This window comes from Liolophura sinensis, chromosome 1 (genome assembly GCF_032854445.1).
Source record: "Liolophura sinensis isolate JHLJ2023 chromosome 1, CUHK_Ljap_v2, whole genome shotgun sequence".
NCBI lineage: Eukaryota > Metazoa > Mollusca > Polyplacophora > Chitonida > Chitonidae > Liolophura > Liolophura sinensis.
The window spans coordinates 20,536,717-20,608,805 of NC_088295.1; the positions used below are offsets into that span (position 1 = coordinate 20,536,717).

Below are 72,089 nucleotides of genomic sequence, written 5' to 3' on the forward strand. Positions count from 1 at the left end.
ATGTCTTCCAAATTTGGTGATCATGGCATATTTGGCAAAATCAAGCAGAATCTATTCCTTTCGGAGTGAGAAAAAAAGTCAATCGGAAACTTACTGGCGGTAGCGTATATACTTGTACCATGATTTGAGAATTTTATCCGATGAAATACCCAATCGTAAACAGTGAACAGCTTGCTTAAATAATTATTGTATGATATATTGTATAATATTGCCTTGGGGAACCTATTGACCGATAGAAGCAAAATGAAGTTGTGCTTTACAAACTCTGATTTAAAACAATAAAGTTTATGTAAAAACATATGTTAATTGTTGTGATCAAGTGTATGAGCACCTGTATTAACCCAATTACGAATGGAGATCTGACCTGACATGCGCGACAAGTTAAAGTGGCTCTACAGCTATATTGATTAGCACTCTCCCAACATTATGATAAAAAAACATGCCGTATTATTCATTTCATCTAATATTCTCATGAGAAAGCCAGCAAGCTCGGTAAACCTTTGCACCCTTGTTTAACACCATACCTTGAGATTAATCCATTTTCTTTGAAGTTGTATTTCTTGTTCCTCTCCTAATCTAGATGACAAGATTTACGTGTCTGTCTCTATATGTAATTTGTTTGTTTATAAAAAGTCGCCCGTAACAGTTATGGCGCTTCAGAGTGACCACGCAATGTAAAAAACCGGGTGACATGAAATCAAGTTAAGCTCACAAAAAGAACGGAAATGAACGTGGTTGGAACAGTTTGAAAAGTGTGTAACCTGAGAGTCGGCTGCAATTCTGCTGAGTTTTCACGATGTAAGAGTTAGAAGAAACAGTTCATAACAATTTTTGATTGTCAGTATGTGAACTCACTTTTTAAACATACCTTACAAATTATAGTCGTAATATTCCAAAATAGTCTTTAGAATAGTATATACATGTAAGGTTATAATTTAATAATGTATTTAGAGGTGACTTAATTATGGTGTGCTAAAGCTTATGTTGCCCACAATCTATCTTTATACAGACATGTTTTACCGACAGACAAAGAAAAAAAACACCATAAGACAGATCAAATACTTTGCTACAAGCAGATCCAATACATTTAATAAGTATAGATCATGGTTTTCTTCACTTAACTGCACTTTATACTGATTGTGCTAGAATTTCGGAAACAATTCCATAAATTAAGATGCACTATAGAGTTGAAACAAACATATATCGGCGGTATAGATACGACGGTACAAATCGCCGAGGTGATGCGAGACAATTATATAGAGGACAACTTATATATGCGTGAATTCTGTAGTGGTGTTGACGAGAACAGTAAACAATAGACACAAAAACTACTAGCTCTATTGTCTTCATATAATATGGGTTAGCTTTTAAACAAAGGGCTGTTATATACGTGAACAGTGATAGACTTTGTATTCAATCCAGATTGCAAAAAACGCTGGACAAATTTGAAACTAATAAGCTTACTTCGAAGTGTTGTTGGCCATTCAGAAAATAAATGAGCAATTAGCCAGTCTGCAATATCTGCGCATGGACAGTCTTAGCAAGTCTTATGCGCTAATTTATTGTAGCTCTTACAAACCATATACCTGTACAAACTGACAGTCGGGAAGATTTCTGTATGTAAATATGGATTAAAGCACGGTAAAATTGGATTGATTCTAAAGTTTAGTGATTTAAAATCTTTTCCCACGCCATAATTTGAATGTTCACAAGGGAAAAGACGAGCAAGGATGTAGTAAATGATCACCCCAATAAATACTCGGCCGGCATATTTCGCCGGCGGGGCCTTTCATCTTGACCAAATGACAAACATCAAAGATATTACCTATGCATTTTTTGGTAACGATTGCTATGGAGATGTTGCCGAGAATCAAACGTCTCTCATTGCCGTCCTAACTCATTTGACAATCCGAACCGGTTTTTGCATTAATAAACATGTAAATATGCATACTTTGACAGCTAAGATCTGCCATGGACATTAAGTTTGAATTGCAGATCTGCATGGCGAGGGTCCGTGCTGATCGGGCTAAGAAAGACATCAGACAATCACCTTGATGGATGGAACTAAAAATAGAAAAGTTCCCTGATAGATAACTGACTTAATTCTAGCGGAATTACTTTTATATGGTGTCACAAATACAGGCTTATGAGCATCCATGTAGAGCATTACAATATGTGATAAGAGAAAGTAAAATATACATGCACTGGAGTATATACAGTTCAATCGCCTGTACGATTGTACATTAAGAACACAGCATTGAAAACACAGGATATAGGTACACAAATTTCCATTTTGAAAGCTATATATACAATAAAGATTTTAAGATTTACCTGTATGGCATCTGGAAAAAAGTTCATAAACCATGCATGCGGCCTTAATTATAATTGTAATAAGATGCTCCAGTTTTGTAGTATTTTAAGATATGTGCAGATTTCATCTATGTTTTTTTTCTTCCACAATTTACTATCTGACAGTCAACTAAAGTACACATGTTACACAATCGTTGTCGTCCTCATCTGTTGTCTGGTATAGACACTCAGGAATATTCTATAATTAATTACGGATGGCGGACTTCTGCATACACGGAAGAACCCACGCATGCAGCATGTATTCAAACGCCTGACCTTTCTTTGTGAACATTTCCGTAAACTAATGTTTATGACCTGATACGCTATTATTTGCGTAAATCACTCATTGCTATAATATGAAACATTCACGTCACATGCGGAGTGAGCTACAAAAAAGTACAAATCACTTTGAATGTTGATTTGGTTTATTTGATTGATGTTTTACGCCGTACTCAAGAATATTTCACTTATACGACGGCGGCCAGCATGAGGGTGGGAGGAAACCCTCAACCATCCGCAGGTTGCTGGAAAACCAGAGGCCCGAGAGGAAACCAGCATGAGCGCATTGGTGAGAGGCCTCTGCGTCATTACGCTGCGCTAGCGCTCTAACCAACTGAGCAACTCAGGCACCCTTTGAACGTTGACTGCGTTTGAATTCAAACAACAGCGCATCAAAGTTCGGAAAAACGTTTTGGAATTTCCGAAATCTAGGCTGTTTTCTCTGGTACTCGACGACGCCAAGTTGTCGGTTTTTCATTTAAAACCCAGATACTCTGCAGCTCAAATTAAACACCTAAAGTTCAAATACAGAATACTTGAATAGTGTTATATGTGATATACAGTGCATGGCTACGAGAGTTCGTGTTCTTTAGGTTCGGTTTTGACCTCGTGACATGTCCAGCAAAAATTCCGGATGGTATTTGGGGTACCTTAGCAAGTGATCGATCCTTTCAGCATCAGTATATATACATAATGACTAAGGCAGTATAAAAGTTATAAGCGGTTACTTTTGCATAGGGTTCTTTGCACAACTTTAACAAATACAAAAATGGTTTCATATGACCTTTGTTTTTGTCTTGGGATATTGGTTGTTTATTGTTCGTATAGGACTGTTATAAAGGCTTTCATTTTTACATTGTTATCAAGTCGTATTAGGTTAAGGCGCGAATTTTTGTGCTTTGAAAGTTTGATTGAGATTTCGTGCAGGAAGGAAAAAGATTTGCCAGTCTTGATTAGTTATTCTATGCAAATTTATTGATACTTTTACTCGAAGTCAATCATTTTCAAAGTCTTCACCCCCATGCCCTAAAGCTTCCGCATTCCAGGAGTGTGTAGGTGAATACTGACACCAGAAATTTCGTGACTATTTGAATGTGTAATCTGCTTGATCGAGCAACTGAAGCCGCGTTCACACGCCCAGTGCCTACTCCACTGGACGGTCGTAATTGAGATACAAATCGATTTAGTAAGCCATTTAAGACTTAATTATTATTCATGAATATATGCAAGAATCCCAACGCCTCATCATAGTCATTTCTACATAAATCATTACAAAATAATTTCCAGCAGACCTCTTTCATGTGAATGCTATGGGATAGAAGAAAAAATGTACGTGGAAGACAATAAGACATTGATAAACGAATGAAGCCAAAATGAATCAAATACTTGCACATAAACATTTTTTAACAAAAAATGCATGAAGAAAACAGTATGAGTGTTGTTCCAAAACGCGGAACAAAATTGGATACAGATGGATTTTTCACAATGGCAAATTGTTTCTATAATCAATTAACTGACTAATTTTTGCCGTTGTAAATAATATGTCTTTTCTTTGCACGCGTTAATAGATAAATATAAGTCTATAAATATTCCTATTTTTCTATAATTCCGAAAAAATAATATGGAATACTAACACGTCATACACCTGAATTAATCGGGCACTAAAATATCCGAGAAGGGTATGCTATTGAAACATGAACAACAATCTCCGATATAAGAAACTATAATAGGATATAAGTAAAGGACACCTCATGACAGTACATATTACAAGGCTACCCTCTTCATTCATAGACTAAATAGCAAGCATTGTGTTGCTGTAGATTGTCTACAAATGTTATAGAAATCTACTTGTGACTTTGTCATGAAGGACCAAATATAATTAATTCTCCGCTTCATGAGCCCCTCACATCATGTCAGCCACTTGTAAACCCTGCGTTACAACATCCAAGGAGCATTCCTTCACATTGAAAACGATATAAATTAATAAGAGTCTGTAAAACAATTATTCTCATTCTGAAGTAAAGCAACACGTGCAGAAAAATCGGCAATGCATTATCGCTCATTCATTCGTTGTTCATACCATTGTTGTGATTATTGAGAAGATCTCATGCTGATGGTAGGACATATAGATGTGCTAAAGTGCCTGTACTGCTGTATGTATATAGTACCTGTATATACTATAGGTATACCAGCATGTGTGGCACGAAGCCAGACCACTGCAATTTTCTATCACATGTTACCCATAGAGTTTACTACACACGAGCAACTATCGGAGTTCCTTCTATATAAAAAATAGCCATACGGGCAGTGTGTTGTAAACAATACAATGTCAAACAAAAGATTTAGACGGATGCAGAACACGTGTTGGATCCATCTTTAAAAAGACAGCCCATGCACAGGACGTTCCATACAGCAACCTGCGAATCTGGCTATGAGCGAAAAATGGCAAGAAAAAGTTGGCCGCAGTAGAAAGACAACTGAACAATATAACCTGAACTACTTTGACTTAGATTTTGTAGGTTTATTTTCGACTGAATAAAAAGCAGTTAGATGCATGAATTGCAAGGTGTGCTTTGTGGACCACTTTAATTACATTTAATGTTGGCAGAGCTGATATATGTGCTTGGGTAGCCATGCTTCTATAAACTTCACAAACATTCGTCAGCCCCAAAAGCGTAATTAAAGTACAATAATGTCGTTTCACAAAACCCGCATCCAGTATTATCAATAATATATATTGTTTATAAGACCCACTATAAAACCCTCTTGAAAATTAATGCAATGTACGTAGTTTACACTGTTTTTCCAACCATAATTTATTGCTGAATATTTGCACTAGGCAAATATGAGTATCTGATCAATTTAAACATATACTTACATAGTCTTTTGCTAGGTTTAACTATTGATTACCTGAATGGGTTAATGATAAAGCTGATTGTAAACTGAACGATATTATATTAAGAGATATAAATGTTTAATAAATTATAAATGTACATAGGAATGAATTAATGATTATGGCTTAACGCCACATCACAGTATTAATGTCTATAGTTCACGTCAAACGCCATCGCATATTAGTCGATATGCTTGCTATATCACTTCTACAATTGTTCAATATGAACATATATATTAGTGAACATTATTTTTTAATTTGATGTATACGCAGACCTATGCATATGTTTATATAACGTATTATTAACAGGACATATTAGGATATTTTGCAAAGGGGGTATAGATTCCCGTGCTCTCATTGCTTGTGGGGCCTTGGTGAGGATAAGCTACCTGTGCTCTCACTGCTTGTGGGGCCTCGGTGAGATAAGCTGCCCATGCCCTCATTGCTTGCGGGGCCTGATCAGGAAAAGTTGTCAACCCCGCTTATATGTGGCCGTTTGCGTAGCCTGCAATGTTCGCTGAATACCCCTTCCACCAGGATGGTGTGTGTGTATCTGTATGTCATGTCTGGGAAAATTCGTCAGTAACTTGCCAAAGGTCGGTGGTTTGCCCTGAGCATTTTCTCTTTTCCACCCATAAAATAGGCACTCATTTTATAAGTGAAGTATGATGTTAAGCATGTTCAATCTAATAAATAAATAAATCCTGGCGTAATTTAGTAATATGTAAGGAAATAGTTTGTAAATCTAGTTTGGTTTTGATATGATAACTGTAATTACAGTGATCTTTCTGGAAAATATACTTTTAAATGCTGGTTACTACATGGTACACACTCATTTTATCAAAGAATTGGTTACAAGCATGCATTAAGGTGCCTGTTTTACCCATGTAGTTACGCCAAAAATCCAGCAGCAGAGGTTGTATATATGTTGATTTGCCTGTCACTACTTAATGCGGCTGTTACAGAAGTCTCTTCAACTTACAGGTCATTTGGATAAACATAACTGTTAAATATAATTTGATATATTTAAAAAATATGTCTTGAGCGTTGGTGTATACCAAACAATTTATTACTGACTTTCTCTAATATCGTTAGGCATTTCATTTGGCTTAATCCCAAAACATAAAACTCAATGCTATAACATTCTTCTCAACGCGGACAAATTTTTACTGCTTAAAAAAGTATATTTATGATAAAAATGGTAAATCCTCTGGATAAGTCATGTATATTGTTTTCGACTAAAAAAATTCCTGCTTTTGGTATATATTATAAACCTCCAATAGTCTTAAATGCATTTCTTCAAATACAAAGAAGCAAATGTGAACTTTTTATAAATCTTTAGGTTTATGTTTGCTGGAAGGTTTGATGTAGAAAAATGGTATAACCTCAAACTAAACATACGTATAAGAAATACTTCATATACAATAAAAGATACACATATGGCAAAGATATCCTAACAATATACTTGGATTGTTTTTCCATGCACGCACAGTATAACTATATTAAGCCTAATGAAGAAAACTGGATTTGAAAATCAGTGTACGCATGCACATTTGATCCTTCCAAAAGATGTGAAGATATACTTTCACTTTCAGGTTCCAACTTGTCAAATATCAAACGTTATCCACTATGATATGATTATACACAAAATGTCATGTCATTCGGAAACTCTGGAATCGTCACTGAACTCCTTAGGCTTGAAAACTCCTCAAAGTTTACAATCAAAGTAATACTGATATGAGGGAGATGTTATACAGCAAATGAAATGGGAAATCCTCACCACCTTTGGAATCTGCTAATCCTGTTGTGGGCTGATAAATACATCGCACAGACTTAGATAAAATGAGTCTAAATTATCAAATCGCCAAGCCACACGCGATTCTCTCTAGTCCAATATGCGAAACAATATTGGCAAGAATCTGACCAGGAAAGGCCTTTATAAAGAGAGAACTACAACCCTTGTATTGTCCACTGAAAGAATCATTGTGTGAATATATTACCACGAAATGACAAGTTGGAAGCACAATACTATATTATGACAATCATTCAGCTAGGCCCCCATTAACACATACAGACACAGGCAGGCTTATGTATAGTTTCTACACAGATAGTAAATCAATTACATCTCTATCACAATGCAACATTTGTCCAAGCTGCATGTCCACGGAGAAACTACCGCTTTTTGTTTCTTTACCTTCAAAAGCCCTATGTGTCTAATGTTTAGTGGCAGTTTCCCATAAAGCTTGTTGTTATCAATGGACGATGTGTTATTTATTACAGTAGAACACTGTTTCAGAAGTTTTTAAGGATTGTCTGCAGTATATGTGTAGTACAACTGCGTGCGCCACACTCACGGACGGAATCATGCAATAGAAGCAGTCAACGTTCCTCACTGAAAGCGAGTCAGTCAGTTGTGAGTTTGTGCTAGTCTCATCTACCTCAATCTAAAGTGAATTGCTCCCCTCATGCACAGCTCTGCTTTATCTCATATATATGAAATATCCTTCACTATAGCGTACAAAACACCAATGAAACTTTGTAATGTTTCATTATCCAGAAACCGGAGCCGAAGAATAAATCACCTGCTGATCATGAGAACTGGGCAATATTGAGTGGGTGAGTGAGTGCTCGGAGTTTAACATCGTGCTCCACAATTTTTCAGTCATATGACGACGAAGGAATCCTTAGGGTGTATGTAATGTACCTCCTTGTAACAAGACGGATTTCCACCCCTCTTTTACCCAGTGCCGCTTCACTGAAACGACTTACCGAAGGCAAGTAAGCTGCCCCCCCGAGTCATTACACTGATACGGGTCAACCAGTCATTGCACTATCCCCTTCGCGCTGAACGCCAAGCGAGAAAGTTACAACTCCCTCTTTCAAAGTCTTAGGTGTGACTCGACCCAGGATTGATCCTGGATCTACCGCTCCTGAAGCGGACGTTCTAGGGCAATTCAAATTCCCTCCATCCTAGGCCGGGATTGAACCCACACTTTTCTGTGCTTTTCGCACTGAGGTATTTTGCAATGATATCAAGAGCGGTGCATGCGGTGAAAGGACTAAGTATCAGCATTAGAAATCCCCTCAGTTTAAGGAACATGTCGATATATACATTACATGAGGTTGAGACAATGAAGTTTTTTGTCATGGCGATCAGTATTAATTTTAGAGTGGTTATAGCCTGTCTAAAAACCTCAAAATACACAGCTTTCAGTTGATGTGTGGCACGATAACAGCAGTGAGTGCATATGTACTTTAAACTCATTCCTAAATGCATAAAATCAACCCATGTGTTCAACATATGGTCAAGTAAAAGCAGCATGTGTCTCTTCGCTGAAACGGTAGATCAAGAGAGAAATGTGTCAGTGTATGACTTCTTTAAAATTCTTTAAAACCTGTATAGTCAAATAAACATTTCTATATACTTTCTGAATTTTGTATTTAAACATCGTCATTTATTTCTCCATAACAGCACAGGATGTATTTCTGATGATTTTTTCCCCGCCCTTGCAGTAAAATGGCATTTTGTAGTACGACGCCATTTTCGTTCAAAAGACTATGGTTATTATGCTGTGGCTATAAAAAAGACTAATATGTATCAGGAAATCAATCATGTTCGCTAGTGGAGAAGATCAAAGTTGTTTTGAAGTGTGAATCATTTTTAAGCCGACACAGACTGCAGCTCTGCTGGGGGGCTATACTCTCAAATAAGACAATTTCCTGTTTGAAATGGCTTGGAAATACAGCCTTGGTAAGCCACACTGTCCCTGCACACGGCTCAAAGGTCCTGGCAACCTGAAAAATTAAAATGAAAGGGCAGGAAATGACCTGGTCAGCCAATGACATTCACAAGCGGGACAAGCTCGAGTGCCACGTTTACCATAACGCCTTTGATTAACACTCGCCATACCCATATTGAGAAACCATATACATGTACACACGTCCATATACATGGAGTTGTAGGTCACCACGGACGTCAACACGTGGACTGCTTGGGCATGTGTTTTTCCAATCATTCACTTTAACTATTCTGTGGTTTCCTAAATAGTAAAATGTACTGGTTATTAACCAAGCTCATAAATTACAGTAAACTACCTACAGTAAGCACTAACTCACTGAGCCATTACAACCAAGCAACACTGTATAAAAACTAAATCAAGATGGTCTTTCTGATGCACATGTAGCCTCAGCTAAACATGCCCATGAAATTCTAGTGACTTTTGTACATATGCATTATAGTTTCTGCATACTTTGCCCGCATGTTGTCACCCCTAACTGCCGAACCCTTCAAAAGGGAGTTACCAACGACAGTAAAACTCATTCTCTTTGAGAATGGGGTTTGACAAAAGAAGCAATTTGCCGGACATTACGACAAACTACATTACGCAAAGGTCATGACAAATATTAATTTTGTGCAAAAGGCATGAAGCTGCTATAACAAAACATTCGCCAAGTACTGAAATGGAGAAAGACATTTTTACTTGTGAATGGAAATCTACTATATATATATGCAGTCTACATTCAATTTTATCTCTTGGGGAAATTATATTTCTTTGAAACTTTCTCACAGAAAATGTCATGGACAGAAGAAGTGATTTGCTTTGCTCTGTATAGGCCTATATTTGGTGAGAAGTTTATATTCACGTGAGAGTGAGCTGAAATAAATGAAGCGCTCACCCTATGAGATAAAAAAATAAGCTTTAACATCATGAAGTCATCATGAAGTTCGACTTCATATACACGAGCAGTGTCACTCAGATGAAATTTATACTTCAACATTTTTATGCCATCGTCACCCGCAATTAATTTTTACGAGAAAATGATTCATTGATAATAATGTTTATTTCTTAGATTTAAAAATAGGAACTGATGATGTCACAATCTATCACAAATCTAACCTTGGTACCGGACAGTTACAAGGGTATCGTAAGAGCATGTGTCACCTCGCTCATGAAATATGTTCTAATGAACAAATGTTAAATACTGAAATGGAGAAAATCAAACCATGTCATGTCATGGAATGGTTACCATAAATGATTAGATTGATTAAATGATTGGTCAAACAATTCACATCCAAATTCACCCCTAATAAAGCCTGATAAAGAACTTGCCAAAATCTGGTTAAGTTATCCTATTCAATATAACTTTTACATGAACTTATTTTGTTTTGAGCCCTCTCTCTAGCCCTCTTTTGGATGACCATAGCTTGTTCACTTTAAGTATATATAACAGATGTGTATATCACCACTTCACTCCTGACGATGGCATAACAGATGCTGCACGAAATAATGGTCAAAACGATTTTTTGCTTTAAGTTACGCTATTCGTGTACTGCGAAAATGCGCTGTCGTGTTAAATCTCTTTATGTGTGCATATCTTAACCAGTAATGAGTGCAGGTATATTATATCTACGGTTAAAAATTCTGATAACAGCGCATGCCTATAGAATTGATGAAATTTCATTTCACCATATAATTGAAACTGGAATCAAATCGACCATGAATCTGCTATTATTATTGTCAGTTAACAGCATAGCTGTACTTGTATAGAACAGGGTGCTGGATTCCTTACATATCATACATGCTCTCAATTTTCTCTGTATTAGGCATTGCCTTCACATTATTTCCTGTTATGCTTTTTTAGCTTCTGCGATGAAATTATTTCAGGTAAATAAAATTGATGGTGGCAACAGACTCTAATAGAGTGATAGTGGTCACGAAGCATGTATGTTTTTTTTCCTTTTTTCGTTTAATTTTTATTTGGTTATCTAAAGCCAACGCGTGTGAGGCACACTTGGTTTGATCGGGCATGATGACGTCCCTCACCAGTTATCTCCTAGTTCCAGAAGATAACATTAGCCGCTTCGTTTCCTCAATCCTGCCGGGTAACTTAACATGTCTCCCGGTACATTATCAACATGCACCAAGAGACGTAGGCCTAAAGCCCATGCATTAACTCATTTTTTTTTCTTTCCACATATTTATTTATTTGTCCGTTTTTAATGACGAATGTCTCATTCCTCTCCATCAGAGGCCGACTGTGGAGACAGTCCTCTTAACTGGATCAGGCTGAAGATGAATGAAGTGAAAGCTGAATAGAGCGCAGCTGTCTGGAGTAGATGGATGGTAATTACGAGCTGGTCAGCGTACCCCAGGGCCTGCCACTCACCAGCACAGTAAGAAACGAAATAAAACATAAAAAAACAACCGTGAAAGACTTTTGCGAGGAATAACTCTTATACTTGTTGCGGTCTGTATGATTTATAATTCTGTCTCATAACATTTGGAGAAAAAAAAAACCTAGAGTGTCCAGCGTCAAAGTTGATGATAAACTCATGGCAAATTCGAAAAACTAAGATTTCTTCAGGTGGTTATTCTCTTTAGCACTGTCTCACTCCATGTACTGGGGCCCGTAAAGCAACGAGGTGTCACACAAGCATCACTGAGTACAACACATAACAAATGGAGACGTGGTTCTACACAGGCCAAAGTTCACCTATGTGTGAAGTGCCCTGGATTTGCATTGCAACGCACTGTATAAGCGGTATGTGCTAGTACGGTGATGAGGGGGGGATGCATGAGTAGCTCTTCTAGCTCATGTCCTGCAGATTCTGACATTAAATTTTGCCTTTCTGAATTGTGGTGTGGTCAGATTATCTACTACATGATTATACGCATTTATAATTAAATATTGTTTGCAACTTGTTTGGATGGGTTTTTCACGAATACAATGGCGCCCAGCTTTATGGATCGAGGAAACCTGACGAACCAGTGTAAACCACCATCTTTAGCAAGTGTTTAACGAACGTTCTCACTTGTGTCACACAGACTTGCACACGCAATATTGGTAAAGGACAAGTGGTTATTCAACGAACAATGAGACTACAGCTTCTAGGAAGAGTAAGGGCGGAGAAATCTACAAATTCCCTTCCAATGCATTGACCCCACACACTGTGTGCCTCCTCGTCGCGTACCTTTATTTCCTGGGCTCCTAGCTGGACGTGAAATGCACGTGTAAAAAGAAGCTTTGGCAAAGGTGTAACAGAAGTCCATAATTGCTTTTTGTTCGACTCTAGGCTGGGATCTTGTTTTATTCCAACGGCGAGGAACATAACTGACTTCTTAACGATCATCACTGGTAGGGAAATGCACTTCGTTTCACATTAGAATAAATGTATACACGATGCAAAATAACATAGCGGTCAATTATAGGCGCTTGGGCGTTTTGAGATTGTAGTAACACAGAGTCTGAGCCTGTTGGCGAAATACCACGAATACCACTACTTCAAATGTTCAAATCATACATCAGTCTAACAGCAACAATCATTTTCCGTTCTGAAAATCTGGCTGCTTCCCTTAGTGGTGTTTGCATGACAAAGATAACATAGATGCAATAACACAGCTGCAATAAAGAAGTAAATATATAAACATTCACAGTAAATCATAACTGTATAATGGGAGTCCTTGCCTGAGTTAAGGGCTTGCTAATCAATTAAGGGTTACAGCTATCGATGTTATGTAACGTGCCTGGAAGCGCACACATCAGAATCTAACTTTGCAGAAAACATTCCATCCAAGTTGCCTTTTATGAAAGAGAATGTCTCCTGAGCAGAGCGGCAGAAGTCACTATATAGTTGCAACATAGTATCACATATTTACATCGCTTTTCATCCTTGAGAAACCATGCAGTGATGATGCATAAACTACAATGACATTATGGTGGTATTCGGCTGTCATACCAACGCCTTCGCTGAATGCCTAAGTAGACCCTAACGGTGTGAACTGTATGTACTAGAGGTGCTGTGTTTAAAGTGAATGACACCTACTGACTAATGTTTATGTCCACTGAAAAATTCAAAGTATTTAGTATTACCATTCAAAGTATTTTAAACTGGCATTAAATATGTTTGTTTTTTTAAGATTTCTTTCAACCCAGTAAAAGTTAAGTGAAACGTGGTCTTGTCACAGCTTCAGCGCATCTCCATTATCGACGGCAAGGTGACGTCACGTTTATTCTAGCCCTCTAACGTCGACGGTATTTCCCACATAAAGTCTAAACAGTAACTTATGGCAGATTGAAGTGGTGGACTACGGCGATGAAGGAACAAGTGATAAATAGCTTTCTCGCAAATTGTGCACGCTGGAAGGATATTTCTTCCACTGCTTGAGCTGTTTACACAGTATGCCTCTATATGATTTTACAGTTTACGAGCAGCCAGCAGAAGCACGGTTGGGGCGTTCCTGGTTCAGGTCGTAGCCTTCGGAGAGGTTGTGCTGGTACCGGTGATTCTGGCCCCTATGAAATGTTTACAAAATTGCAATAGGATTGTTATACAATTGGATTCTTGCTTAACTCCGACACAAATGAAAATAAACGTAAGCACCACCGAAGCCGATCTAGGCATTTGACTGTCGCTGGATTTTATGCTTCAGATTTGTACTGTGACATCTAAGATGAGAGCAGTGATTACCTAGTTATCGCGGACGTCAGAGAAAGCAACTCGGCTCAAACACGAATTTTCAATAATTTTATCACATTATAAAAGAAAACAGAAAAAAATCCCTTTATGCGAGAAAGACAATTGACAAAATTTAAATTCATTACTTCTAATAAACCCAGAGAAAAAAATTATATCATAAGATTTTATTAATTTTAAGCATTGTCCGATGAGATTCCGTCCACCTTCTCATTGCCATATACCTTCGGCATCCCTGATGAATTTTTCGCTGACCCTGATATTTGTTATTTAACAACTGCATGTTGACTAAACGCTAGCATGAACGACAAAAATATGTATCTGTAAAATTTGAATAGCATGTCTAAGTAGGCCTGAGGTCTACTGGGGAGATGAACACGGCTTTGAAAATCAACTAATTTTACATCTGTTGCGGTCCGTAAATGATACAAACTGTCCCACAACACTGTGTGAAACGGCCCTTCGGCTACACGTAAATAAGTCGTTGTAAACGATCTCAAAATGATGTCTTATGCAGTAGTTCTGTGTTATCATATGTTACTTCATGGAGTGAATGGGTAAAGGCTACGTCACAGCTTAGGCCGCGCAGTCTGATAGCAACGTTTGATTGGATAAAACTCTCAAGATGGCTGCCTCTTGACTATCCTGTTTCGAATGAAAGATGCTTTAACCAGGTGCTGTCTTGTCCTTTAAGCTAGAGTACACAGAAATGTCACACGGCTCACGACTGGTATAATACCTCTCAACTTGCTACGGCGCGATATCATCTGTTATACGGACAATCCACTAAAACTGAGTAGGCAAACAAAAGGCCTATCTCAGTGTTAATCTTTGACATCTATTAAAGAAATCTCGCGGGACATATTTTGTTCTGTAACTGACCATTTTTGTTAACTTTCAAGATAACATACCTATGAAAGTGTAAAGATGGCGGCAAGAAGCATACCCGGAATTCTTCCTGTAAGAACATTAGTGTAAGCAATTCTTTCGCACGGCGTCCTGTCATTACGCTGCCCTTTGTCAGATTATTGACACGGTCGTTTTAGATAGGCGTTCTCAGCAGCGAATCGGACAATGAATACAGCAAGCGTGTGTGGCTGCTGATGTACAGAATTGCATGCCCCTGCATTGTGTAGCACTAACAGATTTGATAGACATATGCTTAACTGAGTGTCGGGCTTACAAGAAAGATGCTTTACGAAATGGCGTTGATAAGTAGTGTTCTATTTTTGTTTTAACTTATCAATCTTTTAAAGCCCGAAGAAAGAAAAAAAAGTTGCACATTTCAAAATAAAGTAGGAAAAATGTGTTTGGTTCATGCCAATGAGCAATTTTTAACCCATGCAACCCATTTCTATCACACCCAAGCTTGGAGAATGATAGACGCATGAAGGCCTAAAAGGGAAGCCATCGCGATAGTATTAAACATCAAAACAAAATTCCAAACCAAAATAGAAACTATAGAGACTGCTATATATCTGTGACTTGCTCTGCTAAGACCGCTGCATCTGTGACTTGTTCTGCCAGGGATGCTATATCCGTTACTTATTCTGCTAAAGGATGCTATATCTATGACTTATTTTGCTAGAGGATGCTATATCTGTGTGTAGTGCTGCCTGCGACCTGCATATGCTAAATATGTAATTATTTCTGTATAGACTGCATGGTCTGCAGCATGATTTGCCAGAAACAGATAAATCTGTTGCATGTTTTGGTAGAGACTTCTCTGACTTCTGTCAGAGGAGCCTATTTCTGTAACTTGCGCTGCCTGAGACCTGAATATGCTAAACTTGTGAATTGTTTTATCGGAGACTTCAACATCTGTGACTTGTGCTGCCAAAGACTGCATCATCTATGATTTGTTCTGTCAGAGACTGCTACATTCGCGACTTGTTCTGTCAGAGACTGCTACATCCGTGACTTGTTCTGTCAGAGACTGCTACATCTGTGACTTGTTCTGCCAGAAACGCGCGTATACTAAAAATGTGACTTGTTATGACTAAAAATGTGACTTGCAGATTTACGACTTGTTCTGCCAGAGACTGCTACATCTGTAACTTGTTCCGTCAGAGAACGCTGCGTGTGTGGCTTCACTGCAAGTGACTTATCAATGGCAAATATTTTAGTGTAACAATCATTGACAGTGTTTGTATCATAAGTACAACAGAGAAATAATGTATACACAGTACATTACTTAACACGCAGTAACGCTTTGTATCGAGTAGATGAAATAAAGGTAGTTTTTATATTAAACGTTGTAGATCAACTGACTGTATAACATGACTGAAAACAGCATGACTCCATAGGTTGCCTTTGATTGAAATGAATTCACCAAGCGGATATTTGACCTTTAAAAATGTGTTGTTCACGAAGAAATGAAACTCGGTGATTTTGAAGAAAAAAAGGGATGAAAGTTAGATAGTTTCAGGCCTAAGTTTGTCAAAAAAGGCGACCTGTTAGAACCCAAATACCTCTACATCTATAATAGCAAGCAACGAAGCAAGGCAAACACTTCAACGGACACATATAACATATTTCTTCCATTTGCTTGTGAATGTCCATTGGGTGTGTCAACTTATATCCATTCATTCTGTAAACTAAGACGAAGCTGTTAAGTTGGAAAATTGAAACTTGACATTATAACAATGGAAGAGGTAAGAATGGGGTCAGCGACCCGCGTCCTGAGGCGACAGGTGAGTATACCGGTGTGGTGAGGAAAACATCAGGTGATTGCTCAGGTAACCCACCAACTCCAAGCAGACCTCATTCTGCACGTCTTGTCTTCTCAAACAGAGCTTTATTATACTGGCAAAGTGCTGAGCCAGCGAGATCTGAACAATAACAATAGCAATGTGATTGAGTCTTATAAAAACGTAATAACGAGTATCAGCGTTACTTAACACCAAAATAAACGCACCTGTGTTGCCTTACATTGTGCTATCTGGACTTCAGTAAACAACGTAGTTGTTATAATTATTACTGAAAGATCAGGTAATTATACATGCGAAGCCACGTTAACTGTTTTCATGCGATATATTATTTTTATTTATGTTGCTGTGTACCTTTACGTATCGGTCATGAAGGCGTGTCAACAATAGTTACCACACATACTAAAATATGTTTTCATTATCCGGGGCTATTAATACGTAATTTCCATTGTATTGTAAATAATATCGCTATTGCGTGACTGGACTAAGATTTGTATCTGTCTCTCTGCGTATGGGATTACCTCATAAACCTGTCACTTCCCTGTAAGTCGTAAATTACTGCCGAATTTATCATTCTACGATAGGTTTTCTGGTATATATGTATATCTCGATGAATTGTTCCGCCAAGGTTTCCATCCATGTCTGCTTCCCAAGGTTCCAGGTTAATTGTCGATTGGGCCAACATAATCCAGCTACTGACAGGTATAGTGTTCAGTGTCTCTTGCAGTGAACAGGCTATTAGGTGTAGTTGAGGTGACCACAAAGCGAGTAGGTATAATCAGGAATCAAATTATTGCGCTATTTTCTCAGGATGATCGATATCATGAAAACAATGGTGCGATGTCCCATGCACATGGGGGTCAAGATTTCTTTATTGCTATTTTGTTTTGCACAGTGGTTCGATATTTACCAGCGATTTGTCCGTGCATTCTGTTTTCTGGCTCAGTATATTACATGCGTTGAAATCCATACAGTAATCTTGTACAACTGTGCCTTTGAATTGCAGCTATTCTCCTCGGTGTACTTTTGCTCCAATGGTTTTGTTCTGCACCAATCGCCCTATACATATACACTGTTAACGTCTCACCTTTTTCATCACCTTCCCTGACTGAATTCCTTCCCTGTAATAGCTCGGTCAAAAAGGCAACATTTCTGTCTTATTCGTAGTCATGATTTTCCTTCCTTTATATTTCTTGTACTTTTGAAGTGTTCTTTTATATACCTTCCATTATTCAGTGCACCTTCAGTGCATGATTGGAATTACATGGAAGGCACTTTGGGATTCCACAGCCAGCGGCTCGGTTCTTTACTTTCTTTATTTTAGTCAGTCTTGTATGTTTTACTATGGGTGACGAGGAATATGTGTAAATACATGCTGTGTATACCCTTTTAGCAGATAGATATATTCGCACATCAATATCTTTTGATAGGCTCACTTTATTGCTTACAGCAAAAAAACAACACTATAGGTTTTATATTTTCTTTCTTCATTCTTTTTTCGGAGACATGATGAAGTAAACAATTAATCTGCTAAAACATGTATACAATAGTAAAAATAAATGCGAGGATGGACAAGTTATACACAGCTGAGAAGTCGGTTAGCTCGCGGGCTGTCTATAAGGTACATGCCAAGCGTACCAGCTGTAGTAATACCTCATTTTTTCACCCAGCAACAATAGTTACTCGAAACCACGATGTAAACAACAACAGGTTTATAATTTTAAAATGCATTCTTTTTGCTTTTAATGTGGTATCACTTATTCTTTTAAAATGAAAAAGATTCATTTTGCGGTTTCGTGCAGCAGTCAATTAGCTGTTTTGAAAGTTGAAAAGTAAATTAATTGCTGGAAAATGAATCATTGTTAGCCCAAGTGTTCATGGTAACCCCGTGATACCAGGATTTGTGAGGTGTTTCACCTACCTCTTCAAATAAAAAGTAAAAGCACTTGTCCAAGTTATGATATAGCCTGTGGCTTACTCATGCGTTATCCATATAAATGATAGATAGGATATAAACAATCATTCATTAAATCATTATATGACACAGTTTTCTGTTAATACAGGGAACATGGTGTATGTATATATGAGGCGAAGGGAATGGCTTGTAGCTTGTGTCGTTTATTCCTGTACATTTGGCATATGTCACCGTGTGTATGTAGGTTATGTTTACAGTCTAAAAACTTCAGTGTTTGTATTATAGAGCATGGTGTAATTTATGTCAGTTAGTCATAAAGGGTTACAGGCATTTATTTTGAGGCTGATTTGACTGTGAACATGCACGCTACACGAAGCCTCGAGGTTTAATATGATATAGCGTCGCTTCGTAATACTACCACGTAGAGAATCTTTCAAGGATAAAGAACTTGACAGATATAGCTGTTGTATGTTCTAGATATAGACTTGACATGTGTCATAGCGGTTCTGTTGTTATCCGAGAATTGTTCCAGGCGTAACCCTAGCAGAAATGTACTGGCACGGAAAGCCAGCTATCCTAGCCTTGGGGTCAAGACGAATACTTCTGTTGCGTGTCTTCGTTAGCTCGTGAACAAAGCCCTCACCCACAGATCACCACCGGGACAATGGCTTTGTAGACATTAACAGGCTACTTCTACCAAACAGTTTACAATTAATACATGTGACACCCGTGTTCTGCTCTCATCAAATTCCATCGACAGCTCGCACGGTCTCTGTATACGTCAGTCTGACATAGACATACAAAGTCAACACGAGCGACTAGAAAATCATTCGAACTTCTTTCAGTACAAATATCAGCTGTCCACTTAACTTATAAACGGAGGTTGCTCAGTGCATGGCTCTATATGCGGAAGAGTTATTTAACGACAAACTAAATGATTTAGACCAAATGTCAATTTTCAGTCATTGCTATTCTTGAGTACGACGTAAACCACCAATCAAATAAGTAAAACACTCATTACTTTGTAGGTCTTTCAATCGCTTTAGTTGTCAATCATTTAAAAATCAATCATCCATGCAGTCATGGATTAACTATATTTTCTCAATCAGTAAATAATTCAAAAAAGTCTTTATCCCTTATAGACGACACGTAAAAGAGATAAATAAATAAATTTGCACAGTGATCAATATTTTCTCAGTAGTATTGATCAATGAGGTGGCGTGATCGAATGCAATACTGTCATGGAATATACATAAATATATCTGCATTAAAGGCGATATATATATATATATATATATATATATATATATATATATATATATATATATATATATATATATATATATATATATATATATATATATATGACGTTTTGTCATCAGATTTGTCGGGTACCGGGAATGCGTGCTCTGCCAGTTTCTTCCAGCCATTAACCCGACTACTCCAAGGGTATATCACAAATAAATACACTCGTTATGCAAAAGCGTATGCATATAACTGCGCAGAGTAAATATATTCGCATGCATAGGGGGAGAGTATTTGGTGAACTCTGCATGCTGTTAGTATTAAAACTTACGTTTCTGTAACGTTGGGAATCAACATGGCCATTCCATGGTATAGTTGAGATACAGCAATTTAGCTTTAATAAATATGCAGGAGACAAGAGCTAATTTGCGATACCTGTGGTATACTGTAAACAGTCCGTGTTGTCTTGCACTGCTGGACCCTTGTTACATAAGTGAGCAGCTCATGTTAAAAGATAAGTTGTCCAAGAATTGATTCACCAGCCGACCGACGGACGACGGACGATCAATCAATCAAATCAATCAAACACAGGTATATACGATAAATGACAAAAATGATATACTACCGACTGATGTAGTATAATCATTATGAGCGCCGCGTTGCATGGAGAGTGTCAGTTTATCCGCCCATGATGGCTTACATGACATATAAGTAAGTTTTTCTTCAGATTTACTTCAATCTGGGAGTTTTCAGATGTTTAATACTGTATCTCATATCCTTCTCCTGTGAACATTTATCGCGTGATTTCTGCTCCAAAAAGTTATCTTATTTAAGGGCTTAATGATAAAAGATGATCTCAGTTTTGAGGTCACCAAGAGCGAACCCAGAAAAACTACATTCTACATCCTTCCGGAGGTTTATGTTATAGAACTTGCCATTAGGTTTGGTGAGTATATATATGTCAAAGTAGCCATCGCGTCTGATGTAGAGCATGTCAGACAAACTGTTGTTATCGTTATATATTTCGCAATAGGATATCTGAGACATCTTTTTTAACACGCCCTCTATAAAGCTGTCTTGCATACGTTCAGCATGTGCTGACAAGTGTTATCTTAATTGGCTTATCTCCAGAGCTTATCTCATTATCAGGTGTGGTTATCGCACACATTATATGCTATATTTCTGTGGTGTGTTATCCCCCTATAATTATCGCACTCCCTTGTATCTGTAGGCTCGCCCATATCATTATAGTTACACCACACCTTTGTTGGCATATTATTAATCAGGTGTTTATTTTATGCAGACCTTGATGACCTATGATGTTTTCTTCGTCTTAGGCTATGTATATATATATATATATATATATATATATATATATATATATATATATATATATATATATATATATATATATATATACATACACATAACGCAGCTTGCTACAGCCTAACCCCCCCCCCACAAAAAACAACAACAAAACCAAAACAAACAAGAAAAAAAAACACACACACACATCCTCTCCTTCATTATTATCCTCCCATTCGCTAATAGGTATTGTTAATTTGAAATTAATTTTTTTTCGAGCATCTAGAATGTATTTATGCATAACTTCCTTTCGGTTTAATTTCCAGTGATGCCTTATGGCATTTAGTCCATATTCAATTTTAAATATCCAAACTGAGTGTCAGTTAGGAAATAAGGCTACATGAAATGTGTTCATGGCGCTGCTTGATTATCACGGTGAGCATGGCAAGCAACACACAATGTACAACATGGTACAAGACAATCTTATATTAACCTTACGAATGCAGTGAATGCTCTAAAGTTTACTTATGTATTTAATCATTTTGATTAGACTGATTCATTTATACTATAGAGGCGATAGTCAGGTTTATGGTTTGAGGAAATCAGAGCATTCAAAGTAAACCACTGCTCCAGGCAGAACTGGATTCGACCCTGTAACTTCTTAGGTGAGAGACTTATATTCTGTACAAAGACTTAACACAGAATTTCCATCCATAAAAACCTCCCTTCCACAAACCACAGTCACATATGTACCCTGAATACTGCAATCCAACTTGTGCTCAGCCACTTTCGTTGTGCCAAATAACATTTGGTCATTGAAAAAATTAATTCAGGTTACGGATTAATTTCTGCTACTATTTATATGGATCGATGTTCAGCTCAACAGACAAGTATGCACGTGAACCTTCGTCGAAAACGCCAACTTAACTCACGTCATAAATTAGGGAGGTTGCTTTGTATTTTAAAAGCTCCTACAGTTTTAGACAAAAGCCAGTGAGTTCAATTTCTGCGTAATAGTCCCGGAAATGAACTGTCATTTGACAGGTCCTGGACACGTGACGTAATCGAGAGGGAGAAGGTGTAAAATTTGTGGTTATGGGATCCGAGGGGCATGTACCAATAAAGGATCTCACCATGTTTGGGTTCCTGGCAAACCAGACAGAGCAGGACACCAGAGGTGACAGAACGGATATAGCAAAACACTGCGGACCACCGCAATGTATAACTGAGGAATGTCTCCAGAACGATGCATGTACAGGCCTATGGTATATATGGCGCAATCTCCGTTGCACTGACCATTGCAGCCTGATCACTGGTTTCCGTGTTTAGGGTCTATCTATAGTCTGTGTAACTGCATGAAAACAGGAAATAGAACTGGTGATCTATCCCCGTCATGGCGTAGTGGTTATAGTCCGTCCGCCCCGGAAGCCGAAGGAACGACCTTAAGGTCGAACTCATAAACCCACATAATGTTGAAAGTGACTGTCAACCATATCCATACATAAGTGAATATAAGTGCAAGTGGAAATGGTCCAGTATTATTCCTAGTCATGTTTCAGGCTTGGTCGGTAGACGAAATGTTATACGGTGCTGACAAAAATAAAAGATATCAAGCTTTTCTAAAGAAATCTAAACCTCTAGACAAATCTCTGGCTCTTGACAAAACCCAGGCAGTGCCAATGAAATCTCAGGCTCTTGACAAAGCTAAAATAGTGCCCATGAAATCTCCCGCTCTGGACAAGCCTCAGGTAGTGCCAATGAAATCTTCGCCTCTTCACAAGCTTCAAATGGTGCCAACGAAATCATCGGCTCTTGACAAACCTCAGGCAGTACGAAAGAAATCACCGGCTCTTGACAAATGTTAGAAACGCCATGAAAATGGCCACCTCTTGACGCCTCGGGTAGTGCCACTGAAATCTTCGGCTCTTGACAAAACTAAAACAGTGGCAATGAAATCTCCGGCTCTTGACAAGCCTCAGATAGTGTCAAGGAAATATCGAGCTCCTGACAAACCTCCGGTAGTGTCAATGAAATCTTCGCCTCTTCACAAGCCTCAGAAAGTGCTAATGAAATCACCGGTTCTTGGCAAACCCCAGGTAGCGCCAATGAAATTACCGGCTCATGACAAACTTCAGGTAGTGTCAATAAAGTCATCGGCTCTTGACAAAGCTCAGACAGTGTCAATGAAATCCCCGCCTCTTGACAAACCCCAGATAGTGCCAGTGAAATATCCGCCTCTTGAAAAGCCTCAGATACTAAGGAATTTATAGCCCCTTAATAAACCCTTTCAAGTGCTAATGAATTTACTGCCTCTTGATAAATTCTATTTACAGCCCCTTAAAAACCTTATGTAGTGCTAATGAATTTCAGGCTGTTCACAAAACTCAGACAGTGCCAATGCATATACAGCCTCTTAATACACCTTATTGCACCCTCTTAAAAAACCTCTTGTGTAGTGCTAATGAATTCTAAGCTGTTCACAAACCTCATGTTGTACTAATGAAATATAAGCCTTTTCACAAACCTCCGGTAGTGTGAATATAATCTCAACCTTTTAATCACGAAAACACAGTCGGAATACAAAGTTGTGAACTTTTAAGTATAATCCGTGATAGTGTATGAAAGAAGATCGTAAACGGATTGATTTGTATGTATTGTATATTTCAACGCGAGAATATATTTCTCTTGGCTGTCATAAGCTGCTCGATTTCTGTGTATACTGTACAATAATGGCTCATATATTACTCAGTCCGTCAGGCAGTATTTATACATAATGATACACAGTGATTTATCAATATATATATATGTACAGTCCATATACTAAAGCTCGTGCGCGTATATAATTACGATAAAGTATAGTACCTACAGTCACTTGTGTTAGCCTGTATAGATCTGGACAACCTACATTTCATGCTGCGTTAACCTAACCCCCGATTTTAAGGAGTTTTATACCAATTACGTGTTATCGCGTGTCATTGAGTGGGAAAATGTTCTGCTGTTTTATGCAGTAATAACTGTTATCTACAAAGCAGAGGTTAATTTAGCTGCCTTGCCCTGCCTTTGTACTCCCCTGTCTTATCACATATCTACAGCTGGGGTCTGCGAAAATTAATACCATAGTTGTCTTATCACAACGTTTAACATAGAAATTCAACGGCTGATGAACTGAAATATTTGCAGAATACAGAGATTTCCCGGATAAGGCATTTTTAACTGATAAAGTGAAATTGGAAGATATTTAATTTCTTGTATGTCTTATAATTGAGATGTAAGCGTAGAGAGACTATGCAAATTTCGACAAGCTGTTGTAGTCTGGCTATACGCGAAGAACCATGCAGGGGTTGCTTTATCAACCTGCACTTGCCATACATTGCCGATCATGCAGTTTAAAAGCTTAGTAAACTAAATGTCTACCAAAAACATCTGTCGCTCATACTGAGGCTAAAGTACACAGGGGATTGAGAGTTCGAATGCGTTAGGCGAAAATTTTAATAGATTTATATACTGAATATACCAGTGTTTTTACACTTAATTGCGTAGGCATTTTGTAGACATGCATATATACTCTCCCGTGCCATTGACAAGTTGCATGTATATCGTATGAAGTATATAAGCGTATAACAAATACATATATTGGAAACATATACTTGATCTCCTGGTTTGTTACTCTCAATCTCGTCTTCATGGAGCATGAAAGAAAATGCATTATAGTTTCAGGAAAATTTTGTTGTGTTGGTGAAAACTCAGTCTGTGGGATTTCATACCCATAGCTTTGTACAAAGTAACGAAGTAACGTGTTTTTGTAGCCGCCTCCATCATTTAAATGACAACAAATTGATGCATGGGAACTGCATGTAGACTCAAGTAGCCTATATGTCTAAGTTTTGGTGAAGTCACCTTAGTTATTATTCTGTACACGCTCAGAGCAAAGCTATGTGGATAGGCCAGTCTTTATCGGAATTTTATTTTGTACAAATCTATATCTTTTACGCGGATATTGGAGAATGTCGTGCGGCCTTCCCTCACATGTGTACGTATAATATTAAGTAGAAAAAGTGTTAAAGTGTATAATTAATTGCCCTTGGCATTTTCAAATATCCAAACCTGTTGAACTTTTTTTTATATAATTACTCGTCAAACTTCCTTTCCTATGTTATTTACTTCATATCAGGGATTTGACAACATTTATCTCTATCTTACTTCAGTGTAACTTGTTTTGCGAAACACACTGTTGGCACAACGTATATAAATCTTTCAACATTTTTTATTCATTCCTGAAAGTCACTCAACCGTAGCGCGCTACCGAGACAAAGACTTGGAGATGAGAAAACAATGGCATGCAAATAAGCTGAGTCTACTGGGTCTCTCGTATCTTCTTTTCTGTAAGTCTTACCGATATATAAGAATTTATCCAGCGATAACAAAATTTTCGGGGAGGAATCAAGGTACCATGCTTGGTGGCGTAGGCCTATATAGTCATGCTGATTTGGCACCATGATGATTCACAGCGTAAAGAAACTTATGACCTCCACATATAAATATAGGCAAAAGGGAAAACTTTATATATTTTTGGATGGTATATATATATACACCTTATTTCAGCCTTTTAGCATTTCTGTCTTCATTTGCATATATAATAACTCGGCTTTCCTTTGAACTTCGCCGTAAACCATGTATATGCACATAATTTGGTGCTTTCTCCCACAACAGGCGCCCTGAGTGCAGTGCAGACTTCTATCACTGGGGAAGTAATATACCGGTTCATTGTTCACACAAAACGGTCCTTCTACGGTGTACTACAGATAAACAGATTGCTTCTGACAAAGTTCATTTGAGGACATGGGGCTCAGAGAAGAAACAGGACATTTCTCCAGTAAAATAACGGAAATTTGGGATATTTAGGAAGCCTGATTCTGCATAATCACGCAATCTGAACATAAGACCGATATGCCCCATTAGAGCACTTTCCTGTGTGATATAGGTGTGTGCTGGCGGTGGGGTGGGGATGACGTGGGGGAGGGATCTATGGCCGGGTGTTTTGATGAAACAGCACCATGAATATGTTGATATCCCGAACTGCCTGCTGCAAGGAAACATCAGTTCGTGATATTTTCTGTAACATGTGTATAAGATTTGTAAGACTGCATTGTGTTGTTTTCAAAACTATTTGTGTATGTAGAATTTGCAGAAAAAATTAACATCCATAATAAAATGTGTACCAGACATCTATCCTGTGATTTGGACTCACTTATCTTAAATAATCTTACATGCTGCAGAACATATTTTTTTATTCATTTATTTATTCGATTGGTGTTTTACGCCGTACTCAAGAATATTCTACTTTCACGACGGCGGCCAGCAGAGCCCGGACAGAACACATGGCCATCTGCAGGTTGCTGGAGGACCTTCCCACGTACACCGGAGAGGAAGCCAGCATGAGCTAGACTTGAACTCACAGCTACAGCATTGGTAAGAGGCTCTTGGGTCATTGTGTCGCGCTGCCGTTTTAACGTGCTGCATGACGTAACAATGAGACTCCATTGTCCAGACTTTAACAGCACAACCAACCAACAGCTGAGCCTGGTTAGCCATTCTGAATCTGTCGACAGAGAATAAATTCACCTAAATGTGAACTTTGATGTCACGTGAGAAAAGACACAAAAGAGCATCTTTAGCATAATCTTTTTTTTCACAAATTATTCGTTTCGTTAAATAGATCACATTGTTTCATATCAACATGTATAAACACATACATGTACGATCATTCTAAAAATGATCGTTCAACCATATGTTTTGACAGCTTCAGCTTCTTCAGACACGATGTATATAACAGTCTACGATTTGAGCAAAAACATCTCATTCTGCAAAGCTGGGAAAAGTGTTCTTCAGATATTTAATATTTGTATTCCTTTTTTTTCTCTCTTCATACTTAGTGTTTATATATTTATTTATATTTTTAGGACGGCATGACTTGCAACCTGGTGGTTCCACCCTTGTGCCTTTTCGTTATATCACGATGAATACAGACTGAGGTGACTGTGCTGCCTGGAACGCCTTCAGTTACGGAAACAACACAAGTAGATACACTAATACACAAAAATGTGGAGAGAGAGTTCAGCTGACTTCCTCTGTGAGCTCTGTCATAACCTGTCTACGTGCATTTAAACTAACCTTCCCGCACGAAAGAGCTCTTTGGTGACGTCACGCGCAAAAGACGACACTTTCACACGCCTGGGAAAACGGATCCTGTGCCGATGTTTGTGTCGACCTGAAAGTTGCAAGTGTAGGCCATGGTTTCCCCTACTTGACATCAAGTAGGTACCGTGCATGTCACAAATGGCCTGAGCTTATTTCTCATCACTGTTACGAACTGTGCCTAAAATTAAATGATGACGAAGATAGTTTATCTCACAAATGGAATGTTGAGATGAAACAGTCTTGAAAGGTTGGACAAGTGTAGCAGTAATCAACGCCTCCATGTACACGGTATCCCTGTGCACCAACATCACTCAAACATATTTTGGAGGCAAAATGTTGGATGAAACAAAACAGTCTATATTCTAATTAACGTCTAATCAACTGTATAAGCCGAGTTTGGGACGGGTTCGTCACTAACGGAAACATGCTGTAAACCTTTGATTTGTTCGATTTATGGCTAATTGCTATATCATAAGATTACCTACACATACACTTTATATAGAGGGGAATTAAGATGCGTGCTGGAACTAAGTGAAGAATCTAGATATATTATAAGCTAGGAGAAGTAAGTAGCCGAAAATACAGTGATCTCGTAGGTAAAGGTTGCCATCTCCTGCAGTAAAACTGACCGCCATCCATCAAGTGAAAAACTGTAAATAAATAAAAAAAAGCTGAATCCACATAAACTCTACAAATACTTATTTATTAAAGATTTATAGTTTTCTTTATATACAAGCGTGAGCCTGACTTTCGTTTATGGCTTAAACACAAGTAAACAATCTTAACATCTGAGTATATGGTAATCTGCGATACACGACGCATTGCTCAAGTTTAATTTCAAAGGGAAACGAAGATAATTTCGTTTATATGCGTAAGTTAATTGAATTGTTTACAAAAAATCAAAAGACATTGCATGCTAATGTAAACGTCTACATAAAGCGTCAGCTTTAGTTTATATAGTAATTATTAGAATGCACATTTAATTACTGAGCTGTAAGAAACAATGAGATAGTTTCGCCAATTCATTTTCTGGATGGTATTTCATCCAATTTCCTTTGACAAGTGTTCAGTGCATTGAAGATGATAGAGGTATGTGATTCAATGTCAGTTAGCGAGGAAGCCTGTACATGCAATATGCTATAAAATGATTTGATTTTCTCTGCATGTGTTTTAATGCTTTTAGCTTTCATGAGCATCCAACGAACACAAAGCAAATCCGAAACGAAAATACATATGTGGTTTAACTGCAACAGTATTTTCAAATACCAGGCGTGTCACTAATAAAATGCTTCACTCGTATGGACGTCTTTCGGGTGGGCTTGACCTGTCCGTCAACTTGCAAAATTGATTTTTTCTCAGATTTCCAGACGAAAACGTGTCTAGATTAATTCCATCCTGTTCTAACATTAATATAACTGTCAACAGTAGTGAGGGCAATTCCAGACGTGTACGCTTTATGGTAAAGCAGTTACTATATTCAGATGATGAGCTGAGATGAAACGAGCTATGAACATTGTAAAGCTGAATTAAGCCGGCCTTTATCTGTTGAGCAGCTCTCGACTTCCTCCCACTCGTTGATTGGTCAGTCAGGAATGTTTGTGGCGAAGGATCAAAGCTCAAAGTAAGACTCATGGCGAAAAAAAAAGAACATAAAATACTGGACGAACAGGAAATCAAATTGCTGTCTTGTTTTGGGATAACTAATCCAAACAGCTGCCACGTGATCAACAAGCAGCATAGGCCTCAATGACAGTCCGGCTCCTGACTTTTGCGGTGTATATATATATATATTTTTTTTTTTGATTGGTGTTTTACGCCGTACTCAAGAATATTTCACTTATACGACGGCGGCCAGCATTATGGTGGGTGGAAACCGGGCGGAGCCCGGGGGAAACCCACGACCATCCGCAGGTTGCTGACAGACCCACGTACGGCCGGAGAGGAAGCAATTATCCCACAATTATTGTTATAATTAAGTTAATTTTGTTGATTTTTATCCACTATATAGAGAGAAAGTATTGCGATATGTGGAACACAAAGATTGTTTTAATTTAATGCCACATTTAGATATATTATTCCCACACAGAACAATGATTGTGCATGCATGTTGCACGAGTATAAATGTATACACTTACTAAACCACAAACCATGCACCGGTTTATAACTGTATTTTCTCCATTCTTTTCTTTGAAAGAAACAAAGAAACTGCCTGTTATGAATCTATAGTCCATAGCTGAATCAACCGGTCAGTGTAACCTAATTTATATATACTTCGATGCCTACATATATAGCCGACAGAGTGTCAGGTAGAAAGAACATGTATTGGTCGCATAACTTTAGAATCATGGAACTTTTTACTCATTTTTTAAGAAATGACAAGCTTGATCCTAATTGGGATTTTCATTGGGATCAATTTTTTTTAATGGATCATTAATCATAAATACCATTAGGGTAGAGACATACATGTATATTATAGATCCACTCAAAGTGAAGTGACGTCACGCAATCATTCAGCTGATGCCAACTCCTCTGCAATGACTCCTTTCCTATATTCCAAGATCACCTGTGTACATCGTCATAAATTCACCCGCCGGATCATGCCGTAGATCGACGAATACATGAACTCATTACATGTCATCATCGCTTAACTCTCCCCAGTCTACATTTTCAATTGAAATTTCATTGTGGCTAAGGTACAGAATCGAGTTGAAATAATGGCACCATTGTTCTCTGTTGGCTGATGTGGTTCAACATGGTAATGGCCTTTCAACCGCTTTGACAGCTCTTCATTCATCAAAAACACACAGAAACCTCGATATAGGTCAGTTGGACAGACGAAAAACAAGGAAAACTACCTGTAAATGATTATTTATATAACTGCTCATGGGGGTGGAGGATTTGGTATTTGGTATGTATCCCCATGGACAGGCATAAACTTGCCCATAGGTTAACTATGTCACACTTTACGTGTACCAGTGGCCACTAATAATTGTATATATAGTGGCTTAATTTGGACTTCGCCTGTTACCACTGGCCACTTGTCACACTGTTGTCGCTGCTCGGTGTATAGCGTTTCTCTCCTGCTAGAGTAATAGTAAACCTGCATAAACCAGGATCTCGCTGATGGACTATAATCCCCGATTGCATTTCCATGTCAATGTGTAATAAATGTGCCGACAACACAGCATTTTGAATAATTCTTGACCAGTACCTAGGCTGCTTAAGCCTCGGTCCTAGGAGTCGTGTAAGTTGCTACTTTTTAAGCATTTATATATGAGCAGTTAGAATAAAAACCTAACAAAGGTAAACTGACAAGAGGCCGGATTTCACCGATTATACGTGCATTTGACCATTTGTTAACTATATTTCACACTGTCGTCACTAATCTATCCATCTATCTATCTATCTATCTATATATATATATATATATATATATATATATATATATATATATATATATATATATATATATATATATATATATATATATATATATAGATAGATGTATGTAGGCCTATCTAGTTATTCGTGACTCAAAATAATTACCATACAACGGTAGCACCGTGTATAAAATGGAACCAAAATAAGCGACCATTCAAATTCATCACTGAGAATAGACATACACATAATATGAAAACATGGCGTCTATATAGGAAGACTGTCACTACAAACGTGAAGCTTTGATCGTATATATAGATTCCTGGGATTATACGTGAGTTTTCAAGTGCATTGAAGTTTTAATTAATCACAAATACAAGTCATTCGATTTTTGATCGTCTTTATCAAGTAATTAATGTGTAACATCGGGTATTTTATTAACTCTTTCAAAGTTGTAAATGTAAATACTGAATGTTTAACTAGGCACTTATATACAGATGTAGACATATCTAGGCGGCAGTACAGTAGCTTTGAAAGTAATCAGATCTACATTCTAAACACAGGTTTTCCTTGTTAAATGATACATAAGGCGCGTTAATCTGGTGCTTGACACAGAGATGCATATCGCGCCGCAATTTTCCACACTTAAAACAACGAAAATGAAAACAACTCGTATTTTCTACTTTGAAATTTAGGTAAAAAAACAAGATCAAAGGATTCGTAGCTCTCTAAAGTTATACGCGTACTGGAGTGAGAAACCAGTAGTATATTGCAACAACATGAAGGGCCACGTGAGCTGACTATTAATGTTACTAATTGATAGCCAGGTGGTTAGTAACCAGCCATATAGCCTCCGTGTTTTCGCTGGACCTGATCATCGGAATCAGAGTTATTGTTCTTTGTGCCTACTCGGACAAGACGACCCAAGTGAATACCACGACGCTTTTGTGGCTAGAGATCTTCGAGATACGAAACTCTTTTCATTCATTTCAAAGAGCAAGCTGTACACACAAACAATGCCTTCGTATATTACTAAATTCCAGGAAGATATTCATAATCCATAATTAACCTAAAACAAAATATCTTCTGTGTATAAACATTCTTCAGATATTCTGAAAATTAAATTGATGTAAATTTTGGGTTTTCTTGGTAAGTGTTGTTTAGGTATTTAATAAATGTGTATACATGTATTAACACAGGTATAATTATTAAATGTAACTCATCTGTGTAGTTTCAGGCTGCATTTGTGCATTTGTGAACTTGGGCTTATTTAATGTTAAATACTATACCAAGCCCTGCCTGGTCTATACCACGGCCTTTACACTTCAGCAATGTATAATCGACCGCCATAATGTCATTAAAAGCGTGTGCAAAGTATATAACAGTTTGACAATTTATGTAAGTTAATTACTGTCATCAGAAAATTAGGTAGTTGTTGTGCTCACGAAGTTACTCACAAAAAGGAGGGATAAGTTTCCAACGATGACGTGTAGCGGAAATGAAGTTTTATAATACCCATCTTCTTTTTATTTATAACAATGTTTTAAATATTCCAATGCTTTTACTGCGCCAGATAAAAACAAATCTACATCTCTAGGTTATATATTTGATCTATATATAATTGTATGCATGTGCACTATACCATGGAGTATTCAAGATAATTCTGATTCACTAAATGAAAAAAGCTTGTTTGAAGTCACGTTACAGCTCTGTTCAAAACTATGCATTTAAATCCGTCGTTGTGTCATCCTCTACAGCATACATATAGTACGTGCGTTTATTCTTGGGGTTTAACATCGTACTGAACAATTTCCTAGTCATATGACGACGACTTCAGCATAGTCTTTGTGGCGATCCATTCAAAGCAATGAGCATATATAGTGCATAAACAGCACGTGCAAATATAATTATAGAGGCCCGAATAAAACTATATGCAGTATTGTATAAACAATTTACAAAAAAAGTCAAGGGCTTTTCATTTATAGGCCTACATGCACTCGTATTCATACAAATTAGCAAACCAGTGTATATAAATGATATTATGTAATCATGTGTATTTAAGAATTTAATAAAATCCTTGCTAGTTTTTACGGACAGTCTGAATTTATATATCAACTGGGGCTGATACCTTTTACCTTGTCATTCAACCGCCTTTTGTCCCGATAATCAGTTTAAAAACAGCCGGAGGGTAAACGAGTTTAAACTAAAACCAGGGTGTAACGAAGGAAACGATATATTACACAGAATGAACAAGGAATGCAAAAGATTTGAAAACCAATTAAGCGCGCCCGGACCAACTTGTGACGGTGTCGACATGGATGAATACTGCCGCAGGCGGATGGAAAATGGTCCGTTCTGATTCATTTCAGGAAGCTGCTTTTCTCTGAATTAACTATGACGTAATACATAAGGACGTTAATACACATGAAATAAAACGAGTTATTTCATTACTTACGCATTGCATTACTTACGCAAGAGTTAGGCAGTCTTACGTAGGAGTCTACGGGTGGTACACGTATTGAATAATGCACGGTGGTTTTCTAGCTATATAGAATGTAGTCCCGCGCCAGTGAGCCAATGGGTGGCACACGTATTGAATAATGCACGGTGGTTTTCTAGCTATATAGAATGTAGTCCCGCGCCAGTGAGCCAATGGGTGGCACACGTATTGAATAATGCACGGTGGTTTTCTAGCTATATAGAATGTAGTCCCGCGCCAGTGAGCCAATGGGTGGCACACGCATTGAGTAATGCACGGTGGTTTTCTAGCTATATAGAATGTAGTCTAGCGCCAGTGAGCCAATGGGTGGCACACGTATTGAATAATGCACATTGCATTACATTACATTACATTACATGTATGTATATGATAGCCCCTGATAGAAAGCAGTCCTACGTTAGAGAGTCTACGGATGGTACACCTCTTGAGTAATGCACGGTGGTTTTCTAGCTATATGTAATGCAGTCTTGCGCCAGTGAGCCTAGGAAATGTACACGTATTGAATATTTATTTATTTATTTATTTGATTGGTGTTTTACGCCGTACTCAAGAATATTTCACTTATACGACGGCGGCCAGCATTATGGTGGTTGGAAACCGGGCACAGCCCGGGGGAAACCCACGACCATCCGCAGGTTGCTGGAAGACCTTCCCACTTACGGCCGGAGAGGAAGCCAGCATGAGCTGGACTTGAACTCACAGCGACCGCATTGGTGAGAGGCTCCCGGGTCATTACGCTGCGCTAGCGTGCTAACCGACTGAGCCACGGAGGCCCCCCGTATTGAATAATGCACGGTGGTTTGCTAGCTAGAGAATACAGTCTTACGCCTGCGAGTCTACGGGTGGCACACGTATTGAGCAATGTAAGGTGGTTTGCTGGCTGTTCAGAATGCAGTCTTACGACAGCGAGTCTACGGCTGGTACACGTATTGAGTAATGTAAGGTGGTTTGCCAGATGTATAGAATGCAGTCTTACGACAGCGAGTCTACGGCTAGTACACGTATTGAGTAATGTACGGTGGTTTGCCAGCTGTATAGAATGCGGTCTTACGCCAGCGAGTCTACGGCTGGTACACGTATTGAGTAATGTAAGGTGGTTTGCCGGCTGTATAGAATGCAGTCTTTCGCCAGCGAGTCTAGGGATGGTATACGTATTGAGCAATACACGGTGGTTTGCTGGCTGTTCAGAATGCAGTTTCACGCCAGCGAGTCTACGGCTGGTACACGTATTGAGTAATGTAAGGTGGTTTGCCAGCTGTATAGAATGCGGTCTTACGCCAGCGAGTCTACGGCTGGTACACGTATTGAGTAATGTAAGGTGGTTTGCCAGCTGTATAGAATGCAGTCTTGCGCCAGTGAGTCTAGGGATGGTATACGTATTGAGCAATACACGGTGGTTTGCTGGCTGTACAGAATGCAGTTTCACGCCAGAGAGTCTAAGGGTGGTGCACGTATTGATTAATGCACGGTGGTTTGCTCCGGGCTCTTCACAGGTTCATCCATCCCTTAACCTGATTGTCATCACAAGAGTGAGCGAACATCACAAACGTTATTCCAAAAAGATAAAAAAAATTAATCAATCAAACTGAATTTCCGTTAGTGTAGAAAAATTCTGCAATCGTATAAATGCTTAAATATCAGCAACTCACAGGCTACCTATTACCATGGCATCAGCAGCATTAGGTAAAGAATGTGCAGTGATGTTACTTGCAATGTATTAGAAGTGACTGGTGACTCACTCAAGACATACCTAGGAATTGTTACTATAGTGGTATATAAACCACTTTCTCAACCGTCTTATTAATATGCAGAAGCTAGTCAAACTTTCACGGATACTTGACACTAGACCAGAAGCTTTACATACACAGGTATTACAATGGATGCCAAGTAAACAAAGATTCAACAAAATGATCTGCCCTATAGTTACATCAAAGTTCTCAAGTCAGACAAATACATTATTAATAAACCTCAGAGTTAGTCGTTATGCTACACTATTATGCAGTGGTTTGGTTGACGTTTCTAAACAAGTAATTATCAATCGGCAGACAGGACATTGTTCGAGAGGCATACGCAGGTGTAGTTTTCTTTCTCTAAGTCTAGAAGTTATCGATCCTGATCATAAATGCCTTTGATACGATACACATAATTCTGATTTTGACAAACTCGTGAACGCTGACCTTTTGCTATATGTAGTGAGCCAGGTTTTGCCATGGAAGTGTGTTACACAAGAATATATTCTAATATGTGGACAACAAGTGATTAATTGTGCAGACACATACAAAATCTATATTGTAAAAAAACGTAAATTAATCAGAATCAAATGCAGGGAATACCAGTATAACTGCACAGATGATGAAATGTGCGTATCGGGTTTGTGACGTTCAGTAGGCTACTTAAAGGCCACGGATGGGTAATAAGGAAGTAAGCCAAGTGGAAATTTCGTCACACTATAGAGTGTGCAATGTAGAACAGGAATGCGTCTATAAGGATAAGCTTTACGTGGCGGTGCTTATGTGACAATGAATATATCTAATCATACAAAACTGTGCCTGTCATTAAAACTACACAAGAGGTGTGCAGGGAGTTTTATTGCAGCAGTATGTATATAACTACATATGTAGCTAGGTATTATCAGCGGATGTTACCAAATGATCCAATTAACAACGGTTCTTAATGATTAAGGTGTGCATGTAAGAGGTTTCCGGCGCGTCAGGTGTTGGGTATAAAAGATTGAGTTTACAACACCTTTATAGCGATTCCCGGGTCTCAGGTAAGGCGTCTCTAATCTGCTGTAGAAGGGGTGGGGAGGGTGGGGCGTGGGGACTGAACTCATTAGGATTGGCAACATGGGTATTACTACAGGCAATCGGAAGTGGGACATGTTTAGGAGACCCTCCACTCCGTGTTAAGCAGTGTACACTTCAAGCTGGTCCCTGCACTAAGGTGTGAAGTGAAGGTCAGGCCTCCGTGGAGATTAGCGCACGGTTTACACGGATCTTCTAGATGGACACGAAAGGCGCCAACCCCACGCGAACTGGGCCACTTACAGCCCGCCCCGAACTTCCTTAATAGCTTCATATTCAATTAACACTAATCAGTTCCACCTTACTCCCTTTTCGTCTCCCTTTGGTCCGTGTGCCAGTGGCGCAGAGCGGCTGTCCATGGACATATGGGTGGAAGTGTGCCCCTGTCGGGCAGATGAGGGTCCAGCGCAAATGTAGCCATCACTCTCCGTTCGTCATTACCCGCTGGATTAGTTACATCCTGGACTAAAGCCGTCACAGACAAACTTCCTTCACTACCACATGTTCGATCACCAAGACATCGCTTTAGTCATCCAAGTCCACTTCCTTTCAGGAATCATGCCAAATGCAGTTTCCACTGGCCCCATACGAGGACTACAGTATATGGCCATAGCGGTCGTGGAAGTCTCAAAATACGCCTGGCTCTGAAAGGCTCTTTACCATAAATTTACTACGAAAGAATGTTAATACACCACCAGACAAGCAAGTCAGAATTGGTGGATTTTATTCCTTCAGAATAGCAACTCACGCAAAACGGCTAAGTGTGTTCCTTTCGAACCAGACAGATTAAGCTCTTCTTCGGCTATTACAAAAGCTTGGTTATAACAGAAAGTTGCAGCTGAAAATAAATTGTATTTATTTATTTATTTATTTATTTGATTCGTGTTTTACGCCGTACTAAAGAATATTTTACTTATACGACGGCGGCCAGCATTATGGTGGGAGGAAACCGGGCAGGGCCCGGCGGAAACCCACGACCATCCGCAGGTTGCTGTCAGACCTTCCCACTTACGGCCGGAGAGGAAGCACAGCAGCCGTGAAAATAAATACCTGGACATCTGACACCCCAAGTCTTTATTTAACCCTATCCTGAACATAGTACAATCCGTCTTAAAAGACATGTAGTTATGTCAGACACTTGAAATTTAATTACGTATTTGAAAGGTCTCCACTGAACTCGCTGTTCACTGTTTTTTTTTATCCATTACATGAAATAATATTGTCCATTACATGAAATATATTGCATGTTTATTGTAATAAACATGCAAATTACTGAAACAAAGGAAGCTCATTTTATCAGTATGGAAAACATAATGCATGTCTTCAAAATAAGCAGGGTATCAAATTTTAATTTGAAAGTATATATAACAGCAAGTTAAGATTTAGCATATATGATGTTGTAGGTCTCCACGGAGCAAAACACGATATAAATTTACTCGTTCACAATATTTCGTTTATTTTCATATATCAACGAAATCTAAGAACATGTTTTCAAGCAAAAATACGATCATATCCCCGCCCAAGATGAGCGACGATATCGTGGGTGTGTGAGTCGCTACTCGGGTGTTCAGGCGGGAACTAATCCGGACCACGTGGTATGTGTGTGAGCCGGGAGTTGTGAATGGGGATGACGTCACAGTGGAGGGCGGCTATCATGTCACTCACTAGATTTATGGCGGTCGGAGCATATCGACTCCACAGATTTGTCAACACTTGGCGATATGAAGCATTTTCCTTGACAGGCCAGGTCCCAACGGCTCAATCCTGTCCACAGACTAACCCATGCGTCACTCCCAGACGCGCCGCCGCGAGCATCATGCCGGTCTCCATTACCGGCATCCCTAACTTTTATCTTATCGCAACAACCATTCTGAAAAATGGCAGACTCGAATTAGGCGTAACATTGACGAGTTAAAAAAAACATTAAATAAAATTCGAAGACATTTAAGTTCCTCTTGGGCAACCTATTTTATTCTTCAAATGAGTAACTTATCTGAATTTTATCCCTTTCATTTATTATAGCGATACTATAAACTTGATAGTTGCTGATGTTATTACAGGGTTACAATGACTTGGGGCATATCTGGGCGCCAGGGTCTCTCGTGCATCACCCCCACCCTCCCTGCTGGCGGACACACAAGCAGCCAGACAGCCCACCCGCCCCTCAATCGAGTCCTGGGAACCCAATCCCTTTACCCTGATTTACCATACCCCCGGGCCTTCCACAAAAATCTACTAAACCATCCATGCACATGACAAATGCACAAAAAATGGAGCCGAACTTTTGGGATTTAAGGATAATCTAACAGAGCCACGACGATTACATTTCGGGAGAGCATGGCGACTTCCCCATCACTAAAACTTAGCCCAAGATTTTCGCCCAAGGCCGACCCGCTCTGGTGTTTACGTTTTCCCTTAATTCTCCAAAATTAAAAGCATCCGGTAACTAGGGCTATGCGAAGAACGGTTGTTAAAAATCCCTGGAGCTTTTCCCCATGCAGTTTCGAAAAGTTGAGAAAGTAGTTAAATATATGCATACGCTAGTGTAGCCAGGATGTCCCAACACCGGCACGTCTGCCTGTGGTTTCCATCGCTAGCTACTACACACACGGGGGGCGGGGCTTAGCTCGCAGCTCATTTACATCTGCCAATCACGCGCAAAGCCGTATCATATCGAGGACCCGGGGAGATATAAGACACTTTACGTAGAACCACCTGGTCATACAAGTCTCAGTACACTACTACTATATACTAACATTAGTACTCTACCTTGGACGACTAAATCAGGGACTTGAGTTTACCAGACTTAAGAATGAGTGACTCTGAGGACAGTGTTAGGGGCTCCCCTCTGGCTATGTCACCTCCAGTGCCGCTGGTAGATATGGGGGATGCCGAGCGCGACGAGAAGCCCCTGCTACCTGGCACTCTTAACTTACCTAACCTGGCGGATCCGGAGAAATACCCTCAGCAAATTCAGGAGGCCGTGTCTCAGGTGCTGAAAGGGTACGACTGGTCCCTGGTGCCCATGCCTGTTCGGGCTAATGGAGGAGAGAAGAGAAAACCTCACATCAAGCGGCCGATGAATGCCTTCATGGTTTGGGCACAGGCTGCACGACGGAAGTTGGCTGACCAGTATCCACACCTTCACAACGCTGAACTCAGCAAGACCCTTGGGAAACTCTGGAGGTAAGTTCTACTACCTGTACTACCACGAACAGACTTAGCTTTTCTAGACGCACCAATATCCATGAAGGGGTTCCCTGTCTGGCAGTGTTGACATCAATCCAACGGCCTGCATGGTATGTCTGGGGTATTATTATTTTATTCATATAAGATAAAACGGGTGATTGATAATATACATGTATGTATAAATAAATATATATATTTATATATATATGTATATTTGTTTTGTAATTAATATTGTTGCTTGTTTAGCGAAGGCGATTTTGACAGAGAATATCATCGGTTTTCTACAGGCTGGTAGCATATTATCTTAGATGCGAAGAATGTGTAATTTCGTGCTTTAGTAGATATTCGACTTTATCAGCATAGAGAATGTTAACAATAATTTGTCATTTGTGAAAGTGGGTATGGTGGATATTGGTTTCCCTGAGGCTTGTCGCCACGGCCGTTAGAAGTGACCCGTCAGCCCTGACCCTCCCTGATGATATGGCCAACCCCGGGGCTGTCATCAGATAGGCTCTGATGCTGATATAATACCCTTCTAAAAGCAACCCTATCGAATCAGTGTATGTACCGTAATGTTAACTGGTACTGAGTAACTACTTTCCTTAACACAACAACCCGTCAAAGTTTCGCCCGTACGTCTGCGGAGCCTGATAGAGTCACCCCAAGGTTTAACCTCTCCGATGTATTGGTATCAGAGGTTCTGATCCAATTTCCTGAAAAACTTTTCAACTTTACCCCTCCCGTCATATTAGCTGGCTGTCAAATAAATATGAGAGCTGTAGGCAGATTGGTTTGCAGATGCGGGGTACACGTCATGTTATCCTCTTGACTGCTTGTCCCCACGGTTAGGGGCTCAGCTTGATAACGTACCAGTAAGATCACTACTACATCAACATACGATACTGCTATTAATGTGGCGTTACAGAGCGGTAAATTATAATCGGCTAAAGGTCAATTAAACCAAGAACAGATTTATACTTAGACGGGGTCTTTTGAAAGGAAGCTGTGGTATATCTGTAACTGAAAAATGAGAAATAAGTTTTCCCAAGCTTCTATGTACAAGTCGGAAGTGTATGCTGCATACAAGCGTTCTCTTGTGCAGTATATCCACATTATGTTTGTTTGCCTCCGGACAACAGCATGATATTTTGTCCATATATAATTTCTTTTTAAAGACAGGTCCTTGCGATTCACACAGAACTGTATCCAGAGATTAAGTCCTGTACGATATGTTCATTTTGTGATATTGAAATTTTTTACTGGTGCATAGGATTTTGTTTTCCTTTTTGATCATGAGTTCGGAATGTGAGAGAAATGCTAGCCAGAGGAGATGCAGGCTACAGAGACAGATGAGGAGAATGTTTGTAAGTGGAGTTTGGGGGTCTTGGGAAATCGGACTGAATGATTCAAACCTGAAGAAAAGCCGAGTGTAACTTCCCGACTAGTGCGTGACACTGGCGTACTCTTGCCGGCTATAATGTGTTCCTTCTGCGGCCCTAAGTTTCTATTACTGTTGCTTACACACCGTGTCAGTTTGTCAAGAAGCTTGACGAGTCCTTACCGAGGGGCTTCATTTCCACGATGAGCCATGCAGCTGTGTCGGGTACGACAATATCCCCATGGCTACACATGGTTATCCATCACTTAACTAAATACATATGTAAGACATGCAACAACAGGAAGCATGTCTTCAACAAGATCACACTCCATCACCCAGCAAAACCGTATTTAAAAAAGAAAAGTTTTTTTTTTCGTAAAGAGAAGAAGGGTTACACCGAGTTATAAATTAGATTTTTATTAAAACTCAAACTGACGGGGAAATGACTGGGTGGTTATACATTGGCATGCAGACGCGGGGGAGAGACGAAATGGTGGGGAGCTGTGTGAACCTAGGCTATAGCGACAACAGGTGGTGGAAACATGTGTATGTTGTAATGTATACAGACTTGTAGCAGGGGATGTGGCTTATGGAAAACGATGAATGAAGATAAAGTCCGGCTCTATGTCCCGCATGCTACCTCCTCTCAGGGGACCTCTTATTTCACAGTCCATTACCCATTCGCACACACACATACCCTGGTCCCGTGTGTGAATTAAACAGCACTTTCTTAACGCCGCTCTTGTTAAACCTGTTCTACGCTATCAGATAGACTGATCTTGTGTATCCAGTTATTAGGGAATCCGTTTCATGAATAATGAATTCAAATAACCTAAATAATGTTTTGAGAATTTGAAGGGAAGGGATTTGTCTCATAGGACCATCACTCCATGTGCAAAACATAGACAGGACATCTGGCTATCGTAATTTCAAACATATCTCGTGCTTGATACGAAGTAGTTAGTTTAGTTACAGACATTTCCTAATTCGTTTAGGAAGAAATTTAAAGCAAGTTTGGATGGAACAATCGTCTTTAATTGAATAGATTCTGTGCATTAGCATATACACGTTAAATTTGCTTGTCTCGGAAACATTTATAGAATTATGCCGTTAGGCTTGTTCTTTTTCCCACAACATTTATCAGGAAAATGAACATGATTTATTGTATTTTACATTTTCACAATTTCTTTTCTGCAAACGCTTCACCTAAAATGTTGATATATACTGAGTGTTGTACTCAGACTGGTTTCGGAAGCCTTTTCGATCTGAAAAAACTGCGGGGTATAAGACTTTATAACTTATTGGGTGTGAGCAAAAAATGTTATGAACATGCTTATAATTTATTTCCTGGTATGATTTGCCGAAAATATATCTCCTATTTTATAAACTGAAAATGTCATTGACTGATTGGTGTAGCCGTGCACTGATAATCTTTTACAAATTAAATGCTAGAATTCCAAGTGATGTAGAAAAAATGCGTGAATCTGAATTTTGACGTGGTAATTTCAAAAAATGTGAATCAAATGATTAGAGTAAATGATGAAAAAAATCTGGATGAAAATTGTTGTATGACAGTGTCATCCATCATACGTTATTTGAACTATGGTTATGTGGAAAAATTATAAATTTCTGTAACAAAAAAAAAACAAATCCCAGGGTGCATGTAAGTGAAGAAAATGATTGTGGTGTTATCTCCCTCGGAGTGATTCGTCTGTCACGCATGTCTTTATCAGCTGAGAACACAGAGATGTTTTACACCGTGTATGAAAGAAATAACCTTTGCAAATCGTGTAATAAAGAAAAAAGTTACGACGGCATGGGAAAAACTGAAACCGGTTATCCACTGGGATTAGTTCAGAATCTGAAGTGGAAATGGAGTCTGACTATCAATACGGGAAAAACACAATCACTTTTATCTGGTTGTTAACGGTATCAGTAGTAGCATGTCTGGTGATTTTAAACTGGGTCAATAATATATACTCATGCTATAAAGGTATGGTTATCTCGAGCAGTCTTCTACTTAAGGGTTAAATCTACTGAGAGCTGAGTGCATCGCTCAGGCATTTCCTCTTTCGTCCTGTACAAGCTTGCTCCCCCTAACGATACACGCTACATCTAGCAGTCTGACATCTAGCAGCCTGACTGTAGCGTGTATGGTGACATTGCCAGTCACTAACACCGTCAAGAATCACAGACTTCTTATAACTAGACAAAGGGCGATGAAAACAAAAAAAGTTATGAAAATCTGTATTGTTAGGAGTGTGTCAGTGAGAACGTCTTCTGACCACATTTCACATGATATGGGGCAGACACGTACACCAGATACTTTTGCCCGTGTCTAGTTGATGAGTGTTTTCCTGGACCTGAAGCCGCCCTTTCATATGGTGGAATCCGGTCGAGTTTGCCATCTGTGTGTGATGAGAAGACGAAACCGCCAGAACATGTGTTTACACGGGCGTAAACACCACGGCAATCATTTACAGGACCATCAGCATCGTCATCATCATCATCATCATTGCCAGATACGGCCCACACCATACAGGACTGGAAAACTTACAGGCACTAAACACGTACCCACATCACCCCTTAATGCCCACTGCCCATGATACCAACGGCAGCTGTCAGCTATTGCTGGGCTGCATTTGGCTGAGAAATGACTGAAAAACTGTCAAATATAGTAGCTTTGTAAAACCGCCCTTACGGCAGAGGTACTTTAGTGTCCCCTCCCAAGAGCACTCTTTCAGAAGTTCGAGTCTGATACTTTCAATTGTGGGAACAAAAGCCAGGGTATTAATTTACAGTTCATTCATATCACATCAAGAAAAATAAGTCCCTTTACAAGAAGCTAATATCCTTGTAAGAAACCAATCTGGTTTCTAGCCAGTTCAGGCCGGGGAATATATCAGCGTCCAATGACTCTCGTTCACAAGACGTGTGTGCAGCTCTAAGCTCTCCACGACGGCGTAGAAAACTTCTCTGCATTGTTACATGTCTTTTCATTCAGCAAATCTCACGCCTCAATAAACAAGTGGTTTGGCGAAGGGTTTTAATATTCTACTAACGTACTTAATTTTTTATCGAAAGAAAAAATAATCACGAAGAAAACAAGCCTTAGGCTTCTTACCTGAAGTTCATATTTTTTTACTCCTTTTGTCTTAACGAAATACTACTGTAATGTATAATGAAAATCGCATTTGCAAGGCTGCTTTATGGATGGGTTTTATACATTACAGTGTCACTTTAACGCTGCTCTTTGAAGACAGTCATAAAGCACACGTGGAGACATTTTTTGCTTTTGTGACTTTTGGCCATCCTTCCATAAGTTAATCAGATTTAATTAATCTTTTCATCTTACACGATCTGAAGGAGAAATAGTGTAAACTGCTAGACGCATTGTACCGCGGGAATGGCTGGACGTAGAATGTGATAATAAAACTTAAGGGAAATACACGGCTGATTTTATTTTGCGTTTTTCGGATAACATGTCAAAAACATGTACGCATGCGCAGGTGAATATCATCACAGAAATTAACTTCCATGTGGTGTTTTATTTTAGTCATCGGAATAAGTTTTATAGTGTTAATAGCAACCTGTAAACCATTGTTGCAATAAGTTGAAATCGGCCTTCCGAAATTTAATTATGTTTTAAACTTTTGTTCAAGACGACTCATGGGATCACAGGTAGATAAAAAACATTACAGCTTAGCTAAAGGCTAAAACGTAGATATACCAAATCCGAAAGCCAAAACACAAAGATATGGGCAAGAATTTGTTTGTATCAAGTGATACGTCTAAATTAATAATAGCGTATAAGATATACAGAGAATGCGTGCAATACTGAGAATGAGTCGTTCGCATGGCGGATGGGCAAGCCTGCATATTTTGATAAGCCATCATTGTAGGCGAAAACGCGCTGTTCGGAGGAAAATGTCTTCCTCAGTTGACATATGAATCAGTTTAATTTGTAACAATTTCGCAGTCTTCCTGTCACTTGGGTTGGGGAAACTTGGTTGTTTATCTTCGGAGCAGGGAGGATTGGACATGTCCGCTGATGTGGGGACGCTAAGTAAACCCCGAGACATACCAGAAAAGCATAACACGACTTCCGGGGGGAAAGAAATCTCCATGTGCAAAATGATTATACTTGGGAAAAGCAAAAGTATGTCGGGCGTCACTGCCTTGTGCAGTTTGATCTCCAGGAGCTGTATTTGTTTGCAGTATTTGTTAATAGTATTGTCTCTCCCAATTGAAGGCCAAATAAACAGAATCCTCGGCAAATCCTGATGCGTGACGTCGCCTGTGTCGTATCAATTTTGCCGCATCTTTTTGAAGCCAGGCCACACTTTAGCCAGTCTGGACCGATCGATAACGGCTCATCCTCCGGCCTAGTCCTGTCAACTTCTGGCCCCGTGGCTCCGTCGCACAGGACAATCCCTCAGCCTCAAAACTCTGTTGACCCGCGTGTCGCATGTATTAATACGCGGCTTAGGTAACTTAGTGGCACGTGATGGAAAACATGTCGCCTGCTTTCAAGAGACGAGAAAGGACAGATTTACACGTCACAGAAAACAATGTAGAGCAACAAAGGGGTGTCGATACACCGTCTTGACTAGTTGGTGACAATTCCCATCGCAATTGTTTTTCAGATGTAGAAAATATCTTTTATAATTCTCAAGAGTATCATGGATCCAAAATACACTGCTTAAGCGCTGGTGAAGGCAGGACAATATCTGCCTTAAGCCCTGAAATCTTGTTCAGGAGCATGTGGTTGCCACACGCCATCATCAAATTAAACCCATCCCGCCCATGCCAAGGAATGTGCCCAATGTGGTCTTCCTCCTAGGGGTTTGGTTCATCCACACCCATCAAAGAAATAACCCACAACACTCATTAGCCCTAATTATGGTTAACTCTGGTATGCCTTTTTCTACATTTTTTGCAGAGTGTTTAATGAAACATCTCAAAATGGTTTACACGTCAGTTAGAACTATACAGCACCCCTGAAGCTTGTGTCTTTAACTCGATGCTATGTTTATATTTAAGAATTTTGCATTGAAGGTAATCATGAACCTCTTACTAATTTCAGGTTGTTGAAAGAGGACGAAAAGAAGCCATTCATAGATGAAGCGGAACGTCTGCGTGTCCAACACAAGAAAGACTACCCAGATTACAAGTACCAACCGCGGCGGCGAAAGCCACTGAAGGGAGCGGGGAACAGTGTGGGAGACGGGAACTCTGTGTCCTCATCTTCTGTGATGTTCAAGACCCTCCAGGACAACTCTCCATCCTCTACCCTTAGTGACGGCGAATGTTCCAGCGACTGTTCTAGCCAAACCACCAGTAACCATGGTCCCCCAACACCACCTACCACCCCGAACCAACACGACAAATGCAGCATGGAACGCTCCAGAGCACGGGTTGTTCACCCAGGTAAGCCTTGAAACTAAAATTGTGTGATACCAGTCTTTTTCGAGCTGTGATAAAAATTTCAAATTAAAATTTTGTTTGTACCACATGTCTGCCATTACTAAATTTATGCTACTTTATCTTTGCACAGGTCATCGTCAAGCTCAGCCTATCGACTTCAGTCGGGTTGATATGCACCAACTGAGCACAGAAGTTATCAGCATGGACAACCTAAATGATGACGAGCTTGACCAGTACCTACTGCCGAACGGTGCACCAAATCCTTACCATCCACTGAACAGCCAAGCTGCCAACCAAGGAGATCCCAATTATCCAGCTTTCAGTTACGGTCCCACATCTTCCACCCAGACGACCTGGGCTTCACCGTACCGAGTCTCCAGTGGAGTGCCGTCGTATGCCATGTCATCTATGAACAACAACAACAACATTCCACCTCACTACGAGATGTCCCACCAGCACTCGCCGCCACAGGCTCCACCTCAGCAGCAGTCCCCACCCCTGGCTCACATGAACTCTTCTCTTCCTTCCAACGCTCATGGTACTTACCAGGGCTCAAACCAGTGCAAATACAGAGACCTTGACCATCCTGTCAAACTGGAGCACCTGTCGCCACACCACGAATCCTACAACCGAGAAAATCACACCTACGATGTCCCCACAACACAGAGGTTCGATGTAGACAGTAGCCAAACCTCGCCCACCCAATATTCACCAAACAACGTACCAAATAGCTTTTTAGGGCACAGTTTGCCAGTGAACGGCGCTCCTCCGCCAGCCTACCCTTTCATGGGACTTCCAATGCCGAAACCAATGTTCAACGCCATCTCTGTGACAGCTGACCAGCAGTGGGACCGCTACACGTGAGACCGCTATAGATGTGCACAATACCAGGCACTGCTCATCGCGCTAAAAACTATACACTCGCCATTGACTGGAACTGTCACCATAGATCTCAGAACAATATGGACTATCGGGCCTGGGCCATTGGAACCCTATTTTGCCGAGTCATGCCTTGTTCCAGTGTCACAGATACACCAATACAACATCCGGGTTGAAGCCTTCAGATGATTTCATAGTGCTCAAATATAAACCATATGTGCCATCGAATGGACGAAAACTCTTGATCGTGCCTTGATTATGCAACTCTTGTGATTTCTGGCTTGCAAATTATACACCCAGAGACATATTTTAAAGTATTGTTTGATACCTGTATTTCACCGACGTGCTATCTTGGACAGAGTTAAACGTTGGTGGGCCTAGGTGACAGAAAGGGTCCTGAGAACCTCTCATAGCACGTGGTAAATTGGGGTTTATTTAGAAGCCTTGCAGAGAAATCTTATATATTAAAGGTGCTATTTTATGGAGCGTCTGAGTTGATAACATGCAGGAAATGGCGAACTAGCGGACAATCTGGACACATTTAATGAGGTTGATAAAACAATCGGCTAGACAAGAGGCAATGTGGTTATACTTTAGTACTGTAGTATCTGGCCAGTCGGCTGACTAAGCCACAGAGCAGCGGGAAATGGTGCCGCGGGTCAGTACTGGCAGGCCCAACTGCGGCTTCATCACATAGCAAAATAGACCAGTAAATTAGCTCAGTTTGTTTAGACATTTTGTGTAAGTTTTGTATTTGTGTTCACGAAAATTCATTTTCTTTAAAAAGCCGAACAAGTGGAGAAGTTGTTAATGTACATAGTGTATAGGCTAGATAGAGTGGCTGAATGAGGTCAGTTCGGACAGCCTTCTCTTCTGACGCTATCATACCCAGCTACCACACGCACGACGCAGGCCCCCGGCTATCCTTATCTGCTTCTCTCTTAGATATACGATTTAGTTCGAAAGCTTTGTTCCGCTCGGGTAATGCTATTGTTTTAATTATGTGTCAAGCCCCCATGACAATAGCCCGCTCTAAGAGCCACGTTACAGCCTCGGTGATTGGGTGATGTCCTGGTACAGCTAAAATTTCTGTTACTAACGGCGGTATAACTCAATCATCCTGCGCACTTTACCACCGAGACAGTCCCAGTGTAACTTGTAACTGGCAGTGTCCACCGAATATCTCACTATTTCCCGGTGCTATATTTTAATACTGACTAAAATTTGAGTCATCGAAATTTCTGAAGCGTGATTCACTATTGTGAGATATGACAAACCTGGTTAGCCCTTATAGCAATACGTCCGCAGTGTGTGACATTTACCATACATCGAGAAGAGCCTTAACAACTTGATATTATTTATTTTTTGAGACTCCGAAAAGTCAATCTATGCAAACTATACCCAAAACATTTATTGTAAATAACCATTGTGTCAATTGATAACTTTATCTATTTGTAATTGAATGTAATATTTTATTGTTTTGTAAGGATTTTTGTAGATAAATATATCTGATTCTTTGAAACAATATTTTTGTTTACTTTCCTCTTACATGAGCTTACTGCTTCTATATTTGGTTTGTATGTGGAAAATGACCCCAAGGAGTACAACTGAATTCAAGCCAAATATTTTAATTGGGATAAAACGCTCCCAGTTAAATACATTGAGGGCATAAAAGCCTTCATTATCCTTCCGATCGAATATCCAAACAAGAAAGGCCGTGAAACATATATATGTCTTGTGACGAAATCGCTTTAAGGTAATATACGAAAGAGTTTCTACACACACATCATACTTTATTCTCATGTACATGTACATTTACGTGTATCGGCATGGGAAGAACACTTTTTCATCAAACAAAATTTAATTATAAGCAAAATGACAAATGAGCAAACTATGTCAATCGCTGAGTTTCTAACACTTTAAATGACCTCTGTACATGGACCCGCTCTTAACTTCTACCGTTCTTTCAGGCGCTGATCAATTGAGCAGACAGTATATATATATACTTTTCAATATCGATGCGCCAATGTAAATGCTAAAAAAAGCAGCATAATGAATATTCCCGATTTCTTTTGAAACTTGCTAAATGGGATTTATTGCTTTCTAAGAACAGAATTTTGAGTAGCTAATTAAGACGACTATTTAATTATACTGCATACCTGCGGACGACATCTCCTTTTATATATTTATATACATGAATATAGTGGCTAAATAGGAAGAAAGAATTCCGATGCAACCATATAAGCTAGAAATGACATATAAACTGACGCTAGACATATATAAGCAAAAATTAAAAGGCAAAAAACACCTCTTTTCGGATAAATATTGCTGACTTCAGTTAGCAATTTAAATGTGGTGAAGTACAATGCAATTTAAGACGAATAGTGAACATTACTGAAGTTTTTAAAAAGTTAAGGAAAAAACAAGTTTCTGGTGAGCTAAAAACGATTTTAACAAAGATTGCGCCAGAAAATACACTCATATAGACTAAGAAACACGTAGCCATACACATTTTCACTGACTGATTAAAAGCAGTTTTCTGACAGACAGTAGTTTTACAGGGCGCCTTACGCGGGCGTTGATCTGCATGTTCAGGGACAACACGCATGCATTGGCTGCATCCGAAGACGTTCAGCATGTAAGGCATTCTCCCTGACAGTTACAATCTAACGAAGAGGTCGTCCGATTTGGATAAACATAATCCAGAAACCCACCTAGATGTCTTTCTCTTGAAAGCTTTGAACCATTCCAAGTCTCGAGTCACTTCATAGATTTGTTCAAAATGTCACGAGGGTGAAGCGACATAAGTTTGGCTTTGTATTACGTCAGAAGTTGCAACTCGAATTCGACACATTTTTTTTGTCTGTAATTAACCTATACATGCAGATACTACATATCACAGTCATATCTACCGTCATATTTAATAACAATAGGTTTTTTATTGACAAAAAGACGTGTTGACTTCGTGTTGTGGATTTTAAAAAGTTTTCAATATGAGCAAGTTAGAATGGGTACATGTTTTGTATCAGTCTTAAATGTCACATAACTCAATGAATATTGATATAACAGCATCTGGTGAGTATAAGAAACAAATTATATATTTTTTAAAATGTTCTTATACTATTACATTTGAAATATATTTCGGGACTTCTTGTAATGAATGAATGAAAATTTCCCAGTCCATGTTTATAGCGATAAACAACTGGTGTTGGCATAAATTTATTTTTCCATGCATATTGATATGCATTTGTCCATGCACACAGACATATATCAACCTTGTAACGGGTGGTCAAGAGCAACCATTTTAATACTAACTCATGGAAGTACATAATTATATCGCACTGATACAATTAAGCATCTGATGTATAACTGCATGCTTGTAGAGGTATGTAATGGTACCTATTCAGGTATCAGTCACTTTTATCATGTAATTATACATTAGCACGTGTATCCCTGCATAGGTATTGTAAAATATAACACATTTTTATAATGTTGAATTATAGATATATTTGAAATATTTTACGGTTTATACATTTTCTATTCAGCATCGTAGACTCTGGGAAGATTTAGTTCCATTGTGACAATACCGTGCAATCATTAGCGTATAGAGGATACCTTTGTTTATATGCGGCTTGTACAAAGAACATTCTCCATGGTACATATTTTCTGGCAAAACATACATTACGTAAAACACGGGTTATGAAAATGGGTTACTCTTATCAGGTGAAGAAAAGGGAAATAAATTCTTTTTATTTATTGATTTATTTAATTTATTATTTTACCTAACATACGCCATAAGCCGGGGATACTCGGATATGCCAGCGCTGTGACAACCAAACAGGTTTACCTTAGTGACTATTACGGCATCTCGTCCATATACATGTAGTTAGTGGGAAACATTCCGACACCCGAAATTTACAAAAGAAACTTTGGTAGATGGATACGAAACATCACTCATTGATATATGAAATTTAAATGAGTTGCGTTAGGTGGTCAATGTCTGAGATGCAGTGGCTGATCAATATATACTTCTGATTTTCACGCACACACCAAAAACGGTTGATGGTTTTAAAATGGACATAATTATTAAAATGTAGCAAAAGGCATTAAATGGTTAATATATCGTGTACCGAGCCGTGGTGTACATTCGTGTACACACGGAATGCGTGCTGGCGATACGGGCCATCCGATCTGGGTGCCGTGCTGACAAAGGCTTGAATAAACGGTCAAGCGGATATCCTGAGACAGGACATATGTACGAAGTATGGCGTTTTTCCGTCGGACATTGCCAGAGCAATTATGTACATGCTAGGAAATATTCTGTACACATGTAAAACCCATGTGACCTCTTTCACAAAATCTCACATTTTGATCACAGGCTGAATTAAACTTGATATACTATAAAATTATACATTAAAAGTTTAAATTTTGTCCCTGACGTTTAGGAAAATGTAATCTGTTATAGCCGTTTTACTCATTTTGAGACAAAATGTATTACAAAATAGTTTCCATAAATACCTGTAAATGATACTGCTAAGAATCTTTGTCTATATGTTATTTACACACACATGTACTACAACGGATTCTAATATTGAATACTGATATAAACCTCGTTATTATTCATTTATACGTGAAATGATATGATTTCGTTAACGGCTGTGTTAAGAGACAGTTTAAATCGTTAAGCACCAATCAGGTTAAGACATATATTATGTCGTTAAACACTAAAAAAAGTAAGACACGTTTTATACTTCATGTAATTCCACACTTGTTGTTAGAGTATATGGGAAGTACGTTGAATTCATCATTTCTTTACACGTTTTAATCATTATTTCTCTACATTATTTAGACAAAATTATAAATAATTTACAGAATATTTTATTCTTAAGTTGGAATACCGTAATTACATTCTCCGTAAAAAAAATATCCAGTTGCATTTCGATGTCCGTTTAGTGGGAAAATCAGTTTAATAAGCTACATAAATGGATTCCTATTTATTTTGGGGGATTTTTGTTGTGTTTTTTTTCATTTTGCGAATGTTACATGACTTTATATCAAAATTATATTTTTTCAGCAAGGTGTTAAAATAGCGATACCACAAAACAAACACGGATTTTGCTGACAAATGACCCCTTCCCATGCAAATGCAATTGTCGAGTTGACAGTGCATGACTGTCGGGAAATTCCAAGAATATACATATCGCGCCTCGGTTCGCTTATTCGTCTCTGCCGTATACTAGATCTGTATAGCTTACGTCCACAGGACAGACAATGATTTGACTGTGTTCTACCTATCATAGTCAAGGGCAGGTTTAACCGTGTATGGCTATGAATCATTGGGAACAGTTTAACACATTAAGTGTTGGGGGTAGAAAATCGACAACTCCGTTTTCCCAAGTGGACAACTTTGTTTACCAGATTAAGACCATATAGCTTAATTACACCCATCAGCAGGCCCCAAATGCACGCATAACGACTGACGTTCAGAAGGGAAGCGTTTATTTTACAGTTTATTGCTTTGAAAAGTTCTGCCGCCAGGTAGGAGAGTAGAACGAGATAGACACGAAAAAGGCATAAAGATTACAGCTATGAAAGTTTATTGAGACAAGACGAGTTTGCGTTTGTCAGCCAACAAGCTACTCCTAGAAATAAAGAGGGCTCTGTGTAACGGGTAATGAATGAAGCTGAGAATCTGCTGTCGTACACACCGCTCAGCTTCGGCATTACACGTGCTCTACAGTTAGTTTAATTTATAAAAATAACTGAAACACGGGCTGCTAAAACGGTCCACACATGCATGTTACTTGTTTCCTTGGAATCAGGCGACACAAAACAGATATCTTACCAATGCGAATGTTATCAAACTGAAAAAAATCGACACATGCGATGCTAAGATCGAGTTGATCAGCAAAGAGTATATAGTCGCGTTTCCTCTGAATATTTATGATTACATTGTTACGTACATCCACAACACGAAAACAGCTATAGAATAGTGCTGAAACTCGTTTGAACTGGTTATTGTATTGATAGTATTATGTTGTCATTTTTGTCCGAGCCTTTGTAGTTTGGTAAATACAGAAATTCAACTTTTTGTTTTATTCTTACTTTGGTTTTCTTGCAGTGGTAAAACCAAAATCTACATTACTAAAAGTTAAGAAACAACATAAAAGAGGAAAGAAAAACGGCGGAGGTCGGAAGGCTGCTGTAACGCGAAGAGGTTTGTAACAATTTAAAGAATGTCAGAATATTAGCCCTGTAGTGTGAGTACAGTGAGACAGAGGCAGAGTAATACAAGGACAGGCGACTCAACAAACGTAAACACGAGCGCTGAGCTAAGAGGCGCTCCGAGTCGCTCCAAGATGACAGGGCTGCGCATGTACGCCATTATACGTTCTACATGGGATCTGCGGGCTGACCACAAGCTCCCTCCATTCATAATGCGGTAGAAACAGCCAATTAACTTGACCCGACCGGCCGCGCAGAATTGCTGAGGGGGAAAAGCCAAGAAGAACAGAAATGTTGACGACGACCCCGAACTAACGGACCTTAAGCCAAAACCTGAGCAGACTGCATGCAAGGGTAAAGGGTGCAATTTGAACAGAACACACAAGAGCGAATTAAAGCGACTAAAATCTAAGAAACTAAGAAATCTAAGAAATTTATATGAATAAATTTGCATATTCTTCTCAAATTCCATTAATAAGTTCAGAGACAACGTCAAACAACAGACGACGCTCCACCTAATCTTTCAGGGTTTAATAGAACATGCATGTGCAATTAGCCTGTCAAATCGGCATCGGAGATTGCAGATAGGCCAGTATTCTTGTATTTTGCATACACAGACTTCAAACGTTCTCTGGGAATGTTAGTTGCTGGGTGGGAAAGTAAATTACATTAAAACATTGAAAAGCACTTATTGGGATTTAATCTTGTCTGAAGTGAAACTATGTTATTCTCCCACGCGATAGGGCAGTCATGTTCACGTATTGTCAGTTAGACAAAACGGTGACTGGAGATACAACTGATTTATTTAAATGAATGAAGTTTTGAGTAACTAGAAGACAAGTTTTAAATAAGGGCGCTTCTATTAGACTAATATCATGAGCAAATGGAAGGTATGTAACAGAGCTGCAAATTAGCACATTTCCCCTGGAATTCCTGTGACCCTCAACAACTTGACGCACGACAACGTAAAAGCTTTCGGGTTTTTTTTCTCTTCGTGTTTTTCTGTAGCAACTGTCGGTGTCGTCTTGTATCATCTCGTCAAGATGTTTGTTTTCTTTTTTGTCTCCGGCTGGGAGACGACTTTAGCGCGGCATGCGTGACCAGTGGCAGCGGGTGTGGACTGAACAGTGAAGTCATATTCACGTAACCGCCATGGCTATACATGTAGACAAACGAGGCTGATCGACAGTGACTGGTGTTGACGCTTGCCAATCGCAACCCTTCTTTCCAGAACGTTATATAGCGCTGTATGATTCAGAGAGCGGGAATACATCTTCGGCTGTGACAGGGTGACAAGATAACCTGTCAACAATTTTCGATGTTTGTTACCGTCATGGGGCCATCTTACGTCTCTGCGATGTGACCCCTGGAGATCAGAAGCTACAGATTTATGGTTAGCTGGAAACGGGCAAAAACCACACTCAAAGATTTTTATGGCAGCTCATTTATTTAACAGAGCCATTATATGTGGGGTTGGTTGACATCCCCAAATGCGCTAAACCAACACATCCGAAGGTTTAGTTCAGTATACGTTATCGTTTGTACAGGTAAAAAGTGTTTTATATGTCTTACATTTATTTATTTTAATGGTGTTTCACGCCGTACTCATAAAAATTTCACTTATTATATACAACGGTGGCACTGCAGCATTATTGTGCGGGGAAACCGCGCAGAACCCGGCGAAAAATTACTTATGTTATGCCAATAGCCAAATCTTTGCCTCGGATATTCTCTGATTGAACGATTGCTGAGGATTAAACATTGTGCAATTATATGAATGATAAGTGCAGTTAGTTATGGTTACGAAATATGACCGATATGATTGCCTCGTACACAGTGGTTATAATAGAAGACCTTAACGCTGTAGTTCCACATGCTCGAAATGAAGATACTTTGTTGGGTTGCAGACAGTAAACGTGCACCATATAGTGTTTTCCTCTCATTTAATATGTTTATCCATTGGATCTTACTACCTGCAAGTCGACAAAACTGAAGATATCCCGCAAATTCACCACAGTTGTAAAGAGGCACAGCTGCAAAATATTTCATTCCAGATGTATCGTACTCTGAGAGAATCTCATCTTCTGAAGTGGCTGAGTTCACGTTATTTTGTATCAAATTTATATTATATAATATATATAATAATAATATATATATTATATATATAATTACATATAACATATATAATATTTATAAATTTATAAATCCGGCATGTACTGGCTGTTTCACGCTCTATACTCAAGAATATTTCACTTGTATGACGGCGGTCAACATTAGAGTGGTAGGAAACCAGACAGAGCCCGGGTGAACCTCACTGTGAGTTCAAGTCCAGCGCAAGCAGGATTCCTCTCAGGGCGATAGTATGTGGAAAAATCTAGTGTGAAAAGCAATGAAATAAATAAATAAATAAGCCAACGAAATTTTCAGAATCAAATGTTATGTTTCATCTAACCATATTTCTGCAACATTCGTTAGTGCTTTGTAACTAACCCCGTTCAAAACATGGCACGGTCCAGAGTACTCATAGAAAACAATATTGAAATTAAGTACGCCTATGTCAGTGCCATGTAGATCTATTTATTTATTTTATTGATTTGATTTGTGTTTTACGGCGTAATCAAGAATATTTCACTTATACGACGGGGGCCAGCCATATGGTCGGAAGGAAATGGGTCAAGAAGATCTACTTCAGATGCACGATATCATGCCTTGTACATGTATATACTGTTTTCGCGGCTTCGGATTGGGTTAATTCGCCAGACATTTCTATTTCTTTCTTTGGATTTGGTCAGTTTGCCAGACATTTCTATTTCTTTCTATTTATTGAATACTATTTATAGTCATTTGCATAGCCTATGTAACAGATTGTCGTGTAATACAACAACGCCTATTCTGAATGATTGGTTCTACGCGTCACACCCAAAGTGTGAAGCGCGGCCGTCTTTTTATACGGACACTTCAACCACAAAACACGAGACTGATAAGAGAATGATACATGATGGGCGTGTACTGCAAAGGCTGTCTCTCAGCTAATCTTTGTTTGGGATATGCTGGCTAAACAGAACTGAAAATCGCTGCCGTTTTGTTTATGAATGAGCTGGTCAAACACCGGCTTTATGTCTCTGTACATTTGAAACACTGTCTATTTTCCTTAAGATAAAAAAAGCAAAACTTGCAAGTATACAAAATAAGTAGCCACTATCTGCGGGCTAAACGTCAGCTTTCGGAAAAATGTAACAGGTATTCAATTGGTTTTGTTCCGAGTACAAAAACTTATAGGAATGTCTTAGTCATGAACAAATTGTGTGATTTCCTTTTTTGTGTAACGATGGAAAGACACGATTTCTTGCCTTTTACTTATGCAATATGGCGCTGGTTGTGTTGACTAAAAACAGTGTTACGGGGGCGGGTGGTTTTGTTTAGACGTGCTTTGTATGTTATATCATTCATGTGCTGATATTGGCCTAAATTAATCACGACTATATGGACAGTTACCTTTATAGTGAGAGATAAATACATTCAATGCCGAGGCAATGATATGGAGAGCTACAGATTCTTTTGAAACTACCCCGTTTCTGAGTTTCAGTGAAATACAATTCAGTTATCGTGCAAAAAATTTACCGTAGAAAAGTTATTTCTTGAGTGCAAATAAGCCGAGTAGAATTTATATATAGGGATCATTTTAAATGCAAGGATGGGTATCTTGGTTAACCTGTCCTATATAGCGGCCATAGAGATCTAAACCTGTATTGGTTGAACACTGGCAGTTTGCACTTGAGGGAGAAGGGCGAAGAAATCTTGGGAGAAATTCAATACACCTATGTCAGCAAAAGTTGGATTACTGGTTGGACGTACATGCACAGTCAACCACTGGGTACAATTTCCACATCTACATTTAACTTGGGCCCAGTTCACATTGACCGATGAAAAACGGATCGATTTATATTTGAAGAATTTTTTTATACAGTAAAATGTGTTTATAACATTGGATTCTACACGGTGGCCTTTTGTGACATATTGTGACCATGCAGTGACGTCACAAGCATCACGGTTTTGCCTGTTAACACACATAACTGCAAAATTCCGTGATAAAAATATATACATTTTTTGTACACTTTAGAGATATATAGATGTAATTGCCAAATGGACATTGAAACGATCTATTTTAGGGGAAAATGCGGATATGACGCCGCTGATATACACCCATGCACTGCATCCCAAAACACCACGGACAAATTCCATGTTTTAAAGGGCATTTTCACAACTCGGTCAGAAAGATTCTATTTGAAAAAATCGGCCTGTTTTCCGGGAGATTGTTTCATCTGACATACATATTCTTCATTTAGTGTTTTATTCGCCTTTAAGGTCGTGCATGTTAGTTACTAAACACAAAATTGCCATGAAACTATGCTTGTAACTGCAAGAGCTTAAAACCCATTCTTTGATTCTCCCAGTACCCGTATATGCACCATGCACGAGTTAATGGAATAGGGAGGAAAATACTGTGCCGTTATCATTATCATTAGAACGTGTTTCCAATGAAATGCTGACCGCTTTATCTCAGACATTTTCTGCACAATAATTTTGTTTTCAATGGTTCCCCTTCGGCTGAGTATAGTGCAAGTTTTCATGTCATGATGGTAGATATTATGATTCTCAGCCTCTCTGACAGAACAGGCGTCTGCATGGTAGAGCCATTCCGCCAAAAACATAGTACAAACATTCTACATTTCCTCTCCACCCATATTAACAGGCAGTGAAACACATGTGCTTGTATGTACATATATACATGACTGTATGCCTGTATGCTCGTATTTTTTTCAGTCATACATATGACGAGGAGGAGACAATATGTTTATACTTATACTGTGTGTTCTTGTGGCAGCCATGCCGCCTAAGTGCTGCCGCCACTGAAGTATCATGCCGAGGACACCAACCATGAAACCCCACCCAGTTACATTATCCTGACGCCGGGCCAACCTGTCCGGTTTCCTTGTTCTAGCCTCTCAGTTCTAAGCGCCAAGCGAGGTAGCAACAAGTGCCATTTTAAAACTCCTTGGTATGGCCCGACCCGGCTTTGAAAACTGCGTGTATATCTAACTGAGTCGGATGTAATGCCTACAAGATCGACCGTCTTTCCTGCTTCACTGAAAATTCATGAACGCTTCTCTCTTGTATGTTACCAGTTTTATTTGCTACTTATGTATTATTTCATAGCTGTTCCTTTGGTGTTTTAAGCTGTATTGGCAATGGATCTTGCGATTATCCACATGGAACGTCACTTTATGGACTACGAGTGGAATACGAATGCATGTCGCACTTCATGAATTCCGTTCCAGATGTCTAGAGATGCGGCGGTAACAACATTTATGCAAAATATTTTAAGGAGTAGATTTCAAAGGCCATATAAGCGTTCAGTGATCATGTATACAGCAGAAATTCCGTTTAAATAGGTTCAGAAATACAGTGGTCGCAACAATGTTGATAGTTATGCAAATTAAGCGGATTAACATGCAAATTAATGCAAGGACAGACCTAAAAAGGTCACACAGCGCATGTCCCAGTGATCACCTAGGTAAAAGTTCATGAATGCCCTGTGAAACAGTTCAAAAATACATCGGTCACAAAGATGTGGACAGACTTTGTTATGCAAATTGGCTTGATTATTACGTAATTAATGCAAGGATAGGACTGAAAGATGAAAAGGCATGCATGTGCAAATCCAACTGACGATCTTAAAAATTCTCTGTGAGTAGTAGGCCCTCTTAGAGGTATGGAAGTCATAAGATGAGTACAGACAGACACACAGACGGACACTGCCGTGGCAATTCTTATAGCCTTGGGGATCGAGAGTGAACAAGGAGTAAAAGTCTGAAGTTCAAAAGGTTGCGTAATACAATATATCGCTGATTTGGCTCGATTAACTTCAGGAAATTTGTCAACCACTCGGTGATTTGCGGTGTTGTTTCGCTCTTTTTCACGGACTCATTCTCCGTGATACCTTACCTCAAGGTGCACAGGTTCGCCAAAGTTTAATGTTAATCGTAGTCTCACAGCCTGTGATAATAAACCTCTGACGATGTCAATAGAACGTAATGGTGCTAACAGGGAATGTTCTGAGAACATTTTACGGTAGTCCGAGGTATAACAGCACATCTTAAAAAGGTGTTGCAACGATATGTCAAGTGCATTTACCATGATGGTGTACCACTTCACTATGATAAGTTGCCAAGGACGTTACGCCATGCGTATGGTGCGACTGCTTCGAAAGATGGGCCCCAGTAGGCTGGGAAATATTTAGATATGCCATATGGAGTATGCAAGTAATTTTAATGTCAGTGTCGTATAGCTAGCTCCTGTACTAGCTGATGTGTGAAGTCATGCGTCAGTAAAACAAGCCATTATAGTAAATGTTGTCACTATAAACTTTGCGGAATTTGCGCTTAGATTCAAAAGACTTCTAGTAAGTGTTCCATCTCCAAACTTCAATACGAAGAAGACTAATGTATAATAGTTACAATTGTTGGATGTCGACAGGCATTACGAAATTTCGGTCTTCTGTTGTACAACGTTTTGTTCTTCTTTCCCAGAAAATAAATATGGTATGTGTTTTATTTTGCGAGGTGCAAAACTAATATAAGTATGAAATGTCAATAAAAATCTTCGCCGCGATATACATGTATGAGCTGCCAATAAACTTAACAGTTGTGTAACACTTTCTTTGGTCCCTGTTTACCATCTCAAAGCAAAGAACCATCTTCCATCCATACCTTATTACTATCCACATACGTGGCCAACTGTCTGTATTGTCCAACTGTTCCAACGGTCCGATCTTACAGGAATACGTGTCTAATCAAACTAATGATAGGTCCCAAACATTCCTGTACTTTCTCGTTAAATATTGATTTGTGACGCACTCGCCAGCTGAAGGGACATGCGGCTTCTATGGGAAGTGCCTCATCCCTTGACCAACACCGTCTTATCTAACCCTCACCCACCCCCAACACTGCTAGCTCGACCGAGGCTTCACGTCAAGATATTGCTCTTGTCCTGACAAGGTGTGGTGACGTTTCCTTCGCATTTTCGCCAACATATCATAGGGTGCAACATCTTCATTGTTATTTGCGAGCAGAATGATCGGACATTTACCTTATCAGCTCCCCCCAAATTGGTCGCAGTATTAATGTTCGCTACATGACAGGGTTTCCGTGAGTATATAGTCAATGCGCCAATGTGTCAATGTCCACACATGAATAGTCCTATCTAGCTCCATCAGTAAGAGGACACCGCAGCTACCTGTGTCTTAAACGGGGCATCGAGCCAGGAGTTGCCTGTTAATTGTACGACAGATTCATTACAGTTGATTGGTGTTTCACGGTGTTTAGTCAAGAACATTTCACTTCTGCGACACCGCTGAATTTGTACATGTATATGTATCGAGTACAACATAAATATATCCAGAACAATATTATATATATGCAACCCAAACTAATGCCAATACTATCAGTCTTCGTGTTATACACACGCATATATAAAGTAAACCAACCTCATGAGCGCCAGCCATACACCGATAAAGAACCTCTTAACCGCATGATAATTCGCAGTAAGACTGCAAAATCCAACAATCGGGGAAACAGGTGAATGCCAGAGTAAATTAATTTAATTTTCTATCAGGTGAAAATCATAACCAACAACAAGTGTTTCCGAAAATTTGCTGCGTGAAAGATTTCACCTTTGGCTTCATGTTTCATATTATATTTTAGATTCATCTCACATACACCTGGAGGCGTTACACAACAATAATTCATTTGTTATACCTAGATCAGCTTTTATTCCCGGTTCTTTCAACGCATGCAGTATTTCAAACGATATACTCATTAAAGAAACTGCTAAAGTGAAGCAAGCATCAGTAAAAAAACCCCACCAAAACCTTTACTACTCAATTATTTATTGCTCTTTTTATTACATTTCTCACAGTTAAATATAGTCAAATGTTTTGAATGTATGGACCATCTTGAGTATATATGTCTTCAAGGACGTCATCATGTCTTTCTACTGATACTTACTTCAACTATCGTTTCCTTCCTTTTAATTAACATACAGAGATAGGGAAACAGAAAACCAACACTCCACTTTAGCAATGAACATTTTTTATTTTTCAAGTAGTGATATTTTTTTAGGAAAAGTTGATCAAGATTTACGTCAAACACGTGCACAATGATAGCACAAACGGTAAAGCTAGACAAATAAATCAAAAATGAGAAAGAATGACTTCGATGCCTGTTTGCACAGTCCTAGTTCAGACTAGTGTATTTACACCTAGCTCTTGAGTGGCTCAAACAGACAGTATTAGTTTCTGAACACTTTAATGCAAAGCCTTTTGAAAAGGGACAATGGTTTCTGGGGTTACCTTATCTAATACAATCCGGCTTACAACAGGTCTGCACTGAAACCACCCCTACCGTCTTGGAGGTCAGCCCCTGGTGACAATAGATTGTCCTTACCCATGTCTGCTACAGTCATATCCGGGACCACAGACTCCAAATGTCTTTCACAGCAGGACGTCGACTATTATCTTCTGTGCTGAATTATGATGCTCTGTTGTGACAAAATCAGTTTTCACAATGATCTCAGAAGCTTCATCTATTTCTGTTAAACCATTGTGAAAACCAGTTTCGTCTAGGCCTTGGATTGGTGTGGACCTGTCATTATCCCTGTCTCCTCTCTTGGCAAATGTCCATGCACTTACATGGATATTCTGGTCTGCATTCGCAAAAACCAAACATGGCAAATGGCTAACATAACCAACGACACACGCAAATAAATATATATCCTCTCAACTGATTTCCACAACTTCTACACTACACACAACTGCAAATGTGGCCTCTGACATGTTTATGTAGAACCATTAGCCATGTCCTCCAATTTCTATTCCAGTGCATTTCATTCATGCATGTACTTATCAACCATTCAAACCGAAGCTTTCATGTCTTCACAGATCCCTCCAAACTTCCTCTTAATTGGAAATCAGAAGCAGTTGCAATTCATACAGTAAATTTTGCCAGCAATGCACAAAGGATGTTCAAGGGCTCTGCTCTTGTAACTTGAGTATTTGATTATCTCTCCGCTGGAAAAAAAGTACATTGATATACATCCTGAGTGGTGCATAATTCTGCAGAATGGCCTATGTTAAAAGTAGGCTACCAGTGCACTTTGTATGGTACACTGGGTGATTTACCTGTTGGGAAATAGGGTGACCTCAGAAATCTGGGACAGGTAAATAAAGGAGGGCCAGGCGAGGACAAGGGCGTCTCCAACAAAAGGGGCATCTGGGGAACAATGGTATTGTATCTCAGCAATTGTGGCACTATGATAGATCTTCAGACCATTGTAACCAGCTTGTGAGAATCAAACCGAACCAATGTCAGTCCTGATCACATTAAAGTGGAAGCAAATCTGGCACTGTTCCATGTCACATGAACTGTATACTGAATGTCTGGGACAGAACCTGTCATGGCACGTGCAAACTCCAAACTCTATGATGGCTACTAAGGACCTTCTACACGACAAACAAACTTAACAAAGACTGTCACCCACTCCAAACCATCACATGTCCTTAGAAGTCTGTAAGATGTCACTCGCCTGGAACACATATATGCTCCTCTAATCTAACAGTTGGAAGGCAAAACTAATATGTTTAGCTATACCACAACTTCATGAATGTAACAAACCTAGCAACTACAGCTACAGCCTTAATTGAGGAAACCAATTGCTGCCATGCAGGGCAACAAGTACTTAAAGAAACGCTACAGACTTTTCGTGGTACAATGCTAAAAACAGGTCCTGAAGAATAACGAAGAAAGGCTTCACAAAGACAGGCAAGAATGTGACCAATCCTGAAACAGACAAACATATTATTATTAACACACAAAGATATTTAAGTCTTTTGAAAATCAGATAAAAAAAAAGACAGGTGTATTGCCAAATTGAAAGCTTTATTTTTACTAATAAACTTTCTATAACTACCACAGGAAGGCGATGGCTGCATAAAACACCATTTGAAACACCTGGATTATGTTATCACATGGAAGTTACAGTTAGTGTAAAACATCATTCTTGACACCTCGATTACGATATCACACAGAGGTTTCTGTCTTTGTAAGACAACATTTGTAACACCTGAATTAGGTATCACACATAAACTACCACCTTTTTAAATCTGTGTAAAACACTTTATGCCACCTAGGTCATCACTACTGTAAGACATAATTCTCAACAGCTGGTTTAAATTATCACATAATGTGCGGCAGGAAGACTTCAACAGTATTACTAATTGTGTAGTGAGTGTTATGTACATGAGGTTTGTTTACATAAGGCTATCTATCTCTTCTGGTATACAGGAATGGATGAGCCTGGTATAATAATGATTTTGTTTGCCCTCACACTGTTCAGCTCCAGTTCTCACAGCAGCTCAATGATAAAGCTGATAAACTAGTTTTCTGGTCCAGGACCCTGATTTTCTGTCCTTTTTTTGTCCCCCACCCCCTTTGTAGAGTCATATTAATTAAGCTAGGTCTGGTGTCCCTAGCCTGGGCTGGATTTGACCTGTCCCATTCACTAGACTAGGCAGCCGCTCTTCATTCACCAGGCCAGCTAGCTCTCCACCAATCAGTGAAGGTGAACCACTGCAGTCACATGAACACTCTACCTTGCAACTGCCCCCAGCTGTGAGCTCATGAATGGGAGCTGCCTGTACCTCTACCTTAGCTCACAGTCATGAATGAACACAGCCTTTTCTTTAATAAATCCATTAGTATGGGTATCCAACCACTGGAGAAGTTTTCAGCATGACCCAGGAGCTGTGATTTTTGAACAAACAGTGCCTGGACTGGAGATGTGGCCTGTCCCAGGGAAGGGGGTCATCTTTCTCTCAGGATCATCTACACTCACCTGTCCTCACTCCCATACAGTCAGGCTGAGGACACAGTCCAAGCTGTACAGCTCTAAAGATTAATACCTGCTATTGTTACACTTGACAAAGTCTTTAGAGATGGTACGCAAAATTGAAGACCCCCTCATTAAGTGGTGTAGAAAACATCCTTGGATGAACAAGAGTACTGCAGATTTCAATAGATGTTCCACTTACACCGAGAGTAGAGGCTGCCCAAGAGGGCTTCAAAGCACACAACCATAAACCTCACTTCACACAGAGAAAAATACATTCTATACACTCAGCTTCTTACTTAGACCAACTTTTTGTGTTGCCATTTAGTTTAACATGGGTCTATTTCTACGACCTTCTGTTAAACAGAGTTCACCCTGTTACATATATGTAACAGCAAGAGTAAAATACTCTAACTCAGATATCCATGAATGACCATGGCAAGAGTAAAATACTCTAACTCAGATATCCATGAATGACCATGGCAAGAGTAAAATACTCTAACTCAGATATCCATGGATGACCACAGCAAGAGCAAAAAAAACTCAGATATCCACTGAGCCACAACCAAAACCAATTCATAGTTTGAAGCCTAAACAAATCATGAGAGATCACCTTACTGGATATATAATACAGCATTAAGATATTCAAGTTGAAAAGTTCAAACTTTTTAGCAAAGCTGGTCATTGTAAGAACCCATCTCCTTATGAGGTGGCATGGAGACATCACACTGTGCATTTTATGGCAAGACTATTTTAAAATGCATTTGGTACTTCAGCAGCCAGAGTGGTTTTAGCCCAGGGCCTGGCTGCTGCAGATATTTAATATGCAGTTAGGTTAAGTGTAAGCAGATTCACTTGTCTCAACGCCGCCCCCCCCCTCCCCCTCCAACACACACCTCAACAAGCCACCCCTTTCTCTGACCTACTACTGAACCAGTTTTCCTTCCTGTCAAACAACTCTCAACCCAGGTCAGCCCTTTAAGAAAAACTTTGTACAAGCTGATGAAAAAACTTTACTTCTCTTGACTACCTGGATTTTAGGCCCAGCACACGCTGATGTGTGTGAATTAAGGTCCTCAAATAAGGTCATGTGAATAAGTAATTTCTGATCAGTTAGCTGGTAACATAGTTACCAGTTAAAGGTCTCAAAGTCTAAATATATTCCCCAAGTGCTACTAAATATTTTCTTTGATGTGAAGTATATACTGTGTGTGAAGTATATAGTGTCTGTGTTATTTTTTTTTTTACAACTAAAATTGGGACAGTTCATTAAGGATGTTCAAGCAGTAAATGAAGACTCTGTCATTCTGCAGAGAGGTTCAAGGGTTAATGAAGGAAACAAAAGTTGATATTACTGGGCTGGTTAGCCTGGCTGGCTATGTGAATGATCCCCCATGACAACAGTTACCTCGGGCTAGCAACAGACTGATAATCAACTCTGATAACCAGTAAAATACTCATCACGTGATACACAGATTGAATTAAAATTAGATCACAGCTCCAAGATGAAAGAGTGCCGAGTCTTAAGCATTGTGGGGTTTAATTAAAGATATATGTGGCTTCAGCTTCAGTTTGTCATGCTGGCTCAGAGAGATCTAGACTGCAGACACATGGTTCAACAATCAGGTATGCTTCTCGTGTAGAAGAAATAACTGACCAGGGTTTTTATTTTCCCTCAAATTACATGCACTAAATTGTATGGCTGGCTTTTAAGATTTTTATTTTCTCCACAATTGTCTGTGCTTATGGCACACCAGAGGCTACATGTATATGGATGGATATCTCCTAGCTACACCTGCGGGCAGTCTTGTCAATCCTGAGCTGATGGGGCATGCAGTCTGACTAAATCAACCAATAACTGGTAATATTACAAACCCAAGGGATTTTCATTTGTTTTGTATTAAACACCATGCTTAATAATTTTCAAATTATACAACCATAGGGATGTCTGTGGATGGGTAACAATGGTGCACATGGAGTAAAGTACTGACTACTATACAAAAACCTGAGAAACTCCTAACTGATTTAAAACTACTTTCAATGCAACAAGAGCTGGATTCAAATATGTGACCTCACTGGCAAAGTGCTAGAAAGTTGTAGTGAGACAGCACTTTCATCATCTGGAACATGAGAAACATACCACTGGTACATTTTTTATTTTTAATAAAATAAGCAATGTAATAAACTGCTGTTTGTTTTGTTTTTTTGTATAAAAGTACCTTTCCTTTCATTTCTTTCATTTAGCTAAGAAATATATTTTTTCTTGCTCTGATATGCAGTATTGTCAAAGACTCAATGAGTTCACTAAGATTTGGTATGTGGTGATCTGGGATAATCTCCTTCAAAAGATAAGAAAACATGAAGTTATTTTACTGTTAGTACATAATATGTAAGTAAATTAATTTAAAAATGTCCAAAAAAGATCACATATCACCCATATATCACGGGAGTATTGAAGAGAAGGTTGGCTTACAGCAAAGTGCAAGTGTTCCACTTTTAAACCTTTATGTCATATGACAATGAAAAAAAAACTTTGCTAAATGTCCTACAAGTTCCTTCAAAATTGCACTTTTAGAAGCTAATAAGCATCATAAAATATTGCTTTTGGTGCTGATGCATACATTTGTTCAGTAGGAAATCATCCTCCTTTCTACCTAAACCTCAAAACACCTTTTCAAGATCAATGCAACTCAAAGAATCAGGTAAAATGTACAACTTAGAAGGGAGAAATTTTAGGTCATTTACCAGAAACTGAAAACCAGAAAAGTTGAGTAGCTGGGATTCCTCACACAAGCAGTCATTTATCAGACTTGTTAAACCTTAAACCTGAAAGTTTGGCTTGAGCATAACAGTACAAAATGATCATTAACCTGAAACTTTAACTTATGACAACAGTCAATCTATTGACCATAATACCATGCACAATCTAAACCAAAACACTTTGACACCCAATTCAGCATTTACATACATAAGCAGCAATACCCTATGTTCTACAGAAGTAAAGTTTCACAACATCTAGATTTCAAAAAAGAGTTTCTGTGGGGTACACATGTAGGTGGATAGTGGTACTCAAATTGATCTATGGCTCATTTTGTAATTTTACCCATCATTAGCGGACAGTCGATCTCTGACTGTCCGATCCCCTTACCATTCTGGCCACACTGATTGAGTGGCACTAAACATATGGTGGTATACAGCAAAGCTTAGAGAGTCAGGAGAAGAGAAATGCCAACTGTTACTGGCAAAAGCTTCCCCGAAAATTAATGAGTGGAAATTAATTAAGTGACTCTCTCACATGTCAGACCAAACTTCCCTTAGTCTTCTTAGTAGGATACAGCCTGCTGGGGGTCAGGGCTTGTCCAGCACTACCTTCTCTCAAAAGGGGATGGAACATTTTGAGGGGAATTCATAGAACATGAAAAGACTGGGCAATCCTATCCTTGACTAGCACTGGGGTATTTTAATGCAGAACCCACTCAATCCAGAGGCACAAGCCTCTTCCATCTGTCAGCACATAATGATACAATACTGCCTTAACAGGTGGACAGACTGTCCAGCTTCTCAGGCTGAAGCACCCTTGCTTGACCCACTAGTTGACCATATGGTCAGTTCCTCCTAATAGATGCAGATATTTTAAAGGACCAAAGATATAAGGGTCTGTGAAGATTAGTGGATAATTAAACCACTACCTGGCTGGTAATTCTAGCGGTTACTAATCAAGTCTAGTCACCTCACAGCCCTTCAGAACTTGGTGCAGAGGGTATGGACCCGGTGAAAAAATATTAAAAGAAAGAAAATAGGGTAGCACAGTGATCTATTTAATATAAAGAAATCTAGATCAAAATATCCAAGTCATTGACACATCCAGAAACACATCTTGTACACAGTTCACAGGGCAAATTTGTTGTCTGCGTAGATGGCTGTTTAAAATATGAAACAGTTTGTTGTGAACATGCTAATTAGTACAGGGATTACAAAAAGTCTTACTCTACAAAAAAGTTAAATTTTTACAGTAAAAATATTCTTCATATTTTAAGCAAAACTTTAAACATTAACGATTTACATGATTAATGAGTTTAAGATGTGCAACTTTCAAAATAGTGTAACAAATACAGAATTAAAGCAATGTTTAATGGAAATGAAGTGCCTACTGTTCTCTTAGTTTGCTAAAGCCAGATTTTCCAACTGTGGAGACATTCTTGAGCCAGTTTGAATCTGCTGGCCAGTTTTGTTTCTCATGAGTGTACATGTACAGTTTGAGTCAGGCATTGTCAGGGTTGTATTTGGATCCAGGTCAGTTTTGTGTCAACTCAGAGGTCCCCAAGTGTGATAGATCACAGCCACAAACACAGTTCACCAATATTAATGTTGATCCAAATTGATAACAAAATAGTCAATAGAAAACCTTTCTGTTTACACACTTGGCATGTGCCCAAGTGTGTGGGTCTGTAACTGAGTGGAAGAAGAGAGCAGAGACACAGTGCAGATTGCTCCCTCTTCAAGTTGTTTGATTGTTGCAACTATAAGGTGTTGGGTCTACATTGACAGAGCAGGGTTGGAAGACCTGGCAAGGGCCAGACTAAACAGTGGTGTTAAGCAGGCCTAGCAGTGACTGCCCCTGTCAGATACAGGCTGCCACCACTGGCCCTTCACAGCCAGCCTCTCAGTTAGCCCTGTCCCTGCCTTGATAAACTCAACAGGCTACACCAGTTAAATCACTCGAAGATCTCCCACACTTAAGTACATGCCATAAAATTGTCATAGTCCAACTATGTCGTGTTATCTGTCCAGTGGACACATTAACTGACTATACATGTATGTTGATGGAAAAAATCAAGGCCCATTTTAACTTTTTTTCCAGATTTCTTATTCAAATTGCTCTACACCATTCATATACTCTCCAACAGAATTATCTACAGAGGTCACTTCCAGAATAATATCATTCAGTCAAAGAAAGAGATTACTTAGACCAAAAATGTGGAAATATCTTCATACAAAAGCCAGATGAAAGATCTCATCCTGAAATTCTGAAGAAAAATACTAACAAACTGAATCTGTTTCGGAAGAGATTGACCCTATTACCAGAACTGACACCAGAACACTGATACTACACAATCTAAGCAATGCTCTCAACCATAATTTCCAGTTTTATTTTCAAGGAATATCATGGATTTTTAGGCCCTGTATAAACCCTTTGGAACATTTTTATATGTACACTACATGACAAATTGCTGAAAGACACAGTTAGATATATAACTATGCAACAGCTTGTGTCCAAAAATCAGGTGGAAATCATGTATGATGTGATGTTATCTGACTGGTAAGGTTGACCTTAGACTGATATCAACAGACAACAATGACACAGAAAGAGATAGCTTCCATTGCTACTACATGGCTAGTCTTGATATCAGTAATCATGTCTGTCCTCACAACAACAAACTATCACCACAAAGTTGAGACTTGATATAATCTTCAAATTTTCACTTTCATCATATAGAATATGTAATATACATTTTTTAATAGAGGAATTGGCTTGAATACATTAACCTTAAATATGTAATAACAATAATTGCCAACATACAAAATCCCTTTGTATCACTAATACATAAAAAATATTACATGTTCACACACTAATTATTGTACAAGACAGCTATGTTTTCATTGTGTGACTGAATGTTTGAAAATGTAGTTAAACTTACACGTAAAACTGATCCTTGGTAAACATCAACACTCAGGGGGCAGGATGCATGCGACGAGGGACAAAACCTGAGGAGAAACTAACAATAAGTCAATAAGTCAATGTCCCATAAAACTAACATAATAAAGACAGTTATTAAGAATAATCATTTTCCTATTAGTGATTGTTTGTGGTCTCACCATTTTGTTGTATTTGTAAAGCCCATGTTTAATGGATACCATCATTATGTGGATGGCTGACCGACAAAGCAATAGTTTACGGTGTATAGTAGTGTTTACATGCCATTCCTCAAATCTATGGTTTACATGCATCCAGGTGTACACAGGTAAGTCTACAGATACAGAGGCATTATCTCTTCCAGACCCTTGACAAAAACCCAATGATAAACAGATAACATTTCAACATAAACACAATGGTTATACTTTCACAAAAGCCTTTGTCTCGAAATCTGAAACTCAACAAAGACTTGGTATATACCATTGACAACTGATCGCATTGCCTAACAAAAAAGGTGCTCAATCACACTGCCTAAGAAGGAGTGTACCTGACCAAAAGTCTACACCTTTATATACCTAACCTGGGCAACAACTTTGTGAAGTGCACACATACTCAATCACAGGTAAAAAGTTGCCAGAGACCTTATCCTCAAACTGATCCAATATACAGTTTAACATAGAGTAGAACTTTCATCACACGATGGCGATCAGTTAAGCTTATGTCATCTGTCTCAGACCCTCCCCAAACAAAACTATCACTTAAAAGCTCAGCTTTATCATCACCAGAAGAAAACATTAGCAAAATGCTTATTTTTAATCTACAAATTGGCTGGTAATCCTATACACAAGTTAAAACAGAAAATGGTGTAGGACGATGTGTTGATATTAAAATTGCTAGTGTTTCCCGTTTGTAGTGTTACGGCTTATGTAAACCAGAGCCACAGATGTCTCTCTGCACAAGAGGAAATCTTTGGCCTCCACTTGGAGTTGCAAACCTTGAAGCTTCAGCTCACAAACTGAAGGATATCAGACAGGCTAAAAAACCTGGGGCCTAAGTCGCTGCTGATGAACATAAACCACATTGTAGGTAATAATAATTTGGTGTGTAATCTCGACACGAAATCACGATCAGGCGGGGCTCTGGTAGAAGCAGTGGCTGGTGGGTGTCTGGGAGATGAGGATGACAAACGAGCACGGACCAGCCTGTGGCAGCCAAACCACCACAGATTTGTAAACAGGCCTAATTGACTGTCCCATTTCCAGTTATCAGTGTTGCCCAACACTGAAGGAACAGAACCAGTACAGTCTGTTCTAGGGTTTTCAGGAGGTGTTCTGACGCCACCAGGGTGCCAGGGACAACAGTAGTGACCAGACAACAGAGGGGACAGCCACTGGTCCCCAGGGCGCACTCAATCCCAAAAGTCCCTGATCCCACCCCTTTTACTTACTGCTGGGTAGCAGTTTGCTAACACACAGTATCCCTTACCACAACCATTAACCTTATTCCATTTTTAACACTATCAGACATGTGGGTAATTATTTTCAAATTCTATTTATACTTTATGGAGTCAGTTTTTCAGTGACTGGAGCCTGGGCTTCACTGGCAAGAAGGATGGTAATCACATAGGGCAACCCTATTATCAATGGACAGAGTTTATTTAGCTGGGCCAGGGGGACTGGGTTTTACCCTTAGGGCTGACCCCCCACCATCAACCCCAGAGTGCACTGTATCACATTCTCAGAAAGTTTTAGTGCACTAAATCAAGTAAGTATCAAATGTTGGGACAACTCAATCAATATACCATTAACACTTTGTCACTGAAACTGAAACTCACAAAATATATCATATTTATCCACTTGACAAATAAGTCTATGCGGAAAAACTACATGGTGCATGGAGAGTGGAGCCAGATCGCTCAGTCGGTTTCCACAGAAGGTTATCTCAACTCCGGAAGTTGATTATTTTACACAGCCTTGCGGCTCACACCCACTGGATAGGTATAATTTCACCCTCACGATTCCCACCTCTTACATCATGTTCGAGCCTGCTTTTTACACACTTTTTTAGTTATAGTCCAAAAATTTTATCTAAAAAAACTTTAAATTCAACTTGAAAATTAAATTAAGTACATATGAATACCACCACCAAAGGATTTTTTCATCTTAAATTTTGTTGGCAAATTTGAATGTGATATAAAAAAATTTTCCAGTGTTTGATGTCCAGAGGAATAGGTATAAAAGAGCTCCATGTACAACATTTGTATACTACTGAAATCAATGCCAGTTTGAAACACACCAAGGCC

The 72,089-nt window shown here is 39.1% G+C and overlaps 1 protein-coding gene across 1 annotated transcript; it reads left to right on the top strand.

Annotated features, from left to right (window-relative positions):
• Positions 1–38,780: 38,780 nt before the first annotated feature.
• On the top strand, positions 38,781–48,375 carry LOC135472422 (transcription factor SOX-9-like). Its single transcript, XM_064751923.1, has 3 exons — positions 38,781–39,236; positions 45,704–46,047; positions 46,175–48,375. Exons 1-3 carry the CDS (start codon positions 38,863–38,865, stop codon positions 46,906–46,908), a joined length of 1,452 nt encoding a protein of 483 aa, XP_064607993.1. The 5' UTR covers positions 38,781–38,862; the 3' UTR covers positions 46,909–48,375.
• Positions 48,376–72,089: the final 23,714 nt, after the last annotated feature.

Excerpts from the sequence above, each read along its gene's own strand:
- LOC135472422 (XM_064751923.1), top strand. The coding sequence starts at position 38,863 with ATGAGTGACTCTGAGGACAGTGTTAGGGGCTCCCCTCTGGCTATGTCA. Across the intron at positions 39,237-45,703 it reads ACCCTTGGGAAACTCTGGAG|GTTGTTGAAAGAGGACGAAA; the intron begins GTAAGTTCTACT and ends TACTAATTTCAG. Across the intron at positions 46,048-46,174 it reads AGCACGGGTTGTTCACCCAG|GTCATCGTCAAGCTCAGCCT; the intron begins GTAAGCCTTGAA and ends ATCTTTGCACAG.